The 72,089-nt window shown below is 41.8% G+C and overlaps 1 protein-coding gene across 1 annotated transcript; it reads right to left on the reverse strand.

Moving 5' to 3' along the window:
- Positions 1–2,711: 2,711 nt before the first annotated feature.
- LOC122553133 (aftiphilin) lies at positions 2,712–59,255 on the reverse strand. The gene is made up of 9 exons (XM_043696696.2): positions 59,113–59,255; positions 40,366–42,349; positions 27,369–27,517; positions 26,912–27,038; positions 24,303–24,359; positions 22,037–22,168; positions 21,389–21,449; positions 6,437–6,560; positions 2,712–3,816 (listed from the first exon to the last, which is right to left on the reverse strand). The coding sequence occupies exons 2-9, from the start codon at positions 42,322–42,324 to the stop codon at positions 3,678–3,680; spliced, it is 2,748 nt and encodes a 915-aa protein (XP_043552631.2). The 5' UTR covers positions 42,325–42,349; positions 59,113–59,255; the 3' UTR covers positions 2,712–3,677.
- Positions 59,256–72,089: the final 12,834 nt, after the last annotated feature.

Consider the following 72,089-nt stretch of genomic DNA (forward strand, 5'->3'; position numbering starts at 1 on the left):
ATATTTGGGAAGTTGAAATCACCCATGACTACTACCATGTGGCTTCTGCACCTTTCCAAAATCTGTTTCCCAATCTGTTTCTCCACATCTCTGCTGCTATTGGGGGGCCTATAGTAAACACCCAACAAGGTGACTGCACCTTTCCTATTTCTGACTTCAGCCCATACTACCTCTAAAGGCAGATCCCCCTCGAACTGCCTTTCTGCAGCCGTTATGCCATTTCTAATTAGCAACGCCACCCCCCCCTCCTTTTTTACTACCCTCCCTAATCTTACTGAAACATCTGTAACCAGGAACCTCCAACAACCATTCCTGTCCCTCTTCTATCCACGAGTCAGTTACTAGAAAATAGAGTTATGATAATTGATTAAAAACAGGAGGTAATAAAGACAATTACATAGTGAACTACTGGGATCAGAAAGCAGAGACTGAAAGGATGGGCAGGATGTGGCCTGGGATGGAGCGTCCTTTAGTGATGAGGAGGCGCTGGATAAGCTCAGGCTGTTTGGAGCAGAGAGAGCCAAAGGGGAACCTGATCGATGTGTAAGATTACGAAAAGCATGGAAACAAAGCAGCTGATTGCCCAAGTTGAAGGGTCACTAACAAGGGTGTATCATTAAGGTGAAAAGCAAGAGGGTTAGAGGGGATTGGAGGAAAATGTTTTTTACCCAGAAGATGATGGGAGTCTGGAATGCGCTGCATGGGAGGGGAGTTGAGGGAAACCTCAACTTTTGACAGTATTCAGAGGAATGTCATAACATTTAAGGCTATGGGCCTACTGTTGGAAAACTGGGCCGAGTGTGGATTTACAGTAATCTTTGTCAGTACAGAGTCGATGGGCTGAAGGGCCTTCACTGTATGATTCGGAGTAGAGCAATTAGAGAGCACTTCCAAAAATCCAACCCAGACTCAATGGGCCGAATGGTCTGGTGTTGCATCTTGGATTTTGAAGAGCAGATTGCCTGTTGCAGCAGTTAGTAGCTGTCAATCATGCGCATAACAAACCCTGGATCCTTAGCAAGTTCCCAGTATTACTAACATTTTGGATTTTAGTTTGCAGAATTGTCTATGACAGAGCTGGAGTCACTGGTCACATCGAAGGAAATAAAAAAGGTTACTTTCTCTTCAACTCTTCTCCAAGTAGGCCAGACTTTCCAGATCTTTCACTTTGGACTCTATAGAGATTTTCTGGGAGTTCACCGAAACTGCTTATCCGCTGTTGTAAGGACACAATGCAGTAGAGAGCCAATGTGACATTTTTTTTTAAAGTTGTATTGAAGTAGACATCAGGATTTATGGTGTGATTGCTGTCTTATGTGGAAGAATTCACTCTCTGGCAAATGGCGCATGTCGCACTGACTGAAACTTGTTGCAATGACTCATGACGATGGCAATGGCAGGTTCTGTTTGAAATGTTATCGACGTCTGAGTGGCAATGTAAACATTCTGGGCTGGAAATGGGAGTATTAAGTGAGAACAACAAGATGAAACAGCAAGTGGGAGAAGCATGTTGGAAAGATTGAGGATGCACTGCTTTTGCTGTGTGTGGAGTGACTGGTAACTGGCCACCAACCACTTCAGTCTGCTCAGTTTGGCTGAAAACTCAGAAAAACAACATTCAACCATTTCCCAAGGCAACAAATACTTTCTTAACTCAAAAATATTCAACTCTAAATGTGCTTGTCAGATGTGAAATATAATGTAATCTGAGTTTGGCAGATTTTAATCAGTGATAGGCCATTGCAGCTCACAATTCGAACCTCAACTGGTTTTGTTGAAAGGTTTTATGGATGATGCTGCATGACAGAATCTGCACACCAGAGGGCAGTGTTACTCCACAGGATGAACAATGCTGTCCAGCCACAGAATGGCCATCATCAGGTTAAAGGAAAATGGTCCCCATTAGCAGCTATTGATTCTCAGTCCTTTGTTTGCCCAGCTGTTGTTCTTGCTCTCTCTGGTCTCTATTCCCAACTATTATTTACTCCCTCCACACCACCTTCAGTGTTTATATCAACCTTATCCCTACCTCTGAGCCAGGTTCAAGTCCCATCTGCTTCCGAGAGGGGTCATGACATCCCTGAACAGACAAATTAGAAAACATCTCCAATGCAATTATTCACTTTGCTGTTTAAAAGCCAGTGTCCAGTCATTCTCTAATTGCATCAGAACTATAAACTGTTTTCAAAAAATGGCCATGGACTGATTTCACTGTCCTAATGTGGAAGGGACAGGTTTTCAAACAAAGGCTTCAGTTTCTGAGCAGCACCATTAAAGATACTGTCTTCACACCCAGGTTAGAGTTAACACTGACCCTGCAACATCTACATAAGATGCGAATGGCAGTGGGGTAATGGATTTGTTGCTGGATTAATAGTGCAAAGGCACATGATCTAGGGTTCAAATCCTTCCATGGCAACTGGGGAATCTAGATGCTATTGAAAGCTCGTATGATTAATGGTGAGCAGGAAACAGTCATTGATTGTTGTAAAAACCCACCCGAGTTTATTAGTATCCTTTAGGGAGAGAGATCTGCCATCCTTATCCCGATCTGGCCTATGTGACTCCAGTCACACAGCAACATGGTAGACTCTTACACGGCCCTCCGAAATGGCCCTGCAAACCCCTCAGTTCAAGGGCAATTAGGGATTAGCCTTGCCGGTGACAAAATCACAGCACTTACTGTCACTGAAAAACCACAGAACAACTGATTTTCAAATCATCTCTCTTTATTTCTGTATATTCTAAAAGGAAATGTACATTCTACAGTTATAAAAGAACCTGGGCATGCACATCAACCTATACAGCTTCCTCTCTGTACCAGAATTTTTCCATAGGAATTTCACCAACATTTACAATTCATAGTTATTACTGTACATACAGCTCAAATCATTGCAAACTATTATGTCCACCTTGTCTTTACACTGTGCAAAATCCTCAATAGATGCATTGGCAAAATAAAGCAGAAATAATAATAAAGATCAGGTTTCACCTCAAGAATCTGAATAAGACATTTAGATATTGGTCCCTCACCCCCCAAATGAGCTCAGGTTTGTGGGATACAGCATCACTTTGGAGACCAGCTGAACTGGTGCCTGTATTGTTCTGAGATAGTGGTTTCCTAAATGACCAAGGCCATTTCAGCTCTGTCGTGTCTCGAAAGGTGGTTGCATCCCTGCTATTTGGCTCTGTATGAGACAGACCACCGGCTTGATGTGGAAAATGGCAGTGCCCGAAATGCCGAGAACCAGTGATGCTTTACTGAACGGGCTTGGAAACCATCCAAACCTCCACAAAAAAAAAACTAAACAGGAAACAAAACCAAACATTCACCAGGATCCCGCCGTTGGTCAGAATCGGAATAGTTACATCAGTTTGCAATCATTTTCTGCAAGTCCCTGACAGATTAGCTGACATGAGAGAAATTTATAAACCCAGCACAGCAAAAGATAATTAACCTGCAAAGAAAAACTTGATATTTACAGATTCTTCTCTAATATAAACACTTAAATCACCTTGGTATAAATAAATAAACATCAATGTATTCTCTGTGGAACTCTCCAGAAACTGGCGAGCAACAAATCATCTGAATGACTGATTAGTTTCATTTTATTTTGAGAAAGCCAAAATTAGACTGATTTTAAAATGTTCAGAAAAATAAAAGTGGGATCCTTGGCTCAGTCTGTGTGGGAGCTTACCAAAGGTGTTAATGTGGTTGGGAACATCAGCACTTTGGCGTGCATGAATGACAGGTCAGGAAGGCTCGCTATCACTTTGGCTGCTTCTGTACTGAGAACTTCCTCCTGTCTTGGTTTCCTAACGAAAATAAATAATTATTATAAATTTGAATACTTCAGCCAAGGAATACTAAAAAACATTCAACATTATTTTTGAAAGTCAGAGTGATGCATAAAGTCCAGAAGTCAAATATTCAAAGATCAGTGTAAAACAACATCAAAAGCTTTACTCCCTCGAAAAAGCTGGAGATTATAAACAGTGTTTACACAGCACCTTCACCTGCCAAAGCAATTCACATGCCTGGATAGAAGGCAGTCTCTCCGATCCAATAACTCAGGCACAGGGATAGATTTTGGGGGGGGGGGGGGGGGGGGGGGGGCGCAAGAGGGTGGTGGAGAAAAGATTAAGAATCCAAACAGGTGAATTTACAGGAGTCAAATGGTGGAGTGATCCAAATGGGATCTGCAGCATCAAGGCAAAACAAGGAGAATGTAGAGACCAGAGGCTGAGGGCAAGAACTGGGGAGCTTTAAAATCAAGCCACTGATGATCTGCAATTCACAGGTCAGCAAGGAGGGGGGGGGGGGGCATGGAGAATCAGGAAGGGAAGGCAATGGCCAAGTGCCATTATCACGAGACTATTCATCCAGAAACTCAGATCATCTCCCAGCCCCAGTCCCCACTTGAATTCAATAAACAAATTCTGAAATCAAGGATTTACTGAAGATCATGAAATCACTGTCGATTGTCTAAAAACCCATCTGGCTCAATTATCTCCTTCAGGGAAGGAAATCTGCCTTCCTTACCTGATCTGACCTCCATATGACTTCAGACCCACAGCAATGTGGGTTGACTCTTAACTGCCCTCTACGCAAATGGGGATGGGCAATAAATACTGACCTAGCAGCGACACCTCATCCTGCAAATGAATGAAGAAAGGAGCTAAGCAGCAAAACATTGGATCAACTCAAGTTCACACTGGGTGGGAAACAGGAAGCTGCCGGAGAAAGCTTTGTAATAGCCAAACCTAAAGGAGCAAAGGGAAGGGTGGACAAATGTGGCAGGGGCAGGGGCAGGGGCAGGGGCCGGTGATGCTGCACCTACTGGAACACTCTTTCTTGCTGATGGGGAGGATACCGAGATCAAAAACATAGCTCAGGGCCTAAACAGCTTGGCATGGCCTGGGACAATGACAGAACTATTGAACAGGGAATGGAGATCAAGGAGAGTCAGAGACTGGGCACACTGCACTGAATAACTCCCTAAAGCCTGTCCACCATCTGCAAGGCACAAGTCAGGAATGTGATGGAATACACCCTACTTGCTCCATCAACACTCAAGAAGCTTTATACCAACCAGGACAAAGCAGCCCACTTGATTGGCACACCACAAATATCCACTCCCTCTACCACTGACACTTAGGAGTGTGCACCACTTTCAGGATGCCCTGCAGAAAGTCACTAAGCTGTCCTAATAGCAGGTTCCAAACCCCACCAATTCTATACAGAAGGACAAGGCAGCAGATACATGGGAATCCCACCACCTGCACATTTCCCTCCTAGCCACTTACTTGGCACTATGTCATGCTCGGTCTCCCTAACAGCATGCCAGGGTTACTACAGCATATGGTCTCTGGCAGTACAAGGCAACAGCTCAGCACCACTTTCTCAAGGAATTCAGGATGGGTAGCAGATGTTGGCCCAGCCAGCAATGCTCATATGTCAGGAATTAATCAGAAAAGGCAATAGTCTTGGCCTTTTAATGTGACATAGGAGGAATACTATATTCACCAAGGGCTGGAGGCATCAGCCATGGTGATATGAGAGAGATAGCAGAGGAACCGAAAGCTGCAGTGAGGGATGTGACAGTGGCAAATGTTGGCAGCTCTCTATGAAACCTGCTGAGTGGGCAGTGCCATGGAAAAGAGGGAGGGAAGGTATAAGGGAAGAATGTTGTAGTTAAGTCTGTTTAAACGTAAGTGACAGGGGGTGTGTCAGGAACAAAGAGCAAGGATAGTGCACTGCGATCACAAACACATCACAGATTACTGCTGAGTTTTAATTGCAGTGATGAGTGAGGTGAAATAAGCAGAAAAGAGATTGGAAGGCATGTGACACCAGGTTATAGCCCTCCAGGGGGTTTATTCGCTGCTTCTTCACAATTTCACCTGAAGGGAGTGCTCCAAAAGCATGAGAATTCAAATATAACCTGGTGTCATGTGACTTCCAAAACCATCCACCCCAGTCCACCATTGGCATCTCCACAAGGAAGAGGTGAGACACAAGGCTATAGATAGGAAAGAATGTGAAATAAACAGGTCCCATCTTCAGAGCAGCTACAAATATTGGAAATGCAACTGTGTCTGAATTGGATGAAAGATGATCCCACTGAAGACAGCTGTGCACTGTCAACACGGAATTCACTTCAAAATAGAATTACATTGGAGAGTCTTTGTTCAGCTATTCACAAAGAATATCTCCAGTTCAAAGAAAATAAACTGGGTTACACTTGAGACACTTTCAAGAAGCAGTTCATTGTCAAGGTTCTGTTTCTGGGGAACATCATGTAGATTAAGCACCTTAAATATTAATACAAAAGTATATTTTAATTTTTAATCAGATACCCAACTGTTGTGTACACTGCACCATCCCTGGTAAACCTACCTGCTGGATGGGATTTCAAATAATGCGATTCCTTACCTGGTGGATGTGCTAGTCTTCTCTGCTGTCAACATGAGCCGAGCAAATGCATCAGTCATTCGGTTTACTGTACCAGAGTCTTCCAGTTTACATGTAGTCAGCTCATACAGTTCTGGGTCAACACCTGCAAGGTAATGTGGAACAGAATCAGAGGAACCTTGCTACAGCCACATGGAACTCAGCTACACAGCTACCAATATAGCTCCAAGCCCAGGGTTCCGATTTCTGTAAACATCTGAAATATTTATATCAAAATTACCAAACTGTTAACAAGTTTCAATCCTTATTATGCCAGCTGCAATCTCACTGAAGTTTCCAATCGCGCACAGAATTAGCCAAGTCACCGCTGAGGAGTTTAAATGGCGACATTGTTTTGCATGACATAGAACAGATTCTCTGTAAAAATGTGGCCCACGTTTGCATACACAGTGCAGATTGCTTGAAATTTAAAGGAAACTCTCCATATTGAACAGTTTCCACATCGCTTTCTTCCCGATAGATAAATACTATTTTGGTTAGTGATAGTCATTGCAACTTAGCTGCAGCTGAAACCTGGCCTTTTAAATACCTTGTACAATATTGATTAAATGATTTGAAATACAGTCAGAGTTGTACAGCACAGAAATACCCTTTGCAACTGATAGCAAATGAGTTCTTCCTATTTTGCAAACTCTTGATCCTGGGACTACCACTAAAAATGCAGACACTGAATAAATTTTACCTGGCAAAGTATTACATGATTAATCCAAACTACAGAAATGAAAATTACTGCTGACCGCAGAAGCAAATTTATAATCTTTGAAAATGGGTCATCTAAGATTAGAACAGTACACCAGAAAGAATGTAAAGTGACAAACTGTAAGAAAGTTCAGTCACCGAGAAGCCAGAGTTACAGGCTGACTTGAAGAAAAGTCAGGCTATTCATGTGTAAAGGCCAATATTTGTAGAAACACAAGAACTAGGAGGAGTGAGTTGTTCAGCCTCTTAAGCCTGCTCTGCCAGTTCAGGAGGTCATGGCTGGCTTCATCTCAGCTTCAACTTCTTAACCCTTTAACCCTTCTCCAATTTCCCAACATCCCAGCACATGCCACACACTGTGGGGGGAGTGAATCTCTCACATTCACATTCCTTTGAGAATCAATTGCTCTTCATCTTTGTCTTAAATCCGCTATCCCTTATCCTGAAACCAAGACCATTTGTTCTAGATTGCCCTGAAAACAAAGCATGCTGGGTGATCACAGTGGGTCAGGCAGCATCCATGGTATTGCTACTATTGATGATTTTTCATCAGAGCCCTGAAGCATAGACTCAAAACATTAGCTTGTTCTCTCTCCATGGATGCTGTCTGACCCGCTGTGATTGCCAGCACTTGCTGTTTTCAGTAGATTCCAGCATCTGCAGTAATTTGCTGCTATGTTCCAGATTGTCCCATGTAAGGGAACATCCTCTCTGGGTCTTCTTTAGAAATCTCCTTTCCGATTTTATATATGTCGAATATACTTCCTCTCATTTTCCTAATCTCTAGACAGTACAGGCTTAAACTGCCCAATCTCTCTTCATAAGAGAAAGTCCTCTTCTCTGGAAACAATTTAGGGAATCCTCTCTGAGCTGCCTCTGATACGAATACATCCCTCCGTGACTCCCTCGTCAGATCCACACCCCCCACCAACCCAACCTCCACTCCCGGCACCTTCCCCTGCAACCGCAGGAGGTGCAAGACTTGCGCCCACACCTCCCCTCTCACCTCCCTCCAAGGCCCCAAAGGAAACTTCCATATCCGCCACAGATTCACCTGCACCTCCACACATATCATCTATTGCATCCTCTGCACCCGATGTGGCCTCCTCTATACTGGGGAGACAGGCCGGCTACTTGCGGAGCGTTTCAGAGAACACCTCTGGGACACCCGGACCAACCAACCCAACCACCCTGTAGCTCAACATTTCAATTCCCCCTCCCACTCCACCAAGGATATGCAGGTCTTTGGACTCCTCCATCGTCAGACCACAACAAAACAACGGTTGGAGGAAGAACGCCTCATCTTCCGGCTAGGAACCCTCCAACCACAAGGGATGAACTCGGATTTCACCAGTTTCCTCATTTCCCCTCCCCCCACCCTGTCTCAGTCAAATCCATCAAATTCAGCACCGCCTTCCTAACCTGAGATCTTCTTCCCGACCTCTCCGCCCCCACCCCAGTCTGACCTATCACCCTCACCTTGACCTCTTTCCACCTATCACATTTCCGACACCCCTCCCCCAAGTCCCTCCTCCCTACCTTTTATCTTAGCCTGCTGGACAAACTTTCCCCATTCCTGAAGAAGGGCTTATGCCCGAAACGTCGATTCTCCTGTTCCCTGGATGCTGCCTGACCTGCTGCGCTTTTCCAGCAACACATTTCCAGCTCTGATCTCCAGCATCTGCAGACCTCACTTTCTCCTCAAAGAATTCAATAGTCTTACAAGCAGGTTCGAGTAAGCCCATTCACTGAAACAGTGTGTTTTTCAAAGTAAAGAAAGCAAAGAAACAGCTCTGACCTTTCCAACCTACAAGTTCAACGTATTGTAAATCATTTGTCAAACCTATTTTCCAGGGAATTTATGTGCACACACTGGCAAATGTACAAAACCATTAATTTTCATTCATCACAGTCTTGAATATCGAAGTCTGCAACTTTCAATAGAGCAAATAATTTCAGAATTCATCTCAAGGTTATCAGTCTGCTTTCAACTTCATTAAACTAAATTTGCTGAGGAGACAAAAATGTGAACCCGCCCCAAGATGAAGATCACTTCGACTAAACTAAGTTAGAAACATAAGCAAGATGATGGTCCCTGGAAGTGGCAGAAATGCTCTTTGAAAAATAGTCAAAAAGTTATTTAAGTACATAGACTTTTCCACCATTTAAAATGGTACAGCTTTGTACAATATCTCCTGAATAAAACAACAAATTGTGCAACCTGTAGTTCAGCAGACTCCACTCCTTAGTCAGCAGGAGCATCACTTGATATTGCACACAGTCAGACTGAGACCCAAACGGTCCCAGCTTGTATTCCCAATATCCCACAGTAAGCAAGCTGATCCAAGACATGGTTCTGGCAGAAATACCTCCGTGCCTCAAAGTGAAGGAATAACAAAAGGGTAAGTTTCTACTTCCTAAATTGGAGACAAAATGTTTCGAATTGTTTGTTTTGCCGTCATGGCACATGCTCGTGAGTGTCTGTCATGATATTTTTGTTCCCAACTGTTTCTCTGTACCCCCTCTCCGACCTACCACAGAAATATCCTTCAGTACAGAATAAGAGGAATTGATATAAAGGATAATTATATTCCATTTTTAAATGTGTTTGTTCCTCTGAGCTACTTAACACGGGACCTAATATTAAACATTCACGCCACACAAATACCAGCAATGACCACCTCCAATAAGAGATAATCAACCATCAGCTCTTGGTAATCAACTATGCTCCCATTACTGATTTCCCAACATCAACATCCTGGAGATTACCATTGAACAAAAACTGAACTGGATTAGCCACTTAAATACTGTGGCTTCATAAGCAGGTCAGAGGATAGGAATCCTGCGGCAAACAACTCACCTCTTGACTCCCCAAAGCCTGTCCATCATCTCCAAGGTACAAATCATATTTGCCCGAATGGGTGTAGCTCCAACAACACTTGAGAAGTTTGACAATCCAGGAGAAAGCAGTCCACTTGATTGGCGCCACATCCACACAATCACTCTCTCCACCACTGATGCTCAGTAGCAATAGTGTGTACTATTTACAAGGTGCTCTGAAAATATTTAGACAGCATCCTTCCAAATCCATTACCACTTCCACATGGAAGGACAAAGACAGCAAAGGTCACTCAGTGTTTAGCACTGCTGCCTCACCGCGCCAAGGACCCAGGTTCAATTCCAGCTTCGGGTGACTGTGAGTTGTTTGCACATTCTCCCCAGTTTCCTCCGGGTGCTCCAGTTTCCCCTCTCAGTCCAAAGATGTGCAGGTTAGATGGATTGGCCATGCTAAAATCGCCCGTAGTGTTCAGGGATGTGTAGGTTAGGTGCATTAGTCAGGAGTAAATGTAAAGTAATAGGGTGGGTTACTCTTCAGTGGGTCAGAGTGAGTTGTTGGGGGCCTGTTTCCACACTGTAGAGATTCTATCAAATACTTGGGAACATGACCACCTGCAAATTCCCTCTAAGGCACTCTCCATCCTGATTTGGAAATATATAGTCATTCTGTCAAAATCCTTGGACTTTCTGCCTCATAGCATTATGGGTGTCCCTAAATCAAATGGAACTGGAGCAGTTCATGGAGGCAGTTCACCCCCACCTTCTCAAGGGCAACTAGGAGTGGGCAATAAATGTTGGCCCAGCCAGCAATACCCATACCCATGAACAAAAAGAAAACTATGTCCAAGAAAGGTGAAAACGAGTGGACAGTGGCATATCATCACTGATCCCCTGCCTACCTTATTTGTAAGATCACCTGGTCAAAGTTACCCCTGACAAAATGCCAAACATGAGCTTCTTGACATGGCAGTGTGATGCTTCTCTGCAAACACTTGCAGCATGCTGTGGTACCTTGAAAGGAGCAGACTGCTGTTTGATTGTACAATCAAGCCAAATGGCCAAGTCAGAAACTGCAACTGTATATTGTTACTCATCTCTCCATCAGGAGATGGAGCATTCAGAATAAAGAAGTATTCACTGTAAAGCTGCATGGCTGCTCTCACAGGTAAATACATTCTCAATATAGGTCTAAAAATAGCTATGCTCCAAAAATATTCAAAGAATTAGGCCACGTATAAGGGCAAGTAAACCCAAAACCAGTAAAGCAGAGGCAGAACAAAGATCAACTGCCACCTGTAGAATTTCTAGATTACTGAGAAAACTGGAAGATAATTTTGCCTCAGTATCCAAAACCAAAAGGTCAGGTAGTGCAAGTTACACTGAATTGGAATGAGCTAATAAAGTAAGTTCAGTTCAGAGAGAATGAGCTTAAATCAGCTCCTCCAATAGCTTGCACGTGTTTCTAGTTAGCTGCATGGGTACATGTATCTGCCCAACAGCAAGTAATATTAAAGGTAGTTCGGTTTTAATTTCAACCCTTATGAACATCTAGAAAAGTTGTGAAATATTTCAGCAGCTATTCGTATTCAGACTTTTCTCTAAGTGCAAGGCAATTATCATTTCTACATAAGCAGCAGTGACCAACTGTCGTCTTGCATCGAATCAAAATGGCACTTTTCAATTACATGACAACAACTCAGGGGAATTCAACACCCTCTTGAGATTGCATTCACAGAATTCACCTGAAGAAGGAGCGTCGCTCCAAAAGCTAGTGTGCTTCCAATTAAACCTGTTGGACTATAACCTGGTGTTGTGTGATTTTTAACTTTGTACACCCCAGTCCAACACCGGCATCTCCAAATCTTCACAGAATGCGGTGGTGTTGGATTTAATTGCTCACCCTAATTACCTTTAAGTTGTAATACAACTCAGTTACTTGGAAATAATTTCAGCGCAGTGAACAACATATCGGTGTGGGACTGGAACCTCTATCCTAAATAATTGATGGGACACACACAAAATCAGAACATCTACCCTTTCAGAATCTTGAATGTGTCAAAGTTCATTCAGCCTATCACAGAATAAGCCTCATATGTAGGGCCAACCTAGTGAACCTTCACTGTACTGTCTTTAACGCAAGCATATCCTTCCTTAAATGTAATGACAAACACTGAACACTATTCTCATTGTCACCTTGCAACCTTGTAGGGAGGCTTCTTTATTCTTGCATTCCAAGCCCCCTGCAAACAAACAGCAATATGCCTCTAGCCTTCCTAACAGTACCTGTTTACTAGCTTTGTTTTCCTTGCACATTGTCTCTGAACACTTATGATATCTCAATAGGAAAGTAACTGTTTTATTTTGCTAGATACAATAACATTTCAGAAAGTTAATAAATTAAATAAACTACAGAGACTATTCCAAAACTAATCCTGGATGACGATCAGGGGCTATATGGCTTCTTCCTACTCCCAATCCAAAGGGCTTTCATTGGTGCCATGGTAAAGCCATTGCATTACTTTCAAAATACTCCAAGCATCTCATTTGTAAACCCCATACAAAGCATGGTTTCCAAAATCTTCTGTTGCATTTGAAGCAGCAGTTCCTAATTCCGGTAGTGGAGAGAAAGATAGGCTGCCCCTTTGCAATAGCAGTAGAGTTTGTGTGGCTAGCCCTCAGACACTAACCACCTGAATCAGCAGCCAGGATATAGAATGAATCATTTTTTAAAATGGAAGCACGTAGGTCCATGACATGTGTTTTAAACTTGAATAAAGGTCATCATGACACCGTGTGACTACAGTGACCAGGAAAGCTAGGTCAAAACATAGGAAAATAGATTTGCTATGGAAGACTTTGAAGAAGATATTTAATTACTTTCAGTAAAGATTTATCCTAATTAGAATGAAAGAGAAGGATCCATGGCTAAGAAAGAGATCAAAAGAAACACTGTACACATTTCCAAAGATGAATAGTGGGTGAGAAAATTGGACAGAGTTTAAACAAACAAAGCCTGACTAAAAAGAATAGAGAGACTTAAAGCAGACTGGGAGACAAAGCAAACAAGTAATAAACATATTAAGAGCTCCCACAGGACCAAATGGCTAGCATCTTAGTGCCTTAAAAGAAGTGGCCTCACAGAGAGGAAATGAATTGCTTTTAATCTTCAAAAATTCCTTCGATCCCGGAGTGGCTCCAGCAGATTGGAAAATAGCAAATGCAACCCCTTTATTTAAGGAAGGAGGGAAGCAACAGTCATAAGTATTAGAATCCAATGCTGAGGTTACAGCAGAATACTCAAATTCACAACATTATCAGAGTCAACGTGACTGCATGTAATAGAAAACCGATTTATCTACTCATTACAGTTTTTTTGACAAAGTAACATCTGATGAAGAGAGGGAAACTAGTGGATGTGGTGTACGTGGATTTTCAATAAGTGTTTAAAATATATCAGATCAAAGGATTTTGCACAAGATAAATGCATATGATACAGAGTAACATGTTTGTTACTATGAGTTCATTGGATGTGGATATCACTGGTTAGACTAGGTACTGGCAGCTGAGTCTTTACATTTATTCAGGAGTAAGTTAAGTTCAGAGTTATGAAGAACTGACAGGAAAGGTGGAGATTATGTCACAACGAGATCAGCTCGGATCTTATCGAATGGCCAACTCCTGCTCCTAAGTCTCTAGATGTTTGTTAGGAATGAAATTCAAACCTGCTAACTACCCTCAGTATTGCACGCTGTAGGGCAGATATAGGCGAGGTACCCATGCAACTAACTAGAAACAAGTGCAAGCTTTTGGAAAAGCTGATTTATGCTCATTCCTATTTTCTTGAGCTAAGGCTAAGGCTAAACTTGTGCAGCTGTTAAGCAATAGTATAATGCTATTTTGCAATGGGAAAATGTAATTAATTGCAATTTTGAAAGATGTCACTTATTTTTATTGCACAGTAGTCATATTTCAGTAAGTGAACAGGATGGTAATGCTAGTTTCAATCACAATGCATTTAACTTCCTTGTATGGGCTACATTTCAGTGAATTATCCAAAATGCTATCCCTTCAATAATTCACAATTTACTTTCTAATCATGAATAATGTTTAAAGAAAAACAGACAGCATCAGCCAATTGTTTGACATTAAAAGGGAGTTGCATCTTCAATTACCACCCTTCTTTTGAAACAGGAAAACCTTTGAGCAACATTTTAACAATAGATTTACTTCAGTGCCACCTTTTAATACTTTTTCAGGGAAAAATTGGCAAAATAAAATCAGAAAGCCTTCACGGAAACCATGAGCAAGAACGATATAAAGATTATCTCCTTCCCTACAATTTTGTTACCTAACTAAACAAACTAGACAATTCGCTGGAGTTGCATTGTAAGATTTAACTGCTGTTATGGCTCAAGAAAAGGGGAATCATTAGCAGAAAGTCTGGGAATTAGCATGAGAATGTTACCAATTCTTTGGCCTGCAATGTTGTACAGCAGGCATGGGATTGGTGACAGAAATGGATTTACAATTAGTATCTACAGTATCACTAGAAAAGATTAACTACAGAATGATCCTTTTCAAACTAGACATGTTTTTGGATGGTCAATAGTGAATGTTTTATGTTTCAAGAGAAGCTGGGAGCTGAGTGAAACAGGATACAAAATGCCTTTCAGAATCGGTTTGAGGCCCACTCCCAGCACAACACATAGCGAGATGGTAACAATGATAGTTTGGGGAATGTTGGCTTTGCCATCCATTAATGTCCGGGGGGGTGGGGGGGGGATAAAACTACGCCACAAACAACTATTAAAATACAAACTCATCCCAACCACTTGCTATGTTGTAACTGTAATAGAGAGAGTAAGGCTGAATGTTCAATGAAGGTTTATATTCACTTGTTGCATCTGTTACATCTTTTGGAAAAATAAAATAAAAAATAACTTCATTATATTGAAATAGATTATATATTGAAAATTCAGCAATGTAAAAGACAGTGGGAGCTAGAAATAAACTTCTACGGATCTTCACTTTATATTTGATATTCAATAGGATGCAGCAGAACTGGAAATGTTTTCAATTCTCAAATCAGTTTCTTCTATTCAGGTTAAGAGCAACCACTGTTATAAATATACAGAGAGTCAGGATTCCCTCCTCAACATTTAGTGATAACATAACTATTGCCTTAAAGGAGATAGTAACTCAAGATACTGAAGATTCATTTTACAAATGCATCAGGATATATGGCAATGACAGGGCAGATAGGCCACCAATGAATTGGTTGATTTCAACAAATCATGATAGTGAGTCATTCCAGTTAATCTTCAGATAGCGCAGAGGAAAAGGAGGCCTAAATACATTTACAGTTGCTGCAGCTGAATGCTACTTGTTTGAGATATACATAAGACTAAAATGCTGCCTGTGTGTACAGTCGACAGTACTCATAATAGTTAGTTGGTTCACTGGAATTACACTACTTCATTCCAATTAATGTTCCCGTAAACAAAGCACAGAAACCAGAAATAAAGATAAAATGTCTTAAAACAAAATTTCAAATGGAAAACAATTAATGATTCTGCCATTTTGAGCTAATTAACTATGTTGACTTTTGTTTCTCAAACACTGATTATAAACCTCAGAAACTATGATGGGTCTATTTGAGATCATACAATGATAACAATAAGAAGTGGCCATTCAGTTTGTCATGACTATGCTGGCTCTCAGTGAGAGCAATTCAGCTCAACTTCTAAAGAAATGTAGGTTGAATGTTAGGAACATATGAACACTGCTGAGCTAGTGGCAATGCCCATCACTGGAGCAATGCCCATCTGAATGAAATTTCAACACTTGCTCAAATCCCCCTCTTGCGGATGTTTACAGAATATTATGATCACCAATTAGAGATGTAACAAAGCTTTCAAAGGGTTTTCTCCCCCATTCTACACTACCTCAAAGTTGAAGCCTTCAGTTTCCAAGCTCCAATCCCTGAATGGGACTGATCCAGTATCTACCTCGCCCTAAGATAATTTCTTCAACACTAAAAAGCATGGACCCCACATTCAATTCTTGAAAGTTAATCATCTCAGGTTAAGAATGATTCCTGAAGTTTAGAAACAATGAAACAATTAAGATCCTGCTTTGTTACAGCCCTAAAGAGACAACAAACAGGCAGTGAATTAGATGCTGCAAGCTAAGCACTACAACACAGCACAAGCAGCAGCCCTTCCCTTATAAGTACAGTCCACATCACTTGAAATGTTTTAAAGAGATGGTTATTTCTATCAGCTGAAAAGTGAGAAACATTTACCCTTTGTATTAATAACAAGGTTTTAATAACAAGGTTGCACTGTGTTCATTCATTAGTTCATACCTCAGACGCACTGTACATATTAAAACAGCTTTCTAATTCTGAAATTTTCCAAATGTGAGCTCATAATTAAACAAATGTGAAGTCATGATATTCCACTAAAATAACAAGGTGCTATGTAAATGCAGTGACCTCACCTCTTGCTTTTGACACACTTAAGGTGAGACAGTGCTGAAGCTCAAAATACAAATTGATTTGCTTATAATTCCAAAAACATTTAATGTGAGTTAAGAATGGATGCTAATTAATGCCTGACAAAACAGAACGAGAATATTACTCTAATTAATACTCTTCATTCCAAGAAAAAACCTGTATTGGATAAAAGATTTTTAATGTTAATATCTGCCTGTGTGGAGTTTGCATGGGTTTCCTCTGGGTGCTCCAGTTTCCAAAGATGTGCAGGTCAGGTGAATTGGCCATGCTAAATTGCCCACAGTGTTCTGTGCGTTAGTCAGGGGTAAATAGAGTAGGGGAATGGGTTTGGGTGGGTTACTCTTCGGAGGATCAGTGTGGACTTGATGGGCTGAAGGGCCTGTTTCCACACTGTAGAGAATCTAATCCAATCTAAAAAAAAACTCTGCTGTGTTGTAAAGGCCATTACTTGTAGTAGAAAAATTGAATTTGTATGAATGTACCTGTTATAAGCAATGGGGACTGTTTGTCAAAAGATAAGCCACAAGCACAAAGGTTTATTTTTAAAACCTATCACATGCACAACAATAAAAATTTCTAAGTTTTCAGGAAAGAAGTGACATGACTGTCACAAAACAACTGCGGACTGAAATTCCCAAGATGCCAAATAGGACAAAGAAAAATCACACGTTCTGTTTTCTTTTAAAGAACGTGTATAACATTGCTGCATACAGCATCTGAAAAGGTGAAGGTGGTGTGGGGACAGGGGAAAACAAGATGTTTATCAGACAAAAGTCACAAAACACATCAAGAATGAAAGGAATGAATGCATCCCAAAGAAAAAGACACACTTGAAAAGAAAATTTTTGTGTAGTTTTCTCAGAAGTGGAGTGGAAAGAAATCCAAGAACTTTTGCACCATACAAGGGACACGCTGAACATTTCCAACAAGACAGACTCTAACCATTGCTCCTTGATGTTCAGCATGACAATCGTAGAATACACCAATATCAACATCCTGAGGATTTACATTGACCGGAAACTGGACTGGAACAGCCACATATATACTATGGGTACAACAGCTAGGTCAGAAATCACATGATACCAGGTTATAGTCCAATAGGTTTATGTGAAATTACAAGCTTTCGGAGCACTGCTCCTTCATCAGGCTGAAAGCTTGGAGACTTCAAATAAACCTGTTGGACTGTAAGCTGGTGTCGTGTGACTTCTGATCTTGTCCAGCCCAGTCCAACAACTGCATCTCCACATCACAGACACGACAGCTAGCTAGAGGGTAGGCATCCTGCAGCAAACTGACCTCTTGACTCCCCAAAGCCTGTCCACCATCTACAAAGGCACAAGGCAGGAGTGTGGTAGAATACTCCCCATCTGCCTGAATGGGTGCAGCTCCAACAACATGCAAGAAGCTTGACACCATCCAGGACAGAGCAGCCTGTGTGATAGGCACCACATCCACATTTAATCCATTTACCAGCTATGGTCAGAGAAAGATACATTGCAGAAATTCAAGAAAGGATGCTTAGACAGTACCTATCAAACTCAAGACCATTACCACTCGAAGGATAAGGGCAGCAGAGGTATAGGAACAGCAACACTATAATATTTATAGGAAAGTGTACCATGAAGGCTCACTTCCTGACCCCTTAAAACCACTCTTCCATCCACAAGGGTCAAGTGAAGAGTGTGACAAAATACTCAGTACTCATTTGGAACAACAATTCAACAAGCACATCATTCGGGACAGAATGTCTGCTTTAACTGTTGACCTTGCCATCAAATGATATAATTCACTCTCTCTACCATTGGTGCACTGTGTCTGAAGTATGCATGGTACTCAGCAGGAACTAGCCAGAGGTACTTTAATAGCAACTTCCTCTTCAGGACTGTCTGAACCTAAAACACTAAGAAAGGCAAGAGCAATAAACCACGGAAACCACACTGCCTCCTGAGCTTCCCTCCAGGTAATGCATGATCCTAATCTGGACAGGTATCCTCAATCCTTCACAGTCATTTGACTGGTGCCCTGGAAATTCCTTATAGGTGTGCCAGCTGTTCATAAGGAAAGCCCACCATTAACTCCTCAGACAACTCAGGATGTACAGGAGGAATAATCATCCCATTCCAACAAAAAAACAAGCCAGGAATCGGAAAGAAAGCCAAGATCATCTAATTTTCCTGGTCTCCGAAGAAATACATTGCTAAAGTAAATGGACTTCAGCTTAAGAATACTAAAACACATACAAATAAAGACAAAAGGAGTTAAATGCCTAAAGAAAGCATTATGTTGGTTGATTTCTGATTTGCAGCACATCAAAAAAATTAAACTGTCGTAATTGGATGAAGGATACCATTGCTTTCAATAAAATAGATCTGATTCCAAACAGACAAACCTGGTTCATGGGTAAAGAGTCACGTGATCACAGTGTTCAAGGCCTAACCATGTAGTTAAGACAGTCTGCTGACCTGGGATTATATAATTGTTGCTAGAGCTACTGCCATCTACGGGTCCAAAGAAATCGAGGCTTACAACAGTGGAACCTCCATTAGTAGTGTTGGGGAGATTTCACTGCGGTGTTTAATGTAGGGCTAGGGAGGGTGACACTTCCAGCCCTGAAATGGTTAACAACAGCCAAGCGAGCTGCTGCAGGCGATTGCATGACTGCTGGAGCTTGTAAGGGATATGCATAATGTTAATTAAATCTTGGAGCCTGTAAATACCAGCCAGTATCAATTGCCCCATCGAAACTTGGGATTAATAAAGAAACTGATCGGAATCTGTAACTGTTAGACAAGTGTGAATTGCTCTATCGGAACCTGTAACTAGTGAGTGTGAATGGCTCTATTTAAGTCTAAAGTTGATAAGTGTAATTGACAATTTAGTTAAACTAAAACTATTGAAAATGGCTAGCCTGTCAGACGCATAGTAATTCCTTGACACAATGGACTATTGAATACGGGATCGGAACCGCTCCCAGGGATGGCTGAGCCATTGCCAAGCACAGCAGGAGCTGGACAGGCACTTCGATGCGGCCAATAGGAGGACGGATCCCCAGCGCGCGCAGATGAATGGACCAATGGGGAAGGCGAACTGACCGGGGACTCCAGGCAGCGCGAAGTATAATTGTGTCAACTTTGAACGGGAAGGCAGAACGCCTTCTCCAACGAATGCATGCCTGTAGATTCGTTGTATCAGTTAAGATTCTGTGAATAAACTGCTGTCTGCGTCTAATCATAGTTGCCAGTGTGAGTCTCTCCTTCCAAAAGAACACGCAAAGACGGGACCCCGCGGGTCCGTCTTAACAGTAGCCATGCTGGTAAGTAGTCATACAGAGGGTTAACCAGTGAAAGGAACTGATAAACGACAAGGGGACAAGACACAAACTTCAACAGGCAGATTCTCATTACCACATATTATAAGCCTAAGCATTCAAACATAAGGATTAGTTACCCAAGCTAGCTAGTCAGTCAATCAATCAGTTCTATAATGAATATTAGTTACAATACATAGGCAATAAAATGCACAAAATGCTGCAGCTTAAAAAACAATGAGGGAATGCACTTTCCTCAACAATGTGACTGACACAGAAATTTAATTTGAAATTGAGCCTGACAAACAAGTCACAAGCACAAGGAACCAATCATGAAGTAAGCAGGAAGATTTGACTGGGTTGTTAATGGGCACTAAAACAGAGAAGATGACCCAAGCGGTCTTTCCACTTTTCGACAAGGTGTTTGTGGGATGGGACTTTGATTTGACCCACATGATTAAGCCTTGGAGCACTGCAGGAAGACCAATAAAATAATTCTCATTTTAACTTTAGCAGTTTACTAAGTTATGATTTTATAGATCTACACGTTCAGACACACAATACTTCAAAATTTATAAAACATTGTCATATTTGGAACCTAAATACTTCAACCACCTATGAAATTCAGTATTCAACAAGTTAAAAAAGATTACACATGTAGCCAAAATAAAGCCAAATGTTAGCAAGTCTTATATAACTACACACAAAGTAAATGCTTAAGTTGGTTTTGAGGTGTTAGATAGTATAACTGACATTAGGGACCATGCAACATTCAAAAACTAACTTGAGCAAGCTGGTAGTCTTATTCTATTTGTTACAACAAACTTAGTTTTTCTTGCTTAAGCAATTGTGCATTAAAAAGAAATGTAGATAAAATGAGATAGAGAAAGTAGTCTGCAAGAGAAGAAGTCCTCTTGCATGTGAACTGTTAAGTTTTCAGAGATTAGTAAGTCTGACAGTCAGAATAATTTATTATAACTTGCAATAAATTACAATGATAAAAAATGATTAATTGAACTTTCTTTTGTTCAGTTAAGTAAAGTGATTTTTTTTCCCCTACATATATACAATTCTTTAAAAATGCACTCTCTGGTTTAGGGCAGAACTTATTTTTAAAAATTACAAGTAAACGCATTGCAGCTCTCCACAAAAACTGCAAACATTTTCATGAGGCTGTTAACGGAAAGTAAGCTTCAAATGTTGATTCGGCAAACTACTATTGTTAATGCAGTTATAAAATCAGCTATTTTAGGTAGTACAATTGAAAACATTAATACTGCATAGTTTTGTATGATTATTATAGGAGGGAAAGAATTGAAACTGTGAAAGCAAGGATGCAATGTTAGCATTCTAATGCTCATCTACAGTATTTATTTTCGTGTTGAGGCACTTTCATAATGCACTAAACTAGGTTACAAAAAAGCCAGGATTTCCATAGTGAGAAATAAATGGAAAGCAAAACAAAAGAAAAATCAGGAGAGAGAAGTCTGTCTGAACTTGGTAGGTTTCTTAACTCTAGCTCTGGTGCTAGAGGTTCTATGCAGGGACGTACCATCAAGAGGATTAGTAAGGCCACTGCTACTCCAGTCAAACTGAACAGGTGGGACGTGCTCCTATGGAGAAAAGAAAACATGACATTACACAGGAACGCTGACGTGTACTGAGAGGAAAAGGGTATCTGGCTGCAAATTAATATCAAAGCAGAGAGTTTTGGTATTTCTTAGCTCCATTGCAATTGTGCATAATATTCAACTCTCCAAGTTTACATTGAGTTAAACAAAGACACTGCTATTTAAATCAGTGATGAATATGACAAAGTAAACATCTCCAGATGAAGCCACCAATCTGTTTCCCAACCTCTGTCTCATTACTGCAGAGAGTTCTCAAACAAGCAAGGTATTTCCCATGGACAGTGAGATGACCAGATAGCAATGTCATTTGAGCAGACAGATGCAAAATAAAATAAATCATTGTTTTCAGATTTCAATCCACCATTCAGCAAGGATGGAATAAAACATTAAGCACAGTGGAAAGTTTATTAAAAGGCTAGGCAATAATTAATCTATAGAGCAAAGTTTGCCTCGTCAATCTTCCTTCTGCTCCCTACAACTTACTACCCAGCAAATAAAGCTATTTACAAGCAAAAAAATATAAATCATTAGATATCCTTTAGTAATGAAACAAAATAATTTATAATTACTTGGATTTCATCAGATGCAGAACCACACATTTCTGAGGGCGTTCCACTTGCAGTTGAAATTTGACCTATTGACGCTATCTTCTCTGCAGCTGATATTGGTTTTACTGGTTCTTTAGTGGGTTCTAACATGCCCTGAAACAAAAGAAATCAAGATACATAAAAAGCAGGTATACTCTAACTGGCAAATTTTGAGATCATATGTTCTTGGAATTAAGCCTCACCAGGTGCAAGTGCATAATTGGAAATAGTGGGTGCAGAGCCCAGGTTTTTCTGCTTAGCAACAGAAATTCAAAGTTGTTGAACGCACAATTTCCTTATCGTACTTTCAAAACGTGAGCACTCATGTTAGCAGCATGCACTTGCAAAATTAACCTTTTAGGTTCTCAGCCAATGACTGAAGTAAAACTTTAAGAGCAACCGAAAAATATACTGGGTTATATTACTGATGATACTTAACCCGACTACTGAACATTAAAGATTTCCAGACATCACTTAAATTACCACACCATCGATTGCAATACCATACCTACATAAGAGGCTTGAAATGGGGAATACAAACAAAAACTGGATGTTGTGAACTCCAAGGCAACAATGGTTACTGTGATTAAGTTAATAGCTGCAAGGTCCAGTTTAAATCCTTGCCTTTCTTTGTAAAGGCTTTGCGCATGGTCTAACTGGGGACCTGACAGGGTAGATACTATAACATGTTACCTGTGTGTGGGAGACTGGAACAAAGGCGACACCATTTAAGAATAAGAAGTCTCCTTTTCAAGACACATGGGGGGGGAATCGTTTTTGCTCAGAGGGTTAGATTAGATTACTTACAGTGTGGAAACAGGCCCTTCGGCCCAACAAGTCCACACCGACCCGCCGAAGCGCACCCACCCATACCCATTCCCCTACATTTACCCCTGCATCTAACACTACGGGCAATTTAGCATGGCCAATTCACCTAACCTGCATATTTTTGGACTGTGGGAGGAAACCGGAGCACCCGGAGGAAACCCACGCAGACACGGGGAGAATGTGCAAACTTCACACAGTCAGTCGTCTGAGGCGGGAATTGAACCCGGGTCTCTGGCGCTGTGAGGCAGCAATGCTAACCACTGTGCCACCGTTCTTAATTGTGAAATTTTCTTCTCCAGACAGTTGAGAAGCCCAGGACATTGTCTAATTCTGCCTTGAGGGAATTCAAATTATTGATAAACAAGGGAGTCCAGATTGATGGAGGCCAACAGGAACGTGGGGTTGCGACACTAAGCAGATCAGCCATTCTGTCACTGAATGTGGAGCAGGCTCATGTGGCCAGATGGCCTAACCCCGCTCCCAAGTCCTGTGTTCCCATGATTGGAATGGGCGGTCTGATTCTTGTCCTGAAAAACCCAGTGAAAAAGTAAATACCTTTTTCTTAAATACTGAGCAGTCTAAAGAGACTACCCCACTGTACACACATAGCCCTGGGGTGACCTGCTGTCATAAGGCCACATGGTAAAATTTGGGAAGCCCAGTACTATGTTAATGGTTCAGGTAAAGGTTCGAGGAATGGAGCGCCATCACTGTAAAGTGCAAAACTGTATTGCAATTAGATCAGCAATGATTGAAATCAGATAGACCAACTTGATCCTTATTTCTCATGTCAAATGAAAGCTTTCAGAATGATTAGTGATCATTTGTAGTTCAATAAAAGAGTACTGCAAATAATGATTTGGTCAAAGTCTGAAGGCTTCATGATCATAAACAGGATCTGAACTGAGAATGAGAGAAAACAAGATTTGTTTGTAATTTGCTTTTCAAATACAAAGAATGTAGGGACCAAGCTAACCCAATGCAAGAATAAAAAAAAATCACTTTCCATCTTCTATATGTACAGCTAAACAAGTATAATAATTACCATGTATATTCTGGAAATCAGCCTGTTAAAATGAAATTTATCATAAAGAACAGAAAACGTACTTTACACTGTGGGCAATTTACACAAGATGATTCTGTCTACGACTGTAGTTTGATAGACATTTTCAGTTTACAACCAATCTACCATATCAGATTGCTAGAGGATTTCTGCATCTAGTTTGCTTGAAAATTTGAAATACCAATAGGATAAAATTTGTTGGATCCATCAGACTTGCCAAATACTTTACATTATATGAATGTTTAGGATACTTGAACAATAAAATGATAGAATTACATGTGCAGGCCATTCTTGCTTTTGTGCTTCCATGCATAGAGATGGAATGGAGGTTATTAATGCATCATAATATAGACTTACCAGACCAGATGCGTATGCAGGAACAATGACAGGCTGCTTCCTCTGCCCTGTAAACAACTTTCAAAACAGAGACAATTACAATCATTTGGTTATTTTATTAAACCTGAAATGAAATGAAAATATCAGAGTTTTAGTGATAACAGTTTGCAGTTCTGTTTCTAAAGTACAATTTAAAATCTGACATTTGTTTTTAAGAATTAGAAATTGGCTTTGCACTTAAAGTTCTGACAGTTTAGCTCAGTCGGTGATAATTCTTCCACTTGGTTATGAGTTTCAGTTACATACAAATGTTTGAACTCATTATCTAAACTGAAATCTCCCTGCCGCACTCAAAACTTACCACCCTATCAGAGTTCAAACTTTAGAGGACAAAAGGCAGTTTCAAAAACAAGGTAACTCTCCTTTCCCCACAACTACCACCAAATGTATTAAATGTCTATCTCACAAACAGCAACCAGAACATTGCTACCAGAGTGACTCATTTGCCCTTACAAGAGTCAGCACGTTTCAGAAAGAATGAATTAATGAAGTATAGTTGTTTATTGGAAGTAAGCCAGCTGCATCAAAAGACAGTGACTTTTCTTTCATTTAAAAAAAAATCTATTCATGGAAGGTGAGCATCACTGGCTGAGGCCAGTATTTCCTGCCCGTCCTAATTGCCCTGGAGAGTGTGGTGCTCTACTACCTTCTTAAACCTCTACAATCCAGGTAATTATAGGTATAGCCACAATGCTGTGAAAGAGAGTGAATGTACAGCAATATATATCAAGTCATTTCCAGGTGTGAGACTTGGAGGGGAACTTGCACGTGGTGGTGTATCTACTGTTACAGATTTGCACAGCAGGGAAACAGGCCCTTCAGTTCAATTCATCCATGCCAACCAGATATCCTATATGAATCTAGTCTCATTTGCCAGTATTTGGTCCACATCCCTCTAAACCCTTCTGATTCATATACTCATCCAGATGCCTTTTAATATTCTAATTGTGCCAGTCTCCACCACATCCTCTGGTAGCTCATTCCGTACACGCCCCACAATCCGCAAGAAAACGTTCCCCCTTAGGTCTCTTAAGTATTTCCCCCCTCACCCTAAACCTATGCCCTCTAGTTTTGGACTCCCCCACCCCAGGGAAAATACCTTGGCTATTTACCTTATCCATGCCCCTCATGATTTCATAAACCTCTAAGGTCACCCCTCAGCCTCAGACGCTCCAGTGAAAGCAGCCCTAGCCTATTCAGCCTCTCTTTATAGGTCAAATCCTCCAAACCTGGCAATATCCTTGTAAATCTTTTCTGATCCCTTTCAAGTTTCACAACATTCTTCCTATAGCAGGGAGACCAGAATTGCACGCAGTATTCCAAAACTGGCCTAACCAATGTCCTATATAGCCCAACACCTGTACTCAATACTCTGACCAATAAAGGAAAGCATACCAAATGCCTTCTTCACTATCCTATCTACCTGCAACTCCACTTTCAAGGAGCTATGAACCTGCACTCCAAGGTCTCTGTTCAGCAACACTCCCCATAACATTATCATTAAGTGTATAAGTCCTGCTCTGAATTGCCTTTCCAAATGCAGCATCTCACATTTATCTAATTAAGCTCAATCTGTCACGCTTCGGTCCACTGGCCAACCTGATCAAGATCCCATTGTACTCGGAGGTAACCTCCTTCACTGTCCACGACACCACCAATTTTGGTGTCCTCTGCAAACTTACTAACCATACCTCCTATGTTCACATCCAAATCATTTATATAAATGATGAAAAGCAGTGAATCTAGAACCGATTCTTGTGGCACACCACTGGTCATAAGCTTCTAATCTGAAAAGCAAACCCTCCACCACCACCCTCTGCTGCCCTTGCCCTTCTAGGTGGCAGTAGAGTCAGAGTCAGAGATGTACAGCACAGAAACAGACCCTTCGGTCCAACCCGTCCATGCTGACCAGATATCCGAATCCAATCTAGTCCCACCTGTCAGCACCCGGCCCATATCCCTCCAAATACTTCCTATTCATATACCCATCCAAATGCCTCTTAAATGTTGCAATTGTACCAGCCTCCACCACTTCCTCTGGCAGCTCATTCCATACACGTATCACCCTCGGCGTGAAAAAGTTGCCCCTTAGGTCTCTTTCATATCTTTCCCCTCTCACCCTAAACCTATGCCCTCTACTCTGGACTCCTCGACCCCAGGGAAAAGACTTTGTCTATTTATCCTATCCATGCCCCTCATAATTTTATAAACCTCTATAATGTCACCTCTCAGCCTCTGATGCTCCAGGGAAAATGGCCCCAGCCTGTTCAGCCTCTCCCTATAGCACAAATCCTCCAACCCTGGCAACATCCTTGTCAATCTTTTATGAACCCTTTCAAGTTTCACAACATCCTTCCAATAGGAAGGAGACCAGAACTGCACGCAATTTTCCAACAGTGGCCTAACCAATGTCCTGTACAGCCACAACATCACCTCCCAACTCCTGTACTCAATACTCTGACCAATAAAGGGAAGTATACCAAACACCACCTTCACTGTAGCGACGGGTCTGGAAGGTGCAGTCAAGCTCTAACACAATTCTCCTTTATTACCCAATCCCATTAACTTACGATGTTTCTGGTATCAATTCCCAGAGAAATTAGAAGCTTTTTGTTGCTGTGAGAACCACCCCACTGGTATCTCAGGCCGTGAGCATCTTCCATATCTTGTAGCTCGGTCCACAAAGATAACAACTCCCTGCATGATCCACAAGAAATAATAAAGCAATTCAGCACAATAAAACACATGACTCAGCTGATTAAGCACTTTGATTAAAATAGTCTGATTAGAGTAGATTTTGTTACAGATTTTCATTTATATTGGCTTCAGCAAGTACACATTTGGATTTAACAAATTTTTGTTGCTGCAGTATGCAAAGAACATTTCAGTTGAATCTTCATCAGCTCAATTTTTAGAGCTTTTATTCATAATAAGATTAATCAATCATTTTCAGTGCATTTAACCATGTTTTTACCAAGCTATTTCAAGTGAACCCTCAGCAATTTATGTACTTGTTCACAGTCTTACCCATTGTTTGCCTTGACCTGGTCTCCCTTTTCCAGTCCAGACTGCAGCAGTTGCCCTAGGGAGCAGATTTCTTCTTTGGTGACTTTAACAGCTGGCACTGGAGAAAAACAAGTTTGGAAAACTCGCTCCAGACGCTTTAGCAAAGACACCTGCATTAAGCAAGCAACAGTTGGCATTAGTCTGAATTATCTTCTTCTCTGGTGTAACCAGATGCACAAAGTACATTTTAATCCAATTAAGGGACTAGCTATTTGTCACAGGATGCTTCAAGCCACTGTGGAAGTATGAAGGTAATAGTGAAAATACTCAGCTTGATGTTCAGGTGGCACATTTTTGGTGTTTAATCATTCAGCATTTCACACCTCCCCAGGACACATCTTTCACTTCCTTGCTGGCTCCATTTCCATTCCTTTTGCATAATTATGTCATTTTACACCTAATCACAGATACTTTGTTTGGGTCTTTTCATTGTTGAAAATCTAATACATTTCTAACTTTTACCAATTCTGATTAAAATTCATTGACCTGAAATATTAACTGTTTCTCTCCAGCAACTACCAGCCTCAGGAGTATTTTCAGCACCTTTTTAAAATCTTCTTGTTTCATATTGGCAGCATCTCCAGTCTTTTGCTTTGGTATTGCCAATCCATGGCGGATTGAGCGTGTTTGGTTCACACTTTCCTAGCCATTCCAAGTACAGCTTCCATTCAGCAAAGCAGGAATACAATATCAACACTTTAGCAGTGGACTCAATATAATCAGGCTCAGAGTTACAGTCAATTTGTTTACAAAAGGACAAAAAAAAACACCATCAGCTACAATATAGATTCCTGATTTCTCTGCAAATTAGATTTTCTGGAAGCAGATACGAAAGTATGCGCCACAAGTGAGTGAGTCAATTTTCAACAGAGTAAGGGTCATTGTGGCACAGGTGGTGGTCATTTGGCTCTTCAAGGCAATGCTGGCTTTTCAAGCCCTGTGCTCACAATGAGCATTGCTTACTTTGGCAAGAGATCAAGGAACTATTGGTCATTTGCATCACTTTACCTCCAGATCTATCACCAACTCCAGGACAAGAGTCAGGAACCACACCCTGGCATAAATGTCCCACTCTAAAACAGCTAAAAACAACATACCAGCCTCTATTTCCAGATCTCTGATGGGCTGGAACCAAAGGAGTAAAAGAATAAGGAAGTATTTCTACAATTCTATGGAGCATGGGTGACACCACTTCTCGAATGTAAGAGACTTTGATATCCATACTTAAGGATATACTGTTATAATCCTAGCTGGGAAAATCAGCTCCAAATTAGATCATTGGTCATCCTTACTCTTTGATAAAAGCATGGGTTGCTCACTGAAAAAAACAGAAGATTGTTGAATTGGTTTTAATAATAAAACATATGCTCATTACACACAATTAAAAATGAAATTAAACATGTCAATCTACATTTGGAAGATTTCAAAATTTCATTGCTTTTACCAAAAAAAAGATTTTGCTTTTCAAAGAAAGCAACATCTAAAACAGGACTGATCCAAACTAGGAGGGAAATTCTTCATTGAATGGCAGATTCAAAACATATTTTCCTCTATTCATTAGATTAAGAGAAGTGAATTCCCGGAACCAACTGAGAATAGATTTCAAAAGAAAAAGACCTTCTCTAAGAACTTCTGTCTAACCTTTTCCAGCTACCACACTGGTTAAGTTCGGATGACTCCCTGTTCTTTCAGATTAACTAGCATGGTGCATGTGCATTTTTGCCTTTAAAATCAACTTACTAAAGCTCAATCTTAATTTTGCTCTTTGCATATCAAATATTTCCATTCACTTTTGTTGCTCCAACAAAAATAATTTGCTTTCCTTTGGGATATGAGGGACTGGAGTTAAAAGGACATTAAGAAATTAGAGTAGGCCATTTGGCCCATCAAGCCTGCTTCACCATTCAAGACAATCCTGGCTGATTGGGTAGAAAAATGGAATCAAGAGTGACAATCTCCATATCCTCAATGTCCTGAAGGGCCAAAAATCTGCCTATTTCAGCCTTAAATATATTCAGTGATGTAAGTACACAATGCTGTGGGGTACAGAACTCTAAAGTTAAGTGAATTTCATTGAGTGAAAGACATCCCACGATTTAGACTCCCCATCCAGGGGAAACACGTCTCAGTACTTCTAATTCGCCGTATAAGGACCTTGTGGGTTGTAATAAGATCACCTCACTCTTTTAAACTCTATTAGAGGACCAGTGCTCTGGCATGGTCATTAACTGACTTGTCCTCTCTTTTAAAATTTGGAAGCTAAAGACATGCTGTTGGAATCTTTGTTTTGTTGCCATCCTGGGTTGTGCAGTTGAGATTGATGGAATGAACAACCACCACAAACTCAACACTCGGGCTTATAAAATGTTAGAAAACTAACCTGCAAGAAATATTCATCTTGGAGGAAAAACTATGATGGCAAGCAGAAGGATTTTCAAAAATTAATTATGGCAATTTGCCTCAATTTTACTTTCTTGTAATTATGGATATGGAAACTTCATTTTTCTACATAACATTTTCTTATGGCTTTAGTATCTGATTAATACATTTCCTACTTCTTCCTCTGTTACTACTTTGTGAACATGAAATTTAAACACCACAACTGTAACAGACTTGTGCGTATACAGATCCCAAAATGTGACGCAGGAAGTATGACAGGAGTCTCAGATGCATGAGTGCCTCATACAACACTATGTTTTAGCAGAACTCTTGGGCATTACAATCAACTAAAGGATGCGTCACAGACACGCAACTGTTAGCTGGCATTCAAGGAGGAATCTTACCATCTGTCGTCTTTGTTTAGCTCCTTTTAACTGGGAGATGGTGGGTGTTTGGGGGAAAGGGTGCTGCAGAGAAAATCAAGCCACGTGGCCCAATGGAAGATGCAGGGCATTTTGAGCAACAAAATTGGGTCAGCAGTACAAGGTGAGTTAAGGTTCTCTCAGGCTGCTGGTATAGGGTGACAAGTGAATTATCAAAGTCAGGTCTTTGGTGTCTAAAGCTGTTTAGTAACACAGGGCCTTTTTAAAGCAGAAATGTCTGCAATGTCCATTCACAAGGGCCAAGATTCAATCCCGCATTGCCAGCCCATCCCTCCCACATTATGTAAGACCTCAAACTCCGATCTACTGCAACAAATACTGATTGCTAACCTCTTCAGGCCTGTATTTTGAACGTAGAACAGCATAGAAACAGGGCCTTTGGCCCACTACGTCTGTGCCAAGCATGATGCCATCATAAATTAATTCAATCTGTCTGCACATGGTCTGGATACCTCTATTTCCTGACTGTACACCTGTCTAAGTGCCTCAAACTTTGCTAATGTATCTGCTTTGACCTCCTCTCCTGGCAGTGATTATCAGGTACCTATAACGCCCCATGTGTAAAAGGTTTCCTTGCACATCACCTTTAAACGTTACTCCTCTCACCTTAAACCTATGCCTCTAGTATTTGACATGTCCACGCTGGGAAAAAGACTTCTATTCTCCAGCCTATCCATGCTGGTCATAATTTTATATACTTCAATCAGATCGCCCCTCTGTCTCAATACCATAGCGAAAACTATCCACGTTTGTCCGACCTCTACTTAAAGCTAATACATTCCAATCCAGACAATATCCTGGTAAATCTTTTTGCACCTGCTCACTTGTCATGATCCAACATGACACTGTCCTCAAAGGGTGCCATAAATGACTTACTGAGCACTTGTAGCAATGTAAAATTTGATAAATCTTCATTTTTCCCTCCAAGATTTTCTCAATTCTGTTTTCTCTTTACAGTTCCCTATATCATCAGACCCAACTCAGTATCTTATTTGCTTTCCAGCTTACAGCTAGATCAAAGCACATAAGATAAAGATTAACTAGGGCAGGTTTCACCAATAGGCAGTGGCAAGATATGGCAGATTTAGGGTAATAGAATGTTAAGAAAAGAAAAGGAGGTTACTAACTTTAGGGTACAGTAGACAGAAAACATGTTTGCAGTTTGTTATTGACAGGGATGGTAGAGAAGTCTGAGAGGGAGAGGCTTGTAATGGGGCAGAAAACAGAAAAGAGGTCACAGTGATGGAAAGGAATGGATGTATACCGCAGAATGGCAATGAAGATGCAATTAGGCAATACTTAGGATGCATAGGATGGGGAAGGAAACTGCAGGGGATGGGCACAGTCGAAATGTGGAGCCTATTCAAGGACCAGCTACTGCTGATTGCCAAGCCTTTGGTTTTGATCTTTATGTCATCATTGTCTACAGGAATAGTGCCAGAAGACTTAAGGATAGCAAATGTTGTTCCCTTGTTCAAGGAGAATAAAGACAACCTTGTATAATTATAGACCTGTGAGCCTTACTTTGGTTGTGGGTAAAGTGTTGGAAAGGGTAATAAGAGATAGGGTTTAAGATTATCTAGAAAAGAATAAGTTGATTAGGGATAGTCAACACAGTTTTGCGAAGGATAGGTCGCACCTTACAATCCTTACTCAGTTCTTGAAAAGGTGACCAAACAGGTAGATGAGGGTAAAGTGGTTGATGTGGTGTATATGGATTTCAGTGGTGTTTGATAAGGTTACCCACAGTAGGCTATTGCACAAAATACAGAGGCATGGGATCGAGGGTGATTCAGCGCTCATCTCCACAATACAAACACTTTTCAAGTACAAAACAGTATCACCTAGCTTTTGAAACCAAATACTGCCAGACACAATAAATGAATTGAGCCATATTGGGGCACAACAGTATAGGAAGGGTCCTGGGTCCAGCAACAAAGATGATAACAGACGAATACTGAGATTTAGCACAATAGGACTCCTGACATCTGATAATACAAGCAATGGATCTTACAGTTAGCAATTGGACTTGTAGCAGTGCAACAAGCATCTAATCCCAATGGGTTAGTCTGATTCAAGGTGATGTCGTACCTAACTAATGAATTGCAAAGCATTTCTCCAGAATCAGTGAATTAAGTGCTCTCATTAAAATTAATTTATTAAACAAATATTAGAATTGCAAACTATTAATATTTAAATGGTTAGCAGAATAGTTAGCAATTTTTGCAATGTTTGGGCAAGTATGTCATGTTAAAAGATTACATTGGAATATCTCTCTGGATATTCATGTAATATTAAAGGGTTAAACTGCACTGACTGAACATTCTGGAATTGGGTGGGGACGACATTCAGACAGGAATGCAGACGATTTCCCCTCCATTTAGACACAGTCATTTACTACTACTCCCCTACTATTATCAAATTAAACGACCATTCAATCTCTTCCATTCAGAAATGCTTTAATCACCAACCCCGAAGCTAGGACATATCACACCGGCATTGTTTTGGGGAATCACTGAGTCACGAAGTCGGCTGCATAACGATTCCCCAGGATTAGGGCATTTACATTTGTATTATCTCAGAGGACGATCTAATCCTACCATTGTCCCTGGGGTAACGTGGTGGTGGTGGTGTTGGTAGTAGATGAAGCAGAGTTGCTGTGAGCATTTCCAACTGACCTGTATAAATCCTCCAACATCCTTGTAAATCTTTTCTGAACCCTTTCAAGTTTCACAACATCCTTCCCAAAGGAAGGAGACCAGAAATGCATGCAATATTCCAAAAGTGGCCTAATGAATGTCCTGTATAGCCACAACATGACTTCCCGACTCCTGTACTCAATACTTTGACCAATAAAGGAAAGCATACCAAACGCCTTCTTCACTATCCTATCTACCTGCGACTCCACTTTCACGGAGCTATGAACCTGCATTCCAAGGTCTCTTTGTTTAGCAATACTCCCTAGGACCTTACCATTAAGTGTATAAGTCCTGCTGAGATTTGCTTTCCCAAAATGCAGCATCTCACATTTATCTAAATTAATCTTGATTTGCCACTCCTCAGCCCATTGGCTCATCTGATCAAGATCCTGTTGTAATCCTGAGGTAACCTTCTTTGCTATCCACTGCACCTCCAATTTTGGTGTCATCAGCAAACTTACTAACTATACTTCTTATGCTCACATCCAAATCATTTATATAAAATGATCAAATGTAGTGGGCCCACTACCGACGTCAGGCTCACTGGCCTATAGTTTCCTGGCTTGTCCTTACCACCCTTCTTAAACAGTGGCACCACGTTAGCCAACTGCCAACTTTTAGATCTGGTCTATCCCAGCAATCACTTCACAAGCTTCCCAGAGTTCTAGGATACACTCGATCAGATCCTGGGGATTTATCTATTTTTATGCGTTTCAAGACATCCCGCACTTTCTCCACTGTAATAAGGACATTTTTCAAGCTGTCACCATATATTTCCTGACATTCTATATCCTCCATATCCTTTGTCACAGTAAGCACTGATGCAAAATACTTTAGTATCTCCCCCATATTGCTCCACACAAAGGCTGCCTTGCTGATCTTTGAGGGGCCCTATTATCTCACTAGTTACTCTTTTGTCCTTAAATGTATTTATAAAAACTCTGGATTATCCTTAATTCTATTTGCCAAAGCTATCTCATGTCCCCTTTTTGCCCTCCTGATTTCCCTCTTAAGTATACTTTTACTTCCTTTATACTCTAGGGTTCACTCGGTCTCTCCTGTCTAGATCTTACATATGCTTCCTTCTTTTTCCTAACCAAACCCTCAATTTCTTTAATCATCCAGCATTCCCTATATCTACCAGCCTTTCCTTTCACCGTAACAGGAATATACTTTCTCTGGATTCTTATCGCATTTCTGAAGGCTTCCCATTTTCCAGCCGTCCCTTTACCTGCGAACATCTGCCCCCAATCAGCTTTCGAAAGTTCTTGCCTAATACCGTCAAAATTGGCCTTTCTCCGATTTAGAACTTCAACTTTTAGATCTGGTCTATCCTTTTCCATCATTATTTTAAATCTAATAGAATTATGGTCACTGGCCCCAAAGTGCTCCCCCACTGACACCTCAGTCACCTGCCCTGCCTTATTTCCCAAGAGTAGATGCAAAACGTGACCTTCTCTTGAAGGTACATCCACATACTGAATTTTCAGAAAAATTCAAAAACTTTTCTTCTACACACTTAAATTCCTCTCCATCTAAACCCTTAACACTATAGCAGTCTCAGTCTATGTTTGGAAAGTTAAAATCCCCTACCATAACCATCCTATTATTCTTACAGATAACAGATCTCCTTACAAATTTGTTTCTCAATTTCCCTCTGACTATTAGGGGGTTTATAGTACAATCCCAATAAGGTGATCATCCCTTTCTTATTTCTCAGTTCCACCTAATAACTTCCCCGGATGTATTTCCGGGAATATCCTCCCTCAGCACAGCTGTAATTCTATCCCTCATCAAAAAGGCCACTTCCCCCTCCTCTCTCGCCTCCCTTTCTGTCCTTCCTGTAGCATTTGTATCCTGGAACATTAAGCTGTCAGTCCTGTCCATCCTTGAGCCACATTTCTGTAATTACTATGATACCCCAGCCCCATGTTCCTAACCATGCCCGGAGTTTATCTGCCTTCCCTGTTAGGCCCCTTGCATTGAAATAAATGCAGTTTAATTTATTAGTCCTACCTTGTCCCTGCCTGCCCTGACTGTTTGACTCACCTTTGTTCTCAACTCCTCCCATACACCAGCTCCTCAGCCATACATTGATCTGCTCTATTCTCCTACTCCTGCCCTCACTAGCTCATAGCACCAGGTGTGATCCAGATATTACTACTCTCAAGGACCGCCTTTTTAAATTCCTGCCTAACTCTCTGTAATCTCCCTTCAGAATCTCAACCTTTTCCCTTCCTATGTCATTGGTTCCACTGTGTACAATGGCCTCCTGCAGGTCCCCTGAGGGCATTCTGCACCCTCTGAGACATCCTTGATGCTGACACCAGGGAAGCAACACACCATTCTGATTTTTCACTGCTGGCCACAGAAACGTCTGTCGGTACCTTGGACTAGAGAGCCCCCTAACACAATTGATCGCTTAGAACCCAACATACCTCTCATTACATTAGAGCTAGTCACAATACCAGAAACTTGACTATTTGTGCCATCACTCCCTACATTTTCCAAAACAGCAGTCTTGTTCGAAATGGGGATAGCCACAGAAGACTCCTGCACTACCGGCCTACCTCTCTTACCTTTCCTGGAGTTAACCCATCTATGTGCATGTGAGGCTTCCCCCCCACTCCCCTTCCTATAATTACCATCCATCATACCCCCTTGCTCTTGTAAATTCCTCATTGCCTTTAACGGCCTCTCCAACGGATCCTTTCAATCTGATAGGATTCACAACCAAAGGCAGTGATCAATTAGCAGGTCTAAAACAGCTTGCTCAAGTAGCTCCATAGCATGCTGTTCGGAGAAGCTGCCCCAAATACACTCTAGGAACTCATTTGATTGCAAGATTTCTACTCTGTCCTACAATGTAGTCACTTGAAGAACTGTATTCACTGAGATAGGCTAAAAGAGTTCTACGCTTATCCAGCCAATTCAAGCTGCTTGACATCACTCAGGACAAAGTAGCATACTTGATCAGCACCTGAAATATTCACTCCCTTCGCCACCAGCACAAATGCGTTAAGATTCCACCAATAGCATCTGGCAAACTCTACCATCTACAAGAACAATGGCTGCAGACTACCCATAAGCTCCCCATGTCACTTGTCATCCTTGGCTGTCACTTGGAAGTAAATCACTTTTTAGTAATTGTTACTGGGTTAAAAATCCCTAATAAGAGTCTGGGCATAAAACTAGCACCTCAAGGTGTCTTACCACCATCTTCAAGGACAATGAGGAATAGGTGATGAATGATGGCCCAGCCAGCCACAATCAGAACTCATGAAGGGATTAAACCTTAGCCTGTTTACTTCAAAACAGCGCAGATTTAGAGACAATATTAGTTAGCATAATTTGAAGTTAGGAGGTGTAATATTACTTGAAATAGTTACCCAATGATGGCTAACTACATAACAGCACAGGTTTTCAAATTTCTGACGGCAAAGAGCATAACCTGCAAGAGGAGCAGCATGGGAATCGGAGATTAATGGAAATCAGGACATTAAAGACAGTGGTCATTTAGTTGGATCAGAAAACATTAAATCTTTAACTTAAAAACAAAAATTTAGAAAACTATTTATGGAAAGTCTGCTCACAAATATCTAAAGTATTCGATTTCAGGTGGAAAATACTTGAAGCTGAACTGAAGGAAGAGACTTAATGGGAATAGACAGAAGTCAAAACGCAGTACATCTCTAAAAATACAAAGCTGAGCATTAAAAGAAAACAGCAGCAATAGAAAGTGTCAACAACCATAGACAGCGCTAAGCACAAGCAGACAATACTAACTTGAGTGGCAGAGATTTCTCATCCATGGCAAGTTTTAGAGCCAGTCTTTTAGCAACTATTCATCTGCCATTCCACCATCCTCCCTCAATTAGCTGCAAATAATCAAGCTTCAACCCCTTCTCTTTGAGAAAGTGTTGTGTCCCATTCTCTGTGGAATAAGACTTAGGCCCTTTACTTTCAGCCCCTGACAAGCATGATCCCACATGCTTCTCTTCCCCCCCCCCCCCCCAATCATTTGGGTTGAAACATATCCAGGTACAAAATAAGGGAATAGAAATGGAGTAAACAGTTGTGGACTAAAAGTCAAAAAAACAAAAAAAGCTCACAAATATCAGCAAGGGTCCCAGGAGAAAAATGAATGCACGAGAACAGGAGATATAAAACACAAGCATCCATATGTCCAAATTAGAAGGAAGCAGTTTCACTCCCTATCTTCAGCCCTCTGAAGGAGATGTTACTGTCCTCCTGGTCCAGATGCAGGGACATTACCATGCACCAGAAGAGCCCCCGCCCCAGTGAGCATTCGTTGCTGCCCTTAAGCCACATAACTGATCAAGAGTGGAATCACCACTGGATCCCATCTACCCAGTGGTTGCATTTGCCATTCCAATGCCACCAAAGAAAGATTAAGCACTTCGCTGCCAGCTAGACATCAGAACCCAATTAAAGAACCACCACAGGTTTTTGTAGAAATCAAATTCCATCTTCACAATGGAGAAATGGAATGTGCCCATTTTCACAATGACAACATCTGCTAACCTTGCGATTTGGAACTCAAACCTGGGCAGCAATGAGGGGCAGTGAGTAATCAGCAACATTAACCACAACCTACAACCATTCCATGAATTACTCAGTGATCATTCTTTTTAGCTCCTCCAAAACCCTCCACAATCTCAGACGCTAATCTTCAATGAATTTAATTCCCACTGTGTCATCAAGAAATGGCAGAGTGCCTTCAATACAACAAAGACTATGGGTCCCAATCACATCCTAGCTGCAGAACTGATGATACCCCTAGCAGATTTTTGCAGTGCAATGACAACACCGGTTGTCACAGATAGTGTGGAAAATTGCCCTGTTGTCGCACTCAGTCTACAAACGCAGGTAACCTCCAAAATGTTGATAGTGGGAGTCAGTGTTGGTAATACCATAGAATGTCAAGGGGCAATGGTTGGAATATCTCTTTTGGAGATAAGCACTGGAGCTATTTGCCCATTCCATCAAACATTTGCCATTCCCTTTTTATTGACTTTTCACTTTTTTCATGCGATTAGAATAGCAAGGTTGTTGTTTCTGACTGGTATAGACACATATAAGCCAAACAAACAGTCATTTTATGTGCTGCAGATTGCCACAAAATACAGGACTTGGGAGGTCATATTGCAGCTGCATAGGACATTGATTAGGCCACTTTGGAATAGTGTGCACAATTCTGGCCTCCCTCCTATATGAAGGGCATGGTGAAACTTGACAGGGTTCAGAAAAGATTTACAAGGATGTTGCCAGGGTTGGAGGGTTTGAGTTAGGAGGGTTTGAGTTAGAAGGATATGTTGGGGCTATTTTATCTGGAGCGTCAGAAGCTGACAGGTGACCTTATCGAGGTTTATAAAATCATGAGGGGCATAGATTTGGTAAATAGACATGGTCTTTTCCCTGGGGTGGGGGAGTCCAAAACTAGAGTGCATAGGTTTATGGTGAGAGGGGAAAGATTTAAAAGGGACTTAAGGGGCAACATTTCCACATAGACGGTGGTGCGTGTATGGAATGAGCTGCCAGAGGAAGTGGAGGAGGCTGGTACAATTATAACATTTAAAAGGCATCTGGATGGGTATATGAATATGACTATGAATAGAAAGGGGTTAGAGGGATATGGGCCACGTGCTGGTAAACGGGACTAGATTTATATAGGACATCTAGTTGGCATGGACGAGCTGAACCAAAGGGTCCGTTTCCAAGCTGTATCTCCCTATGACTCTACAGTTAAATTTTAGTACCACTTGTGCTGAAGAATTCTATAACTTTCCTATTTATGTTTCCAGCATTAATGCAATATTTATGATCCCGTTACCAATTTGACAATCTACACACACCATTTTGCTAGATTTGAACTCTTCAAGATCCTGTGAACCTTTTCTGCCCCTTTGCTTAGCTATAACTCATCTTCCATAAGAAAATGATCAAAAATAATCCCGCTGCAGTTTAAACAATTGAGAGATTCATTGTAATACCTTACCTTTCTATTCATTACCTCTCAGCTGCAAAATCCTAACTCTACTCGTGTTTCATACCTCTGATCTCACTTCTGATAGTGCATTTAGACTGCAAATGCAAAATCGACGCAAAGTTGTTTTGCTTCACATTGTCTCAGCAGTCAGCATTAACTGAATCTCAACTTCAGGGTTTGTAGCTGTCCTGACACTTTAGCAAAGGCAGATAACATTCCCTGAAGCAAGCACTCCAACTCATTCTTGACTCAGTGGAGGCCTTAACTTCAAATTCACAATATACAATTAGAAAAGTGCAGAGCAGAAAACAATCAGCAATGTTATAATCTGTAGTTTAAATGAAACCTCAAAGACACATTCTTGCCCCGCCTCTGCGCATCGAAAACATTGAAGCCCACGAGGCAGGTACATTCTCTGTTAGACTGATTATTCAACAAGCAGCTTTATCCTAACTGACATCTGTACATATCTCATATTTCAGAAGATCTGACCCATAAAACATTATAAAATACCATGGGTGATGTTCTCAAACATCTGGAGACTTTTGCTGGCTCAATTGTCAATTTCTTTCACAATACTACAAATTACTAATTAATAAGTCTTCATAATGCATTTGGAGATACAGCATGTCAGTGCAGTTTTGTAGTAATCCACACTGGCAAGACGAACTTTGCATCCACAATTCTCAGATCCTAATTTCCCTATTACACAAATAGAAGTCAAACAACCTCTGAAGAGTCATCTAGACTCGAAACATTAGCTTGCTCTCTCTCCATGGATGCTGTCTGACCCGGTATGATCTCCAGCATTTGTTTTCAGTACTCTCCCTCAGCAAGTGGTTAAAACTATTAGGTGAACTGTTCTCAACTACTGTTGCATAGCCCCTCATATTCAAATATAAAGCTTGGCTTTGGGGCCTTCGTACAGGTTGCTCGTCAAACTGCAATTAAAAGCAAAAGAAACTGATGCAGAGTTTTAAAACATTAATATTTGTATGTTGTGGTTCTGTTCGCCGAGCTGGGAATGTGTGTTGCGGACGTTTCGTCCCCTGTCTAGGGGACATCCTCAGTGCTTGGGAGCCTCCTGTGAAGCGCTTCTGTGTTGGTTCTTCCAGCATTTATAGTGGTTTGTGGCTATCCTGACACTTTAGCAAAGGCAGATAACCACTATAAATGCCGGAGGAAACAACACAGAAGCGCTTCACAGGAGGCTCCCAAGCACTGAGGATGTCCCCTAGACAGGGGACGAAACGTCTGCAACACAAATTCCCAGCTTGGCGAACAGAACCACAACAACGAGCACCTGAGCTACAAATCTTCTCAAACTTTGAATATTTGTATGTATCAATACTTTAAAACAAACAAAATCAACAAAGTTGATTGATTTGCTGTTCAAGTGCCAACATTTCAAAATCAGCAACACTTACTTGTGACAGAGGTTCTTCAAATGAACTTGTATTTTTAATTGTCATTTCTTCTCCAATGTGGTGAACAGGAGTAGAGTCTACCCAGCCAGTTAAATGTTTGACAGTTGATAGGGCAACTTCTGTCCTGCTGCATTGGCTAATTTCTTCTTTAAAGGCACCAACAGACTGTTCTTCACCAAAGGATGCCCACGATGTACTTTCAGCCACCGAATCCCCAAAAGCATTCCACTCAGTGTCTTGCTCAGTTGTAAAGTCTTCATCACTTTTGAATCCTGCAAACTCAGACTCATTGTTACCTTCCTGAATAGACCCAAATTCTCCAAAATCCTCATCATCTGTCTTTGTAATTGTGGTGGTAGTTCCATGCTCACTAAACTCCAGGCCACCTTCATGATAAACAGCAAGTTCTGTTTGAACATCCTTTTCTGCTGGAGATTCAGAAAAATTAGCAAATGTTTGTAGGGAGTCAGCACCCATACTGCCAAAGTCACCAAATGCTTCTTTAACACCAGCTTCCTGAAATGTAGCAAACTCTTCTGTTGCCAACTTTGAGGATGTTTTGTTGTCAGAGTTTCTACAATGCATATTTACTGTTCCAACATCATCCACAGCAGCGGAATTCAACACTGGACTAAAAGCAGCAAAATCAACATCGCCTAAGCACTTGCTTCTTGAAATTTCAAAGTGATCTGACTCAATTCCTTCTGTCCTTTGCCCATCAGTCACCAGTGGCTCACCATTGACTGCATGGTCTTGCTCAATCATGGAGGTTCTATGTGCAACACTGTCTGAACAAACACCAACATCTTCCTCATTCGGAGTACAGATTTCCAAATCTATTTCTGCTCCAGCTTGCTTTTCACTATATGATTGATCTGCCCTTAATTGAACCTCTGAACTTTCTATGTTAATGGCTTCTTTCACTATTCCCAAAAATTCATGAACTGGTTGTTCAGCATTTTGGTTCTGAATTTCATTATGCTCCATTGGTTTTGATGAACTCCAGTCATGATTAGGAAAGCTTGTGTCAGCTGAAGTACTACGGTCAGAGGAGTGGCACTGGGTGTGTTCTATGGCTGCATTTGTCCCAGTCCCACCCATGCCATTTGAAGCAACTTTCAGCTTATCACCAGCCACTGTAAAGTTCGAACTGACTTGAACATCTGGTAGTTCCCCCAAAGCTGAATGATTGCCAACATTATGTTCTCCTTTGAGTGGCACTTTGCTGATAGTAGATAGAGATATACTTGATGTTTCTCCTGTTAAATCAGGTTCTTTAACATTTGAAAATGCGGAGAACTCTGTAAAGTCCTCAATTGGTCCAGGCATGGACTCTGACCAGAGATTGGAAATGTGAGCATTTGTAGCTGTTTGTGCATTTTGATCATTTGTGTTGACTATACTTTCTATTCCCTGAGAGTGTGTTCTATCATTTGTTGGGTACCCATTTGTCAGAATTTCTGGATTGGCCTTTTTATCATTGCTGAACTCTTCTGATTCTAAATCTATTGCACGAGCATCCTTGGCCAGACTATCAAATCTAGCAGCTACTTCTGTCAGTTTCATGGATTCCATTGTTTGTTCTGTTGCTGTACAATCAAAAACATTTATTGAAGGTTTTGATAGAATTACATCCTTATCAGTACTTATAGTCATGTCATTTAACATTTCTTCTGCAGGTCTGGCGAAATCTGAAAGAAAGACTTTGCCTTTACTGGTACTTGCTGAATGAAAGTCAGCAAACCCATCTGGATGACTGGAATATGCATGGCCAGGCACAAAATGGTTCGGGGGCATAAAATTCCCATGGTGATCTTCTAAGTCAAAGTCAGAATAATCAAGCGTTGAACTACCAACTCCTGAAAAACCACCAAATTCACCAAACTCATCATCAATTTCAGTTCCATCGTCTAGTGGCGGAGGTGAAGAAGAATACATCCTAATCACATCTGGCTCCATGATGTTTCCCCTCAGTTTGTAAGACCTAAAGAGAAGGAGAGAAGTTAAGAATATTAGAAACCTAAAACTTCATATCTGGGATAAAAATATTACATAACCACTGTTACCAAAAACAAAAATTGCTGGAGATCACATTGGGTTAGACAGTACATGCATGGGAAGAGACAGCAAGCTAACATTTCCAGCCAAGATCAGAGCTCTGATGAAGAGTTATCTAGACTTAAAACGTTAGCTTGCACTCTCTCTCTATGGATACTGCCTGACCCGCCATGATCTCCAGCATTCTTTGCTTTTAGTACAGATTCCAGCATCTAGAGTACTTTTCCCTTCTATATTCATTGCTAATCAGATGAGTATAAAACATAAGCATGCTGGAAGTTGACAGTACACAATATTGATATCCCACAATACACTTTCCATGTGAAACTAGGGACAAATACGACAACTAAAAACACTTAATTTTCCATTTAAATAAGCAAATGCACAACTCTGTTTGAAAGAAATAACTGAATTCTACAAGTAAATCTTTCCAGATAAATACTGATCTTCTGCAGAATTATACACAAAAATCAAGACTAATACTAGTTTTCAGGTGAAGTAGAGTTAAAGGATGGATATAACTGGACAAGAACAAAACAATTTTGTCTCAGATATTCACTATTAATATTCATCATTTAGCTACAAACATAACACTGATAAAAAAGCAATGTTAGTTTATTCTTTATAAATAAAACAGATTAACAGAAAACAGACTAATTCTGTTTTAACATATTCAAAACAGCGCTTGGAATTAAAGAAAATCTTCAGAGAAATCACAAGAAAATGAAATATAAAGGATGTTCTGACAGAACTTGTTATAACCCTGCATTTCTGTTCCAGAGCTACCTGCACAGTTAGTTTGCCAATTCCCATTCTAAGAGTCAAAGTGAAAAGCCCTGGAAAGGTGCATCTTGCCTGCACAAACATGTCCAAACTGCAAAACGCAGAGCAACAGTGGTGACAAAGCTCAAAAATCAGAAATACGGTCACTCATTTGATAGGAGACTAACCAATTATAAACATTACAATCAAGAAAACTTGACAATGCTGAAGTGATAATAAATAATGTATAAACAGTCTGAAGTAATTACACTTGATAAAAGCAAAGTTAAAAATCACACAACACCAGGTTATAGTCCAACAGGTTTAATTGGAAGCACACTAGCTTTCGGAGCGACGCTCCTTCATCAGGTGATTGTAAGGAGCGTCGCTCCGAAAGCTAGTGTGCTTCCAATTAAACCTGTTGGACTATAACCTGGTGTTGTGTGATTTTTAAACTTTGTACACCGGCATCTCCGAATCATTTAGAAAAGCAGTAAGGTTGGACTGGACTCTTAGTTGCAAGAAGATACTGTTAGAAGGTAAATGAGATGATAACGCTTGCAAATTAATTCAAAGTGATTTGAAGCATTTAGAGCCTAACTAATCAAAGAAAAGCAAATTAGGATGAGCAAAAGATTTTAAATTGAACAAGAAAATTGTCTAATTTTAGTTTACAAGGAGCTATTAAAATACAACTAGTTAGTGTAATGGTTAATTGCTCAATTCATATAAAATGCTGAATATCTTAGTTGCTCCGCCTACACTTTTATATGAAATTTGTGTGTTTCTGCTGTGCTGCAATGCAAGTGGGAGACAATTTTACAAAAATGTGCCAGAAGTGCAAACTACTCTGCAAATCAGTAAAAAAAATCCAATCAAAACAGCTCAAACACTTCCTGTGGCAAAAACAGCATTTCAGCTTATTCAGTATGGTTATTTCAGCAACAATGTTAGAAAGAAATGCATAAACAAAGTACACAGATTCAATGAAGGCATACCCCTTTTTAATTGAATATCCTGAAATTTTACAATGCACTTTATTGATGTGATTTCATCAGTTTAGCAATGCTAAACTACATATTCCTACATTTTCTATGTCTTTTCTGCAATTAGAGTCAGAGTCATAGATGTACAGCATGAAAACATACAACCCACTGTGTGAAAAAGTTGCTCCTTAGGTCTCTTTTATAACTTTCCCCTCTCACCCTAAATCTATGCCCTCTAGTTCTGGACTCCCTGACCCCAGGGAAAAGGATTTGCCTATTTACCCTATCCGTGCCCCTCAATTTTGTAAACCTCTATAAGGTCACCTCTCAGCCTCCAACGCTCGAGGGAAAACAGCCCCAGCCTGTTCAGCCTCTCCCTATATCTCAAATCCTCCAACCCTGGCAACATCCTTGTAAATCTTTTCTAAACCCTTTCAAGTTTCACATCTTTCCGATAGGAAGGAGACCAGAATTGCACGCAATATTCCAACAGTGGCCTAACCAATGTCCTGTACAGCCACAACATGACCTCCCAACTCCTAGGAACCAAACGCATCCCTCATTACATTACAGCCAGTCTCAACACCAGAAACTTGGCTGTTCCCCTGAGAATCCATCACCCTCTTCATTTTCCAAAACAGCATTCTTGCTTGAAACGGGGATAGCCACAGAAGACCCCTGTACTAACTGCTTACCTCTCTTACCTTTCCTAGAGCTAATCCATCTATGTGACTGTGTCTGAGACTTTTTCCCCTTCCTATAACTGCCATCCATCACATCCTCTTGTAAATTCCTCATTGTCTCTAACTGTCTCTCCAACCGATCCATCCTCTCTTATAAGCTTCGCAACCAACGGCATTAATTGCAAATATAATCCTCAGTAACCCGTAAACTCTCCTAAACTCCGAAGAGCATATCACTCTACTAAAGGCTATTTTTGCTTCTTTCGATCTACAGACCCAGAAAATAGCAGTGTCTTATTCCTCTACAAAACACTACTCCATGTTAAAAATATAAGACATAAATATCAATTTAAGTTTAATCAAGAGACATCTCATTATAACATTGAATCAAGAACCCACTCTACTCACTACTGCAGACATACTGTAAAGCCATACTTAAAATATCCACTTCTGTTTCTCTGCTGTGACCTCTCCCAAACACGTTCCTCCAAGATTAGTTGCGAATTTCACTGTTTATTAATTTTCCCAGACAGACTTAGATGTCCAACAATACATGAATTCAGATAGCAAAGGCAATGAATGCACATGGTTCACTGCTGTGTCATTTAGCAATGCGAGTTCTCTCCCTCTCTCTCTCACCTGCACTGCCCTCATCAAATGCTCCCTTTGTCTGTTCCTCTTCCTTTTAAACATGCTGTTTTGATTTTTTTTGTCTCCAAAGTTCCAAAACAGTGCAATGCTCCTGGAATTCAAGGAAATCACCTCCAACACCTAAAATATCTTTGAAAAAAGCTGCTCTTAAAGCCAGAAATTTTTCTTGTCCTCCATATTGGATTACCCAGAATCCTCTAGTTTATTAGAGTCTAATTTAACATGCACAGATTTGGATTGCTCCGTTAACCCAGATGGCTCAGAGGCTGAGTAACTGAGTCACTCAAACAAGAAAAATCTCTAATTCAGCGTTATGCCTGTACACAATCTGGATGACTGCAGAAGTGGTGCAACTTGCCTCAATGCCCCTGCAGCAGGTTAAGGGAGGGGTTAATGTTTACCAAAATGGCCATTCTGATTGCTACTCAACAATCCATTGGGCATATGCACAGCATTGAGAACAAGATCAGCCTGGCTGTAATAGCCCATTCCTTAGGAAAGCACATGTAGATGCATTTGAAGTAAAACAATAAAACCAGGATACCAACAGGCTGTTAAATTTCTAAATATTAAAGATATCAAGGTATATGGAGATGCAGTAGGGAAATGGTATTCAGGTTGATCAGCCAAGATCTATCTGAATGGTAGAATAGGCTCAAGGGGTTGCTTTGCTCTTGTTTCCTAAGTTCCTCCTATAAAATCAATTATTTATACACTTGCTTGTATGTTTTACATTGTTATGCAGTAGAACCTGAAAAAAACAGATTCGAATTTACACAGTGAACTTTATAATACATAAAATGTAAATTACATATTAATCCTGATGAAAGTCAATGCAGACAAATGCACTCTTTCTTTCAGAAGAAAATTAGATGACACATAACTTCACCCTTATATATTCAAAGAGTAAGAGACAATTGCATTTATATTAAAGTGAAAGAACAAACTTGGCTTTCTATAGTTTGGTCCACATTTATAGGATCCTCTGAAGTGCTTCATGGCCCATACTCAGTTCTGAACTGTAGTCAACAATGTAATCCAAAGAAAAACAGCAGCCAACATAAATGCAAGATCCTCCCAACAATATAAAGATAAACAACCAGATCACTTACTGTTTCTCATGGTATTGGTAAGGAATAAACACTGGCCAAATAACAGGAATACTCCCTATCTCTTCTTTGAAGAGTCATGTGATATTTTGTTTTCAAACTGTTAGCTTCCTTACATCAACTTTGGGCATCAAGTTTCTTGTCGACAGCTTTATGCTGATTTTTGAGTCCTGGTTACAGGTTCAAGTTTGGCTTTATTGTGACTGAGAAGGTTGTGTGTTCATGCCTCATGACAGAACTCAGTCCATATACCAACCTAACAATCCAGCAGTGGTAAGGGAGTGTGGTATTGTTGGAGGTACCAAACATTTCTGTGCCTTCACAGACACAAAAGGTTTTGGACCGTGTTTGAAGAAGAGCAGGAAATTTTTCTACAAATTTACATGGCAGCTTCGTATACGTGTTGCCTTCAACTTTGGCACAAGAGGCCAGAATCAATTGAGTGCACAAGTGAGCCTGACGTCGATGGTGGGCAAGTTGTTGCAGGGAATGCTGAGGGATACGATGTACATGTATTTGGAAAGACAAGGATTAGGGATAGTCAACATGACTGCATGGGAAGTCATGTCTCACATTCTTGATTGAATTTTTTGAAGTAACAGAGGATTAATGAGGGTAGAGCATTAGATGTGATCTAGATGGACTTCAGTAAGGCGTTCGACAAGGTTCCCCATGTGAGACTGGTGAGCAAGGTTAGATCTCACGGATTACAGGGAGAACTGGCCATTTGGATACAGAACTGGCTCGAAGATAGAAGACAGAGGGTGGTGGAAGGTTATTTTTCAGTTTGGAGGCCTGTGACCAGTGGAGCGCCACAAGGATCGGTGCTGGACCTACTACTTTTTGTCATTTATATAAATGGATGTGACGATAGCAGATGACACCAGAATTGGAGGTGTAGTAGACATTGAAGATGATTACCTCAGATTACAACCGGATCTTTATCAAAGGGGCCAATGGACAGAGGAATGGCAGATGGATTTTAATGCAGAAAAAATGTGAAATGTTGCATTTGGGAACACAAATTGTCGCAGGACCGAGATACTTTATGGTAAGATCCTAGGGAGTGTTGCTGAACAAAGATACCTTAGAGGCATGTTCATAGCTCCTTGAAAGTAGAGCTGCAGGTAGATAGCATAGTGAAGGTGGCATTGGGTATGCTTACCTTTATTGGTCAGAGCATTGAGTAGGAAAATCGACTTTTCGGGCAAAAGCTCTTCATCAGGAGAGGAAGAGAACTTCTTCAAGGTAGGCATCCTTGCAAGAGGATTCGCAGTAAGGTTAAAATCAACTAGGCAAAAAAATGAGGACTGTAGATGCTGGAAATCAGAGTCTAGATTAGAGCATTGAGTACAGGAGTTGGGAGGTCATGTTGCAGCCGTATAGAATGATGGTCAGGCCACTTTTGGCCAATTCTGGTCTCCTTCCTATTGGAAAGATGTTGTGAAACTTGAAAGGGTTCAAAAAAGATTTACAAAGATGTTGCCAGGGTTGGCAGATTTGAGTTATAGGGAGAGGCTGAACAGGCTGGGGATATTTTCCCTGGAGTGGAGGCTGAAGGGTGACCTTATAGAGGTTTATAAAATCAGGAGGGGCATGAATAGGATAAACAGACAAAGTTGTTGGAGTCCAGAACAAGAGGGCATAGGTTTAGGGTGAGGGAGGAAAAGATATAAAAGAAACCTAAGGGGCAAAGTTTTCACGCAGAGGGTGGTGCGTGTATGGAATGAGCTGCCAGAGAAATTGGTGGAGGCTGGTGCAATTGCAACATTTAAAAGACATCTGGATACGTATATGAATAGGAAGGGTTTGGAGGAATATGGTCCAGGTGCTGGCAAGTGGAACTAAATTAGATTTGGATATCTGGTCGGCATGGACAGGTTGGACCGAAGGGTCTGTCTCCTTGCTGTACATCTCTGCGACTCTATGACTCAGAGGCAGAAGGGGCATCAATTTAATATCTCAATCTAAAAGTCAACCACCACCACCACCAGTTGGTGCTTTCTCAGAACTGTTCAGACTGTACGCTCAAACCTTGTGCATGGGCTCAAATCCCCAACTTCTGACCCTGAAGAGAGCACAACCTTGAGCCAAGACTAACAAAGCTGACAGCATTTCAAACACACAAAAGATGCCTGAGTAAATTAAGCATAAGCTAAATTAAATCTGAGCCAATGGAGATAGCCATGAGCGAAAGGATTGGGGTAGGAACTGGGTTTCAAGGAAGGATTCAATGGAGGTGAAGACAACGGTCAAGGAGAGATTTCTTGACTACATTAACCAGATGACTGAAGGCATGGCAGCTAACAGTGGAGCAAAAGTCAGAAGACCAGGATCAGGATTCCACAAATGTTAATGAAGCAGAATGTTCAGGACTCTTACACAAAGACACAGTTAAAGATCACAACACCAGGTTATAGTCCAACAGGTTTAATTGGAAGCACTAGCTTTCAGAGCGCTGCTCCTTCATCAGGTGGTTGTGAAAGACACAATTGTAAGGCACAGAATTTATAGCAAAGATCTACAGTGTGAAGTAACTGAAATTGTACATTGAAAAATACTTTTGATTGTCTGTTGAGTCTTTCATCTGTTCGAATACCATGATAGTTTCACTTATTTCATGTGTAAATCACAAAACTGTTTTTAAAAAGTTGCATTCTCAGGTTAACTGTAACAATGGGTGATAGCTAGACAATATGTTGAAGGTGTTGGCCCCCGTGTTCTCTGTCTATGCCATGATGTTTACATTGATTCTAATCTAAAAAGTGAGATAACAGAGTTTTACATGAATTCATGCAGTTTTTGAGCAAAGTAAATGTAACTCTGCAAGTACAAATTTACCCCACAATCTGTGTGTGTCTGTGTCTGTGTGTGTGTGTGTGTCTGTGTCTGTGTCTGTGTGTGTCTGTGTCTGTGTCTGTGTGTGTCTGTGTCTGTGTCTGTGTGTGTCTGTGTCTGTGTGTGTCTGTGTCTGTGTGTGTCTGTGTCTGTGTGTGTCTGTGTCTGTGTCTGTCTGTGTCTGTGTCTGTCTGTGTCTGTGTCTGTCTGTGTCTGTGTGTGTCTCTGTGTGTGTGTGTGTCTCTGTGTGTGTGTGTGTCTCTGTGTGTGTGTGTGTCTCTGTGTGTGTGTGTGTCTCTGTGTGTGTGTGTGTCTCTGTGTGTGTGTGTGTCTCTGTGTGTGTGTGTGTGTGTGTGTGTGTCTCTGTGTGTGTGTGTGTGTGTGTGTGTGTGTGTCTGTGTCTGTCTGTGTCTGTGTGTGTCTGTGTGTGTCTGTGTCTGTGTCTGTGTCTGTGTGTGTCTGTGTGTGTCTGTGTGTGTCTCTGTGTCTGTGTGTGTCTCTGTGTGTGTGTGTCTGTCTGTGTGTGTGTCTCTGTGTGTGTGTGTCTCTGTGTGTGTGTGTCTCTGTGTGTGTGTGTCTCTGTGTGTGTGTGTGTCTGTGTGTGTGTGTGTGTCTCTGTGTGTGTGTGTCTGTGTGTGTGTGTGTGTCTGTGTGTGTGTGTGTGTGTCTGTGTGTGTGTGTGTGTGTGTGTGTGTGTGTGTGTGTGTCTGTGTCTGTCTGTGTCTGTGTGTGTCTGTGTGTGTCTGTGTGTGTCTGTGTGTGTCTGTGTGTGTCTGTGTGTGTCTGTGTGTGTCTCTGTGTGTGTGTGTCTGTCTGTGTGTGTGTGTCTGTCTGTGTGTGTGTCTCTGTGTGTGTGTGTCTGTGTGTGTGTGTGTCTGTGTGTGTGTGTGTCTCTGTGTGTGTGTGTGTCTCTGTGTGTGTGTGTGTCTCTGTGTGTGTGTGTGTCTCTGTGTGTGTGTGTCTCTGTGTGTGTGTGTCTCTGTGTGTGTGTGTCTCTGTGTGTGTGTGTCTCTGTGTGTGTGTGTCTCTGTGTGTGTGTCTCTGTGTGTCTGTGTGTGTGTCTGTGTGTGTGTCTGTGTGTGTGTCTGTGTGTGTGTCTGTGTGTGTGTCTGTGTGTGTGTCTGTGTGTGTGTCTGTGTGTGTGTCTGTCTGTGTGTGTGTCTGTGTGTGTGTCTGTGTGTGTGTCTGTCTGTGTGTGTGTGTGTCTGTCTGTGTGTGTGTGTGTCTGTCTGTGTGTGTGTGTGTGTCTGTCTGTGTGTGTGTGTGTCTGTCTGTGTGTGTGTCTGTGTGTGTCTGTGTGTGTCTGTGTGTGTGTCTGTGTGTGTCTGTGTGTGTCTGTGTGTGTCTGTGTGTCTGTGTATATGTGTATGTGTCTGTCTGCCTGGGCTGGGGGGCTTGAGAGTGTAAGAGAGAGTGCGAGTGTAGAGTGTCTTAGGTCTGTGAGGGGGTGCATGAGTGAGTGTGGAAGTGTGTGTGTGTCTGTGTGCATGTCAGTGTGTATAGGAGTGCGTGTGTGTATGTGGGTATAGTGCAATGGTGGTCACCTGTAATGTGACATGAACCCAAGGTCCCGGTTGAGGCCCTCCCTATGGGTACCGACCTTAGCAATCAGCCTCTGCCCAGCCTCTTTTTGTTGCTGCCTGTCCTGAAGTCCACCTTGGAGGATGGTCACCCTAAGGTCCGAGGTCAAATGCCCTGGACACAAAGACCCACATGCACACATGTACATATGCATTGTTATTTCTAACCTAAAAAGTGAGATAACAGAGTTTTACATGAATTCATGCAGTTTTTCAGCAAAGTACAATGTAACACTGCAAGTACAAATTTACCCCACAAACGTATATGTGTGTGTGTGCATGTGGGTCTGTGTACATGCCTTACAATTGTGTCTTCCACAACGACCTGATGAAGGAGCAGCGCTCCAAAGCTAGTGCTTCCAATTAAACCTGTTGGACTATAATCTGGTGTTGTGAGATTTTTAACTTTGTACACCCCAGTCCAACACCAGCATCTCCAAATCATGACAAAGACGCAGAGGGAGGTGCAAGTTTTCATGCAAACCATGATTTCATTTTACCAATAGAAAATGCTGGATCACACATTTGTACTTGCACACACAATATATGTTCTTTTATATCACACTAGAATAATTCTATAGATATATAGAAGCATAATCCCCACACTCAGGTAATTCTGCAAAGTTTACAAATAAATGAATAGAACCATGTTGTGTTGTCCAAAAATCTGCATTTACATCATGAAAATCTGACTTAAAAGTCTTACAAAAATATTTAAAGGTACTACATTGCACTAAAGGATGAATGATGCAATGAACAGACACAGAAGGACCATGTGCAGGACTCCATATAAACTATCAGCAAAAGACTTGACAGAAAGTGCAGCATGGTAAAATCTATAAGAATCACAGCATTTACCCGATAATACCTCAACAGAAAAACTACAAATTCACTTTGCACTGTAATCTTGCTTCCTTATGCATTAAATCTGGAATTCAATGTGTCCATGCCAAGCAGTCACTTTTAACTCAGGGAAATACTTCAGATCTTATTATTTCTTCCAAGTTCTTACATTGAAAGTAGTTGATGATGTAGGCTTCAGCTAATGTTACTCAAACCCCAACAAGAAAATACTAATGTACATTTCAATGTATCTATCCAATCCTCTTTCCTCCCTATTCAAAGACTTCAAAAGACAAACAAAGTATGTTTTAAAAAAAAGTTACTTTTTCTTCCTCAAATGCATCGGGGAATTATTAACAGATTCCCATGAAAAATGTGTCATAGTCAAAAGGGGTGAAAAGAAATCTCAAAAGAATACTATATTTTTCTCATTTCCCTGTTTACATTCAACTGCGTTTACAAGTGAACCACCTTACTAGACTCAAATGGCTGAGCCTGATCAGATGAGTATTACTGATTACATGATTATTTCCAGAAACTTCTGAACCTCCTGCATTGCATGGACTTTCCAACTAAAGCTGACAAAGGGACTGGAGATGAGAAATTTGTCTTTAGCCAGCTCTGGATAAAAGAAAAACAGCAAGACACATTGGCTAAAATAGGGGTCAAGGCTGTACCATCACATCGCAATGGATTCTCTGATGGAGGAGGTAAAGCTACACTGTTAATTTCGCAACTTCCAAATCAGCCCAACAAGATGGACTCTCAGCACATGAAATACCAGTCTTCAACACATGACAAACTTCATGTTGTAATGCTTGATCACATAATTTTGGGATTTTTGTCACTTATTGGGAAATGAGGATTCCAAGCTGCATGTGCAGCCTGCCTCAGACCTCCATCATTGTTTTCAAGCTGTTATCTGAAAGAAACCTACAGTTGGCTTGCCAGAAAGGAAACTACTAGATCCAGTTCACTGAGAAAATTGTTAATGGACACTGAACTCAGGACGTTGTAGTTCACACAATCTGATTTTTTTTAAACACACCTCTGCATTTAACAAAATTTGTAATTTTATAACTTATCTCCCCTCTTCTGTCCCATCTTCCTTAGTTTCTTGAGTGCTTGTACGCGAATGGAACAACAAAGCAGTTTCCTTGAGTGCTGAATGCCTTGTTAATAAATTCCATCTTTGATTTAATCTTAAAAGATTTTGTTGTGCATTTATTTCAAAAGTGGGAGTCCAAAAGCCAGTGTTTGTGGGGAACCTACCTTAGGAAGGGATGGAGTTAGAAAAAATAAAGGAAGAAATAAATCAAACAATAACTAGCTGTGCCCGGATGGAATTTCACATTGGCCCAAAGGTCCCGTACTTCCTGCAGGAGCCTGTGCTCCACAACCTCAGCTGCCGGAGTTTTAGTTTTGCCCCTTTAAGGGACATAAAACGACGGGCCCTGTATAAACTGCTGCTGCACACTGTCCATCTCTTTTCCCTCAGCTACAGCCCGGACATGCCTTGGCGTGCCCATTTGCCACCGGGTGGTGGAGACCCCCAGTGGAGGGCTCTCTATGCAGTGGTCCTCTCCCTTTCTCTTGGGGATCTGGGGTGGAGGGTGCTGCACGCAGCGATCCCCTGCAACCACAGAGTGCTATGGTTCATGGACTCCCAGCCCAACTGCTTGTTCTGTGGACCATGTATATAATGGGTCTGAGCATTTGCACCCCCTTTTTGACTTAAAAATCTTCTCCTCTGCTTTTGGTTGCACTTCAGTCCCCCGCTCCTGATCTTTGGGCACCCGGTACAGGCGGGGCGGGGCGGGGCGGGGCGGCGGGGGCGAATGGCAGGTTTGAGGACCTCCTCGTGGGTCTCCTCCTGCACCTGGCCAAACTAGCCATAAACAGGTCCAGGCCCTGCCCTCTCCTTCACTGTTTGATCATGCAGCACTGCCCTGGCCACTCGGGTGTTTCCTTTCTTCCTGATGGTGGAATATTAATAAAGATTTACACACTTCTTGTTCTCCACTGTGTCCTACACCCTGCACATACACTACAAGGGTGCTGGTGAAAAATAAGCATTACCCCAGTTAGGTGGTAGTGTGGGGTAAGAAAAAAAAACAGACATCCTAACATGTTTGTTTCCTAATTACGTTAAAACATATTTGTTGTCTCGGGCTTAAAAGAGGAGAAAAGCAATCAATATAAATTCAGTCCCCCTTTATTAGTGACAAATTATCAAAGATTAAAAACATTTCTACTGTGTCTGCAATGGAAAATAAGTTCTACACTTTTTACCTGTCTACAACAAAAAATTCTAATTTGAATTAGATACAAACTAAAAAGCACTTGGATGAATAGCGAATAACATGTCATGCTTGGATTACAGAAAATATAGAATGAATTTTAGAACAAGGTATCAAAGCTTACAAGAAACAAATATGCATACAGCTGAATTCAACCCACAACACCAAGTAGTTTGCAGGTACTTTTAATGCTTTCAAAGTATAGTATAGCTTCAGATAGCAGACAATGATGAGTGCTTTGCAATGGTGACAGAGATTACATATGACCACAATAAAACCACCATCCTTCTGAACCCCCAAAATAAAATGAGGGCATGGTCATTGCCAAACATCTATGTTTTGATTGATGTTTGTTGGTATTGTTTCTTTCCACCAACAGCAGAGATGATGAGTACAAACCAATGTGCCATTGTATAAACAATGCAGTCGTTGCAGTTTTACAAAATAGCGACCATTAGTATATATATATATGTAGACTCAAATAGGTATTTCAACTGAACAGAATGGTGTGCAACCTGTCACAGCGAGAATGGAGGGCTACAAACAGAGGAAAACACTTGCTTAAAAATTATGCAGACTTTACACAGACATTATAAAAGATAAGATTTCGCTTAAGAAATAATTTCAACCTGTTAGATCTGACAAAGGGCAAGGTGGAAAAGGCCCAATTGTACTCAAATCGATCAGTGTACATAATTACTGCAGCATGAACTAAAAGGAAGTAGTGGGGGGGAAAAAACAGTTGTATGAATATTTCTATTTCTTGTAAACTTTGTTAACTTATTCTAAAATTCATTCTATATTTTCTGTAATCCAAGCATGACATGTTACCTGCTATTCATCCAAGTACTTTTTAGTTTGTATCTAATTCAAATGTGTAAAACTTATTTTCCATTGCAGACACAGTAGAAATGTTTTTAATCTTTGTGTATTTGTCACTGATCAAGGGGGAATTGAATTTATATTGATTGTTTTTCTCCTCTTTTAAGCCCGAGACAGCAAATACTTTTTAATTTCTAAATTTCAGTTAAGACAGTCTCCAACTCAAGCACATTCCAACAAACAATCTAGCACCCATTTCACCTCTTAGCCTCATTCTTCTTTCAAACCCAGCATATATCACATGAAAACTTACAGGCATTTAACGCTGAAGATTGCAGTTATTTGTGACATATTTAATTGGTAAACTATGTCATAAAGTTGCAAGTATCAGTGTTATTATCTGGGCTTAAAATCTGGCAAGTGCTCTGCCCTAAAACATAATGGCCAAATTAAATTTCTATAGCGAGTTAAGAGCAGTTGTACCAATAAAAATGGTTTACCATTAGATGTAGTACAGGAGACAGGCTACTGAATTTCCAGTTGTGGAAACTGGGAGACAATTGTATGTCGCATGACCAATAATATCAAACTTAGAAACTTTGACAAGAATACCAATGACTTTTTGCGCCACTTGCAACACCAAGGAAGGCAAACCATATACTGGCAGTTTGATTGTTTCTCAATTCATTTTTGTAAGGAATTGATATGACTGACACTATAGAGGAAGGGTGCTACTCAACAAACACATGATGTATCAACTTATTCTCTCATGGAATGAGAGCATCGCTTGCAAGCCCAACACTTGTTAGCTGCCCTAACTGTCCTAGAAGCGAGTAGCTTGCTGGATCATTTCAATGGGCAATTATATTCCTGAAGGTCAGGACTCACATGCATGCCTGAGCATATAAAGACACTCGATTTCCTTCCCTAAAGGACATTAGAGAAATAGATGTATTCTTATGGCAATCAACAACAGTTCCAAGGTCACCATAACAGAGAACAGTTTTCAATTCCAAATCAACTTTGAATTCCAACAGCTACTCTGGGTAGGATTCAAACCCATGCCCATAAAGTATTATCCTACACTTGAGGATTGCTAGGCCAGCAACATCACCACACCATCACTTCCCCTGACTTACTGAGATGACAACCATTGCTGGTGCAGCATATTGTTTAGATTCTGGTCCCATAAGACAATGTACTTTATGACTGACAGAAATACTCAAATCTAAGGAGCAATAAACAAGAAACTTCCAATAGAAATTAATTGTATTCAAAATTCCAAAGATAGCATTTCCAATGTCTGAAAATATTATGCTAATTATTTTAATGATGCACAGCAAAGAATACACTCAGCACTTTGCGGCTAACAACCAAACTGTACAATCAATTTTCATGATTATTAAACTGTGGCCCAAACAAGAAATGGGTCAGCTGAGAAACCTTACCACATATGATCATCTACATTTTTCTTGTTCCTATTTTTCACCTTTTGCTGAAACTTCTGCAGGTTATTTTTTTTTTTAACTGTAGCCTCCTTCTGAGCCCCTTTTCCTGTATTCCCAATTTTTAAAAAATGGCTCTCCTTAATTTGATCTCCCCACTACTTTTTCTTGTTTGTAAATATTGGGGATCAACCAACAATATTTGCTTCTCAGCTATGGTTAGATATGTCACAAAGTGACTCAACTGAAAAGACATTCTGCTCAGTTGCTTTATATATAATATTTTGCTCATGCTTACGAGTGACTGGGCTATCTAGTTGATTCAGAATATTGAGCATAGAAACATTAAAACATAGAAAATAGGTGGAGTAGGGCATTTGCCTTTTGAGCTTCCACCACTATTAAATTATAATCATGGCTGATCACGCAATTTCAGTATCCCATTCCTACTTTCTCTCCATACCCTTTGATCCCTTTAGCCGCAAGGACCACATCCAGCTCCCTTTTGAATATATCTAATAAATTGGCCCCAATAGCACAGATGAAACATGGATCAACATACTCAAAACAATCGTGGAGAGAGCATCTCAAAATACAACTCAATCATATTAAAGGTATACGCTTTAGTTCACACACACAAGTTTTAATAATCCTACATGCAATACAAAACATTTATTTTAAATCAATTTCCAAAACAGAAATCAAACAGCCATAACAAAAAAAAACTGTATTAAACTCCTCTGTCAGACAATTATTATTTTTCAATTGATTCAACTAGTTATCAAGTTACTGAAAATTTCAGCATGTGTAAATATACACACTGCTCCTTCAACTGGAAAAGGAATCTTTTACTACTGCAATACTGTGTTCTGCATAAGGCCAAGTGATGCATTCAGCAACATTCTTTTTACTGCCATCAGGTCCGTATGCTGTAAAATGTCAATCACTTGTCCTATTGACAAATGTGTCACTCAGAAAATTGAAGTTTCAGTGCAATGCTCACTAATTTTGAGAATTTTGACACTTGTTGTTCTTAATCAACTGCAAGGACCTGCTTACAAACATTTCAGTTGTGCTTTTCAAGGACAAAAGATCTTCCAAAGAATTACCAGCGACACTGCTACATTTTATCCTCTACATCTCCACAAAAGCTCATAAATGGTTGGAATTCTCCCACTGATCACCACACAGCCTTTATTCAAATATCAAGTTGCTGCAGGATGGGAGGTTAACAAAGAGTAACGCTATCCTCTACAGCCCCAAGCACTGTGCTGGTTGACAAATCCACACAGTATTTAATTTGCACTAAACTATGCTATTTGGACCTAGAACTTACATTTTGACAGGGGAGGTACACCCATAGAAATGTTTTTCTAAAAATTGTATAATGTGATTTGGGAACCATTGGCAAGGCCAACATTTGTTACCCATTCCGAATTCCCTTGACCTGAGTGGCTAACTGGGCCATTTCTCAGGGCAGAAAAGAGTCAATCCCATTGCTGTAGCTCAAGGCACATAGAGGCCAGATCAGAGAAGGATGGCAGACTGCTGCTCTTCTGATGCTGCCTGAACTGCTGTGCTCTTCCAGCACCACTAATCCAAAATCTGGTTTCCAGCATCTGCAGTCATTGTTTTTACCTTCCTTCTCAAATGGCCCAGTGACATTACCACTATGCTAACGTCTCCCCACTTTCAAATTACTTTTAATTAAGTTTATACAGATAAAAATATGGATTATTCTGATCTAGTATGTTCCTCATATAGACTGAAAACGTGTCTATTATAAAAACTGGGTCTTGTACATCACTGTCAAAAATTACCTACCTGCATACCATCAGCCAGTTTCACAATAAATTAACTAAATAAAAGTACTCATGTTTTAACACGCTGTTTGCAAAGAGATGTTGCTATTCATCAAAAAGGTGGCATTTTTAAATTTTATAAACATTCTCTAAACGACTTGAAATGTTGGGATCAATATAAACAAAATGAACATTAAAAATACCACCGTCCCTCGAAGAGGCTGTTTGACGAAATGAAAACGTTTTTAAATTAGTTTTAACTTCTTCGTTCCGCATTTGTATAGAGACGACGACTTCAAAACTATAAAAAGGCATTTCAGGTGCACTGATCAGCACGCACCGAAAAGTATTTGTCCTGCTCGTTATTTTGGCTCTTTACAAAGTTTATAAGTAACAGCTTCAGGGAAGTGCAACATTTTTGCAAGAAGGGATTTGATCGGAGACATCATGTAACACAAAATGTGCAATTCGTTTAAACAAAAATCAATAATTAACCTGCAAAAGCCTGATTCACACACACACACAGCAGTGCTCACGTTAGGTCAGGAAAAAGCCTTAAACAATAACTTGTGTAAAGGTTACTTTCGGCGTCACTCTCGAGCCGGGGCTCCAGGCTGAGGTGTGAAACATTTGGGTCAACTCAGCCGACAGCCCCCGGGAGACAGGCTGGATCCGGCACAGGGAGGGCACAACCCGACAGGAGCCGAGCGCCAAGGCCCGGGGGAACCAGCGCGAGGCCCGGCGTCACTGCAGCCCGTGACAGCGCCGGGCACAGGCCCAGGGAGTTAGGCCGCACTGACAGCCGGCCCCGGGAACGCAAGCTCGGAGGGGGCGGCTAGGCCGCGCTGCAGGCCTCAGGATGCCTTACCTCAGGATGCGGGAGGCAGCCGCCTCACACGGCGGTGGCCGCACTGGGCCCCGGGGATAGGGCAGTCCCGCCCGCTCCCATTGCCGATCTCGCCGTCTCCCTCTCGGTCTCCGACTGAGCTCCGGCCGCCCCTCCCGCACCGGCCTGGCGACCCCGTGTAGAACCGCCCACCCCTCCCAACACGCATGTCTCGCAACGCCCCCTGACGTCATGGTGACGCAACATCACCGCCCATTGGTAATGACACGGTGTTGCCCTCCGGTTTGTGATGTCATTGACCACGCCCCCTCAACGATAAGCCCCACCCCTGCTCGGACGCGCCCCTTGTACTATACGCCCCGCCCCGCGGCTGGTCACGCCCCCTAGATGGACACAGTTAAAACTCACACAACACCAGGTTACAGTCCAACAGGTTTATTTGGAAGCACTAGCTTTCAGAGCGCTGCTCCTTCATCAGGTGATAGTGGAGTATAAGACTGTAAGACACAGAATTTATAGCAAAAGTTTACAGTGTGATGTCACTGAAATTATGTATTGAAAAAGACCTGGATTGTTTAAGTCTTTTAGAATGAGCATTTCTTTCATAAGAAATCCCAGAACTTTTAAAAAATGTTATATAATCAAATGAACTTTAACAAAATGTGCTATGTCGGCCCAGATAATACATTGAAGGTGTGAGGTGCCTTGTGTGAGGCTGTTCAGACTGATTCCAATCTAAAAAAGGGATTTACAGAATCTTGCATGGATTCATGCAGTTTTTGAGGAAAATAAAATGTAACTCTGCAACTACAAATTCACCCCACAAACTTATGTGTGTGCATGTGGGTATGTGCGTGGGCGCGGTTATGAGTGTCTATGAGAGAGTATGCATGTGTGTGAGTTTAAAGGGGTAAAGGTCTGTGACAGGGTATGTGTGTGAGCAATGAGTGCATGTGTGAGTGTATGAGAAAGAGCTTGTGTATGAGAGAGGGTCTGTGTGAGTGTATGGGTCTGTAGGAGTGTCTGTGTGTGTGTGTAGTGCAGTGGGGTCACCTGTAGTGTGACATGAACCCAAGATCCCGGTTGAGACCATCCCCATGGGTGCTGAAATTGGCTATCAGCCTCTGCTCAGCCACTTTGCATTGTTGCCTCTCCTGAAGTCTGCCTTGGAAGATGGTCATCCGAAGGTCCGAGGTCGAATGTCCCAGACTGGGAGGGGACACTCTTGTCTGTTGATTGTTGTGCGGTGCCCATTCATCCGTTGCCGTAGGCTCTGCTCGGTCTCGCCAATATACCTGCAGCATATGAGATAGACAACATTGGCCAAGTTGCCGCGCACATGGTGGGAGGTGTCCCCACACATAACGGTGGTATCAGTGTCAACACCTAGACACGTCTTGCAGCATCTGCTGTGAGAAGAACGTATGGTGTTGTCCTGAAAGCTGGGCAGTTTGCTGCAAACAATGATCTGTTTGATGTTTGGTTTAAAGGTGAGAAGTGGCGGTGTGGGGAAGGTCTTGGCTCATCTGCATTGATAATGTGTTACAGGCTGCGAAGAACATGGTGTAGTTTTTCATCTCCTGGGAGGTGCTGGACAACAAAGTGGACGCTGTTGGTTGCAGCTCATGTCTGTCTCCAGAGGAGGTCATTACGGTTTCTTACTGTCACACGTCGGAACTGGCGGTTGATAAGTTGAGCATCGTACCCCATCTTATGAGGGTATCCTTGAGTACTTCAAAGTGCCCGTCATGTTCCTCCTCATCCGAACAGATCCTGTATATGTGTAGGGCTGGTCCATAGGGCTTATGCCCGAAACGTCGATTCTCCTGCTCCTTTTATGCTGCCTGACCTGCTGCGCTTTTCCAGCAACACATTTTTCAGCTCTGATCTCCAGCATCTGCAGTCCTCACTTTCTCCTGGTCCATAGGGGATGGCTGTTTTAATATGTTTCGGGTGGAAGCTGGAGAAGTGCAGCATTGTGAGGTTATCCATGGGTTTGCGGTAGAGTGAGGTGCTCAGGTGCCCATCCTTTTTAGAGATGTATACGTCCAAGAATTAGACAGATACTAAAGAGTAGTCCATGGTGAGTTTGATGGTGGGGTGAAACACATTGATATCACTGTGTAGCTGTTTCAGTGACTCGTCGCCATGGGTCCAGAGGAAGAAAATGTCATCAATGTACCTAGTGTATAGTGTTGGTTGGAGGTCCTATAAGAGAAGAAGCCTTGTTTGAACTTGTGCATGAAACTGTTAGCATATTTGGGTGCAAATTTGGTCCCCATGGCTGTTCCTTGTGTCTTGTTGAAGAACTGGTTGTAAATGTTGTGGTTGAGGATAAAACAGATGAGTTGTACGACGGTACACGGAGATTGGCAGTTGTTGGTATTGAATACTGAGAATACATTGTGGGGGATGCTGGTGTAGAGTGCTGAAACATCCATTGTGACGAGGAATGTTCCTGGTTCGACTGGTCCGTGGGTGCTGAGTTTCTGTAAGAAATGTGTAGTGTCATGACAGAAGCTGGGGGTCCCCTGTACAATGGGTTTCAAGACGCATTCAACATAGCCAGAGAGGTTCTCACACAGGGTCCCATAGCTTGATACAATGGGATGTCCTGGTGTGTTAGCTTTGTGTATCTTTGGAAGTCACACACTCATATGTCTACCAACATTATCTATCTCATACGCTACAGGCAAGGATGCCAGAGGCATGATACATTGGTGAAACCAAGCAGAGGCTACCACATTGGATGAATGGGCACCGCACAACAGTCAACAGACAGGAGTGTTCCTTCCCAGTCGAGGAACACTTCAGCGGTCAGGGACATTCAGCCTCAGACCTTCATGTGACCATCCTCCAAGGCAAACTTCGGGAAAGGCAACAACGCAAAGTGGCTGAGCAGAGGCTGATAGCCAAGTTCGGTGTCTGTGGGGATGGCCTCAACCAGGGCCTTGGGTTCATGTCACACTACAGGTGACCTCATTGCACTACACACACACACAGACACACACACACACACATTCCTACAGACCCATACACTCATAAAGTCATAGAGATGTACAGCATGGCAGCACGGAAACAGACCCTTAGGTCCAACCCGTCCACGCCGACCAGATATCCCAACCCAATCTAGTCCCACCTGCCAGCACCCAGCCCATATCCCTCCAAACCCTTCCTATTCATATATCCTTCCAAGTGCCTTTTAAATGTTGCAAATGAGCTATGGGGAGAGCTTGAATAGGCTAGGGCTGTTTTCCCTGGAGTGTCGGAGGCTGAGGTGTGACCTTATAGAGGTTTATAAAATCATGAGGGGCATGGATAGGGTAAATAGACAAAGTCTTTTCCCTGAGGTGGGGGAGTCCAGAACTAGAGGGGCATAGGTTTAGGGTGAGAGGGGGAAGACATAAAAGAGATCCAAGTTGCAAATTTTTCACACAGAGTGTGGTACGTGTATGGAATGAGTTGCCAGAGGAAGTGGTGGAGGCTGGTACAATTGTAACATTTAAAAGGCATCTGGATGGTATATGAATAGGAAGGGTTTGGAGGGATATGGGCCGGGTGCTGGCAGGTGGGACTAGATTGGGTTGGGATATCTGATCGACATGGACAGGTTGGACCGAAGGGTCTGTTTCCGTGCTGTACATCTCTATGACTTTATAACCTGGTGTTGTGTGATTTTTAACTTTGTACACCCCAGTCCAAGACGGGCACCTCCAAATCATGACTAGTCATTCAAATGACTTCAAGAGAGTCAAGGGGCAGTGGTGAGTGTAATGGCCATCACTTCGTCACAGCTGGAATGTCTGATGATGGATATATTGCCTAGATCAGATACCCCAGAGTTCTGCAGGAGATAGCTGAGGGGATTGTGGTGGAATCACTGGAATCAGGGAGGACCCTGGAGGTTGGAAAATGGCTAATGTAACACCCCTGTTTAAGAAGCATGGAAAGCAGGAAACTAGGCCAGTTAGCCTGACCTCAGCCCTTGGTAAGATTTTACAGTCTATTAATAAAGATGAGATTGCAAAGTACTTGGAAGTATGTGATAAAATAGGGCTGAGTCAACATGGCTTCATCAAGGGAAGGTCATGACTGACAAATCTGTTAGATGTTTTGAGGAAGTAAAGAGTAAATTAGACAAGGAAGAACGTGTGAATGTGAACTGTTTGGATTTCCAGAAGGCCTTTGACAAGGTGTCACTCAGGAGGCTGCTAAATAAGATAAGAGCCCATGTTATGGGGGAAGGTACTGGCATGGACAAAGGATGGGCTGACTGGTAGAAGGCAGAGAGTGGAATAAAGGGATCTTTTTCAGAATGGCAGCCGGTGACCAGTGGATTCTGCAGAGGTCAGTGTTGGGATCAGAAATATTCACGTTATACATTAATGATCTGGACAAAGGAACTGACAGCATTGTTTGCAAGTTTGAAAGTGACATAAAGGGCAGGGGCAGATAGTGTTGAGGAAGTGGGGAATCTGCAAAAGGACTTGGACAGGTTGGGAGTAGGCAGAGAAGTTGCAGATGGAATACAGTTCAAGAATGTGAGAGGTTGTGCCTTTGGTAGGAAGAGTGGAGGTGTAAAGTATTTTCTAACTGGGAAAAGACTTTGAAAATCTGAAGCACTTAGGATTCTTAGTGCAAGATTCTCCTAAGGTTAACATGTAGGTTTGGTTGGCAGTTAGGAACGCAAATGCAATGTTAGCATTCTTTTCAAGAATGTTAGAATAGAGCAGCAGAGACGTACTGCTGAGACTGTGTAAGGCTCTGGTCATACTGCATTTGGAATATTGTGAGCAGTTTCAGGCCCTGTATCTAAGGAAGGATGTGCTGGCATTGGAGGGATTCAGAAGAGATTTACAAAAATGATCCTGGGAGAGAATGGCTTGTCACATGAGAAGTGGTTGAGATTCCTGGATCTCTAATCAATGGAGTTTAACGGGATAAGGGCAGATCTGAATAAAACAGTTAGAATACTGAGAGGCCTGGATAGAGTAGACATGGAGAAGATGTTTCCACTGGTAGAAGAGACTATGACCTGAGGGCATAGCCACAGAGTGAAGGGACAACACTTTAGAACTGAGATGAGGAGGAAATTCTTCAGCCAGAGCGGGGTGAACCTGTGTGACTCATTGCCACAGAGGGCTATGGAGGCCAAGTCATTGAGTGTACTTAAGCCAGAGATAGATAGTTTCTTGATTAGTAAGAGGATCAAGGCTTACAGGGAGAAGATGGGAGAATGGGATTGAGAAACACATCAGCCATGATTGAATGGTGAAGCACACTCGATGGGCTGAATGGCTTGGTTCTGCTCCTGTACCTTATGACCCATGGTCCCTGGCCATAGGTTTGTCTGAGATAATCATTTTGGATCACCAGGACTTACTGCTCCTCCATTTCTCATCTCCAGTTACTTTCACTTTCTCACAAGAGGGATCCAGCCTGGTTCACAGACTGGATCGACTGGAGAGTTGGGTGGAAAAGTGACAGGTGGATTTCAATCCAGACAAAATGTGAGGTGATGCATTTCGGCAAGATTAATTCCAGAGCGAATTATACAATGAAAGGAAGAGCTTTGGGAAAAGTTAATGAACAGAGAGATCTGGGAGTGCAGGTCCATTGTACCCTGAAGGTTGTTGCACAGGTGAATGGAGTAGTGAAGAAGGCATACAGTATGCTTGCCTTCATTAGATGGGATATTGAGTATAAGAGCTGGCAGGTCAATTTAAAATTGTACATGACATTGGTTCGGCCGCATTTAGAATACTGTGTACAGTTCTGGTCGCCACATTACCAAAAGGATGTGGACGCTTTGGAGAGGGTGCAGAGAGGGTTTACGAGGATATTGCCTGGTATGGAAGGTGCTAGCTATGAAGAGAGGTTGAGTAGGTTAGGTTTATTTTCACTAGAAAAAAGGAGATTGAGGGGGTACCTGACTGACGTTTACAAAACCATGAAGGAGATAGACAGGGTGGATAGAGACAAGCTTTTTCCCAGGGTGAAGGATTCCATAATGAGAGGTCATGCTTTCAAGGTGAGAGGTGAAAAGTTTAAGGGGGATACATGCGGCAAGTACTTCACACAGAGGGTGGTGGGTGTCTGAACGCGTTGCCAGCAGAGGTAGTAGAGACAGGCATGGTAGATTCATTTAAGATGCATCTGGACAGATGCATGTGTAGGGGGGGAGCAGAGGGATACGGATGTTTAGGAATTGGGCGACAGTTTTAAACAGTGGATTTGGATCGGCTCAGGCTTGGAGGGCCGAAGGATCTGTTCCTGGGCTGTAAATTCTCTTTGTTCTTTGTTCACAAATTCTAAAGCCTCTGATTTATTGGTAAGAAGCGACAGCTCACTGCAACTGAAGGGAAAATGAACTGGCTTTCTTCAGGAATCTGTTACAGAAAGACAGACACCACCTCTCTTTGTGGCAGTCCAAAGGCTTCTGACTGGATCATTCCCAGCCCAAACTGCTCAGCAATCTGAAACCCAATCACCTTGTTTTGTAAGCAGAAGGTCTTTGTCATTGACAACAGGTCACCACTCGACAGACCAATCAGCTACCTGCTGCCATCTGGATCTCCCATTGTACACACCCTCAGCTCCAGCTCATCAGCAGTTACACTGAGTGTCAATAACCTTCTTTTACAACACGCAGTAATCCTTCAATAATCTCTGGTTTCTAATGAAAAGTCCTTTTCCAATTTCAGTCCACAAACAAAAGTACAGAGAAATATAGAGGGATGGCCTTCAGACTTTGTATATTTATGTATATGATAATAAATGGACAAAATATATCCAAGACCTTAATAATAGTGGCATTGAGGACAAGGGAGGCTCCGTTGAGCCTGTACAAGGTACAAGTTCAACCTCAGCTAACCTTGTGTAATGTGTCGAGTTCCAGGCATCACACATTTGGCACAAAGTGCAGAAAAGATTTACAAGAATCATTCTGAAGATCAGTAACAGAATCATAGAAGTTTACAGTGCAGAAGGAGGCCATCCTGTCTGTTCTAGCTCCTGAAAGAGCTACCCAGCTAGTCCCACTCTATAGCCCCAGCTCCGTAGCCCTCTAACTTCATCCCTTCCAAATACATACCCAGCTCTCTTTTGAAACCTCGTAAGCAATCCACCTCCCCCACTCTCCCAGGCAGAGTATTCCAAATCCTAACAACTCTCTGAATAAAGGTGTTTCTTCTCTTCTCACTCCTAGATCTCTTGCTGACTGTCTTGAAGGTGTGATCCCTAGTTACTGACATAAAAATTAGTGAAAATAGAATATCCTTCTTTACCTTGTCGAAATAGTTCATGATTTTGAACACCTCAGTAAGGTCACCTCTTAAACTTCTCTGTTCCAAGAAGAATGAGCCCAATCTCTCTAAACTTTCCTTGTGTCTAAAATCCCTCATTCCTGGCATCATTCTAGTAAATCTCCTTTGAATTCTCTCCAGGACTTTCACATTCTTCCCTAATTAAGGTGCCCATAACTGAACATAATACTCCAAATGTGGTCTGACCAATGATTTGTAGAGGTGTAGCACCACTTCCTTGCTTTTATGCTCTATGCTTCTATTTATAAACCCAATGATTGTATAAGCCTTCTTAACAACTGTTTCAACTTACCTGGTTACCTTCAGCGACTCATGCAGTGAACCTTGCGGTCCCTGTGATCCCCTCAAAATTGTCGCTATTGTCCCTCCATGTTTCTGAGACTAGAACGTAGTCCCTCACATTTCTCTGCTTTGAAATCCATCTGCCAGATGTCTGCCCATTTGGACAACTTGTCAATGTTCGCCTGAAGTCGCCCAGCATCATCCTCACAATTCAGTAGTCTCCCTAGCTTAGTATCATCTGCAAATTTAGAGACTTTGTCCTCAACACACGTCTGCAAATGGTTTATATAAATCAGAAAAAGGATCCCAGCCCCAATCCCTGAGGAACACCATTTTCATGTCATCTCCAGTCTGAGAAATGCCCATCTCTCTCTACCTGAAATGTTAACATTGCTTTTCCCAACATGGGTACTGCCAGACTTGTTGAGTTTCTCCAGCACTTTCTGTTTGTATTTTAAATTTCCAACATGCATAGAATTCAGCTTTTATTTATGACGGTGATTCAAAGACCGAAATGTCTCAGTTATGAAGATAGAGTGAAAGAGTTGGCATTGATTGGAAAGGAAGAAACTAAGAGGATAATTAATTGAAATTTTTGAAATCATGAGGGGTTTGGGACAGAAGGTGGGGAGAAAATGTTCCCAGTGCTGAATGCAGTGCTCCCAATAAGACCAGTTTCTGGATTTATTCTAACCTTCCAGGTCCTTCATGCAAACTTTCTCAAAACAAGAGTCTGTCAATCAACAGGCTTTATCAAAATCCTCTAACAAGCACCAGGAGATTTAAAGACTGGTTGTAAATCCTTCTAATGGTGTTTCGCACCCATCATCAATCAATCAATCAAACTCCACCTTCTGAAGCACACTATAGATGGCTATTTCATGGGCAACATTCCTCATTATTCTGGTTTGTAATTCAAGGGTAATTCAAGAGCAAATAATTTCACCTTACCAAATGTGGCTAAAGGAAAGAATGACAGTCATTCAGACATAACAGCAGCTGTGAAAGCGTTCTTGAGTGAGAAAATGTGCACAGTTAATAATATTGCAATTGATTACTAATTAACAGTTCACATCTACATTGTAACTTATTTGTTTAAAAAGCTAACACAGGTTCTCATAAAATTAAAAGCAGACACAAAAAATTGTGTTTATATAAAAAAAGGACAATGTAACAGCAAGAAACTGCATAAAAGGCTGACAGTGAGGGTCAAGGAAGCCCATAAGCAGTGATTGTTTTATGGACCACAGCAGAATAGAGCTCAGAGAAACATAGGCATTTACAGCTTGGTGAAGCTAGCTGTCTGTGCTGAAGCTAAAATTGGGCTTGTGAGCAGATGTAGGAGAAGCACAGCAGGTCAGATGGCATCCGAGGAGCAGGAATATCGACATTTCAGGCAGGAGCCCTTATCCTTTCCTAATGAAGGGCTCCTGCCTGAAACACTGATTTTCCTTCTCCTCGGATGCTGCCTGACCTGCTGTGCTTTTCCAGCACCACTCTGATCTTGACTCTGATCTCCAGCATCTGTAGTCCTCACTTTTGCCTAGCAGGTGTCGGAGTACAGTTTTCAGAATACAAGCTAGCACTATCTTGCCTGGGAGAATGTACTAGTAGAACATGAGCCAGGATTGAAGCCGATCATGATGGAAAAGATTTTGAGGAAGTTGCAAAGATTAGCAGATTCAATGACCCGAAGTGTCAACCCGAGGGTTTGCTGAGACACCATGAGATCTGTCTTGAACACATTTACAATTTGATGTGTTGTGAGCAGTGTTCTGTTTTATCTGTTACCCAGCTCAATCACAAGCTAATTCCGGATCTTAGAAATAGATTGTAAACATATTGTAGATTGTATTATTGTTCTAACTTTTTATAATAAAGTTTATTGTTTGTTCAAAACCTTGCAATCTTGTGGCTTCACTCTTTTTAGTAAGTACCTGAGCTCTCATGCTTTGTCAACATTAGAAGAAAAGTTGCTGGTCTCCGGCGAGATCAGAACAGAAATTTGACAATCTGTCTCAGGATTGTAACAAAATGTAATCTCCAGACAAAAGGTATAAACAAAGAGAGAATGAGGACATGGGATTGCAACGGGAAATTGATCTCAATCCCATCGATCATGCAGGGTGAAAACAAACAGAAACAATCAACTCTTCATGTAAAACTTCCAATATAATAACTCCAAACAATGAAAACATTCAGCTTGACCTAGGCGCACTGATTTGAGAAGAATGTGACCTGTTCTTTTTGTCAGGTAAGTGACCCTGAGAGCTGCTAAAATTATCACATAAAATATTGATTAGTGTTTCAGTTGTTGGAATTTCAGTCATGATTCAACAGAATGTTAATTAAGGCAAATCTTACTTCTCATTGTAATCAAAACAGGAGTTTCAACATTTACAAAATATTTTTATTTCCGGTCTCCAGCATCCACAGTACTTTGCTTTCACATTTATATGTTTCGTTAACATGGAAATTCCAGAAATGTCCAAGATATCACCATGGTGCTTGGAGTGATTACTGCTCTCAATGTAATGAAAGGCTTGAATTTTCTACCTTGTCGTCAGAACTCCCATAGAACATTACAGCGCAGTACAGGCCCTTCGGTCCTTGGTGCTGTGCCTACCTGTGGAACCAATCTGAAGCCCATCTAACCTACACTATTCCATTTACACCCATATGCCTATCCAATAACCATTTAAATGCCCTTAAAGTTGGCGAGTCTACTACTGTTGCAGGCAGTGTGTTCCATGACCCTATTACTCTCTGAGTAAAGTAACTACCTTTGACATCTGTCCTATATCTATCACCCTTCAATTTAAAGCTATGTCCCTCATGCAAGCCATCACCACCCAAGGAAAAAGGCTCTCACTGTCTACTCTATCGAACCCTCTGATGATCTGAAATGTCTCAAGTCAGCTCTCAACCTTCTTCTCTCTAATGAAAACAGCCTCAAGTCCCTCAGCCTTTCCTTGTAAGACCCTCCCTCCCTATAGGCAACATTCTGGTAAATCTCCTCTGCACCCTTTCCAAAGCTTCCACATCCTTCTTATAATGTGGTGACCAGAACTGTATACAATATGCCAAATGTGGCCACCCCAGAGTTTTGTACAGCTGCAGCATGATCTCACGGTTCCGAAAGTCAATCCCTCTATGAGTAAAAGTTAACGCACTCTCTGCCTTCTTACCAACTCTGTCAACCTGGGTGGCAACTTTCAAGGATCTATGTACCTGGACACCAAGATCCCTCTGCTCGTCTACACTACCACGAATCTTACCATTAGCCCAGTACTCTGTATTCCTGTTACTCCTTCCAAAGTGAATCACCTCACACTTTTCTGCATTAAGCTCCATTTGCCACCTCTCAGCCCAGCTCTGCAGCTGATCAATGTCTCTCTGTAACCTACAACATCCTTTGTCACTATCCACAACTCTACTGACCTTAGTGTCCTCTGCAAATTTACTAAGCCATCCTCCTATGCCCTTGTCAAGGTCATTTATAACGATGACAAACAAGTGCTGACCCTCCGACAGTGCGGCACTCACTCAGCACTGACCCTCCGACAGTGCGGCACTCACTCAGCACTGACCCTCCGACAGTGCGGCACTCCCTCAGCACTGACCCTCCAACAGTGTGACACTCCCTCAGCACTGACCCTCTGACAGTGTGACACTCCCTCAGCACTGACCCTCCGACAGTGCGGCACTCCCTCAGCACTGACCGTCCGACAGTGCGGCACTCCCTCAGCACTGACCCTCCAACAGTGTGACACTCCCTCAGCACTGACCCTCCAACAGTGCGGCACTCCCTCAGCACTGACCCTCCGACAGTGCGGCACTCCCTCAGCACTGACCCTCCAACAGTGCAGCATTCCCTCGGCACTGACCCTCCGACAGTGTGGCGCTCCCTCAGCACTGACCTTCTGATAGTGCGGCACTCCCTCAGCACTGACCCTCCGACAGTGTGACACTCCCTCAGCACTGACCCTCCGACAGTGTGACACTCCCTCAGCACTGACCCTCCGACAGTGCGACACTCCCTCAGCACTGACCCTCCGACAGTGCGGCACTCCCTCAGCACTGACCCTCCGACAGTGCGGCACTCCCTCAGCACTGACCCTCCGACAGTGCGGCACTCCCTGAGCGCTACCCTCTGACTGTGCGGCAGTCACTCAGTACTGACACAATGACAGTGCGGCACTCCCTGAGCGCTACCCTCTGACTGTGCGGCAGTCACTCAGTACTGACACAATGACAGTGCGGCACTCCCTGAGCGCTACCCTCTGACTGTGCGGCAGTCACTCAGTACTGACACAATGACAGTGCGGCACTCCCTGAGCGCTACCCTCTGACTGTGCGGCAGTCACTCAGTACTGACACAATGACAGTGCGGCACTCCCTGAGCGCTACCCTCTGACTGTGCGGCAGTCACTCAGTACTGACACAATGACAGTGCGGCACTCCCTGAGCGCTACCCTCTGACTGTGCGGCAGTCACTCAGTACTGACACAATGACAGTGCGGCACTCCCTGAGCGCTGACCCTCCACGATAAGGCTGAAGCAGTTGCAGCAATCCTCACCCAGAAGTGCCAATCGAATGATGGATCTCAGCCTCCTCCAGTGGTCCCCAGCATCACAGATACCAGTCTATAGCCAATTCCATTCACTCAACGTGATACCAAAAAATGCTTGGAGATACTGGATACGGCAAAGCCTGGGATGAGACTCAATGTTGATCGGTAAGTAGAGAGGGAGGGGTGAATGACCTGGGGATAAGTTTGGATAAAGAGAACTGTACTTTATAGAAAATGGGAGGGGAACCATGTCTGGATGGGAGAAGGAATGTGTGTTTCAGCAGCAGACGGGCTGAGGTTGGGTTTGATTTGAACAATAATTATCTGACTCAGTCTCCACTTTTATAACATTGTATGCTGAAATGAGATGATGACATATAGTGTGTGTATTTAATCATCATGTACTCCGGCACATCATTAATTTTACAAAATTAAATATATCAGATTATCAACTCTGTCTCATATTGAAACACTGGCTACAAGTTTATAAATATCTGCATAATTTCCAAATATGCATTAACAAAGGGCATTTTTTCACATGGGTCAGTTCATATTTTAATCATTGCGAAGTCACTGTATTATTTGAGTAAAAAGCAGCAGATGTTCAGAAATGTGAAACAAAAGGAGAGGCTGGGGCCTGCCAGCAGGTCAGTCAGTATGTTCCCAACTGGGGGCACATTTCAACCAGTCTACTGTCTAACACTGCTCAAAATTCAAACAATGTCAAGCAGCAGGAGAATGATTAACCAGCGGACGATGGGGATGGGGGAGGCAATGGCCTACTGGTATGATCACCAGACAGTTAAACCAGAGAAAG

This window comes from Chiloscyllium plagiosum, unplaced genomic scaffold, assembly GCF_037043375.1.
Source record: "Chiloscyllium plagiosum isolate Xiang-an unplaced genomic scaffold, Cpla_swu_hap1 HiC_scaffold_10, whole genome shotgun sequence".
Taxonomy (NCBI): Eukaryota; Metazoa; Chordata; class Chondrichthyes; order Orectolobiformes; family Hemiscylliidae; genus Chiloscyllium; species Chiloscyllium plagiosum.

Excerpts from the sequence above, each read along its gene's own strand:
- LOC122553133 (XM_043696696.2), bottom strand. The coding sequence starts at position 42,324 with ATGGAGCCAGATGTGATTAGGATGTATTCTTCTTCACCTCCGCCACTA. Across the intron at positions 27,518-40,365 it reads TTGAAGAACCTCTGTCACAA|GTGTCTTTGCTAAAGCGTCT; the intron begins GTAAGTGTTGCT and ends TGCTTAATGCAG. Across the intron at positions 21,450-22,036 it reads CTGCATCTGATGAAATCCAA|GAGCACGTCCCACCTGTTCA; the intron begins GTAATTATAAAT and ends TTTTCTCCATAG.